The 72,089-nt window shown below is 36.0% G+C and overlaps 2 protein-coding genes and 1 long non-coding RNA gene across 3 annotated transcripts; 2 read left to right on the forward strand and 1 right to left on the reverse strand.

The window, feature by feature from the left end:
• The first annotated feature begins 37,724 nt into the window (after positions 1-37,724).
• Positions 37,725-38,483, forward strand: LOC141717388 (uncharacterized). Its single transcript, XR_012573625.1, has 3 exons — positions 37,725-37,839; positions 37,954-38,028; positions 38,283-38,483. It is a non-coding gene; the product is annotated as an uncharacterized LOC141717388 (long non-coding RNA).
• A 655-nt stretch (positions 38,484-39,138) lies between these two features.
• Positions 39,139-47,261, forward strand: LOC141718385 (putative ubiquitin conjugation factor E4). Its single transcript, XM_074520767.1, has 16 exons — positions 39,139-40,444; positions 41,130-41,334; positions 41,607-41,758; positions 41,864-42,122; positions 42,263-42,415; positions 42,904-43,107; positions 43,218-43,330; positions 43,438-43,552; positions 43,941-44,030; positions 44,108-44,311; positions 44,532-44,627; positions 44,747-44,869; positions 45,662-45,754; positions 46,140-46,304; positions 46,711-46,800; positions 46,877-47,261. The coding sequence occupies exons 1-16, from the start codon at positions 39,597-39,599 to the stop codon at positions 47,054-47,056; spliced, it is 3,090 nt and encodes a 1,029-aa protein (XP_074376868.1). The 5' UTR covers positions 39,139-39,596; the 3' UTR covers positions 47,057-47,261.
• Positions 47,262-48,128: 867 nt separating this feature from the next.
• Positions 48,129-51,728, reverse strand: LOC141718387 (uncharacterized). The gene is made up of 6 exons (XM_074520769.1): positions 51,488-51,728; positions 50,899-51,382; positions 50,606-50,744; positions 50,428-50,489; positions 49,060-49,198; positions 48,129-48,460 (listed from the first exon to the last, which is right to left on the reverse strand). Exons 1-6 carry the CDS (start codon positions 51,618-51,620, stop codon positions 48,326-48,328), a joined length of 1,092 nt encoding a protein of 363 aa, XP_074376870.1. The 5' UTR covers positions 51,621-51,728; the 3' UTR covers positions 48,129-48,325.
• Positions 51,729-72,089: the final 20,361 nt, after the last annotated feature.

Raw genomic sequence — 72,089 nt, forward strand, 5'->3', positions numbered from 1 at the left:
TGCACTTGTTCAGGGGGAGCAAGCTGTTGATCATACCACATCTCAAGACTCTCAAGAAGCATCAGAACCAGTCACTGGCTCTTCAAGTTCTGATTCAGCAAGTTCTGATGAGCCAAATTCTGATAATTCTGGAAACTCTAATTCTTCAATTCTTGAAGGATTCAACTCAAATTCTGGAATCTCAAAGAGCATAACTTCAGGGGGAGCATCAGAAAATGCTGATGGAGACAGCATGGATTATGGGGGAGGATCCAGTTCTAGAGATCAACTTCCATCTGCAAGGAAGTGGACTAAATCACACACACCTGACTTAATAATTGGAGATCCTGAAGCAGGTGTCAGAACTAGAACAACAACAACAAATGAATGTCTCTATCATTCCTTTCTATCTCAGACTGAACCAAAGAAAGTGGAAGAAGCTCTTCAAGATGCTGATCGGGTGCAAGTAATGCAGGAAAAGTTAAATGAATTTGAAAGAAATAAAGTCTGGACCCTAGTGCCAAGACCAAAGAACAGATCAATTGTTGGTACAAAATGGGTGTTCAGAAATAAAACTGACAGTGATGGCATAATTAAAAGAAATAAAGTAAGGCCGGTTGCTAAAGGTTACTCTCAACAGGAGGGTATTGACTATGATGAAACATTTGCTCCAGTTGCTAGATTGGAAGCCATAAGAATATTTTTGTCTTATGCTGCTCACAAGAAGTTCAAAGTCTTTCAAATGGATGTGAAAAGTGCTTTTCTCAATGGAGAATTGGAAGAAAAGGTATATGTTGAACAACCTCCAGGCTTTGTGGATCCAAAATTTCCAAATCATGTCTACAAGCTTGACAAAGCACTTTATAGCCTTAAGCAAGCTCCTAGAGCATGGTATACGACTCTGGATCAATTTTTTCTAGAAAGTGGATTTAACAGAGGCACAATTGACAAGACTTTATTCTACCTCAACCATGGAAAGGATTTACTTTTGGTACAGATCTATGTTGATGATATCATCTTTGGCTCTACAAATACAAAACTTTGTGAAAGATTTTCCAAGTTAATGCAGTCAAGATATCAAATGAGTATGATGGGAGAACTTAGCTATTTTCTGGGACTTCAAGTCAAGCAAACTGAAGAAGGTACTTTCATAAATCAATCCAAGTACACCAGAAATTTACTCAAGAAATTTGGAATGCAAGACAGTTCGACTGCATCAACTCCCATGGCCACTACCACCAAGTTAGATAAAGATACTGGAGCATCAATAGATATTACTAACTACAGAGGTATAATTGGCTCACTTCTATATTTGACTGAAAGTAAACCTGATATCATGTATGTTACCTGTCTTTGTGTGAAATTTCAGGCTGATCCAAGAGAACCTCATCTAATAGTTGTGAAAAGAATTTTCAAGTACCTTTAGGGTATAGCTGATCTAGGATTGTGGTATCCTAGGGAATCAGATTTTAAGCTAATAGGTTACTCAGATGCAGATTTTGCAGGATGCAAAATAGACAGGAAAAGCACTAGTGGAAGCTGCCAATTTCTTAGAGGCGGATTGGTTTCTTGGTTTAGCAAGAAATATAAATCAATTTCCACATCAACTGCAGAAGCAGAATATATTGTTGTAGGAAGCTGTTGTGCACAGATTCTTTGGATGAAGAATCAGTTACTGGACTATGGGTTAGAATTTTATAAAATACCTGTTTACTATGATAATCAAAGTGCTATTGCTATGACAGGAAATCCAGTTCAACACTCAATGACAAAGCACATCAGCATTAGGTACCATTTCATAACTGTTGTGCATATGTTGTGTACTTGATGATTTCATAAAAAAACATCTAAGTAGATTTTACTTAGTGAAATTATGTAGCACTCGACGGATAAGAATTATAGTCCCGATGGATAACTCATTATAGTTCCGACGGATGATTAACTTATTATCCATCGAGTGAGTAGCTTATGTAATAATAAGTTTGTAGCACAGTTATGTATGCACCTTTGTATAGAATCTGTAGTAGCATATAAGTCATGTTGACTTTAACTAGATATACAGAATAGGTTGATTAATTGTACATAAATGATGTCTTGTAATTCTGCATAAGTGAAATAGAGTCAAGTGCCAAAATAGCTACCGACGGATGATTAACAAAGCCATCGACGGATGATCAAATGACTATCAACGGATGTTTAATATAGCAGTCGACGGATGATCAATTAAACCATCAACGGATGTTCTGAAAGTCGACGGATGATCATATGAAGAATTCAAACAGCAGTTGAACAGTGAAAGCTGACTCACAGCCGTCGAGATGTATACAAACACACTGTGGAAGCCCATTAACTGGGTAATAGAGGACGAAAAGTAGCAAAGCTTAAGACTGATAGTTTTTATATTTGTTCAGTCTTTTTGACATTGTAATCTTGGTATTATATAAACCAAGAGTGTAGCAAATAGAAAAATAACTGAGATAGTTGAGAAACACAAAAACAGAGAAATCTTTGTAAGCAGAATCATTAGCATTTCCTGTATTCTCAGTAGTTTAATTTGTAAGCAGCTGTGAGCATTCCTGCACACAGAGTCCTCTCGATATATTATATATATATCTCTGGTGGAATTGTTTAAATCCACCAGAAAGTTTTTAAAGACTCTTGTTTTTAATTACTTATGTTTTGATTCAATTAAGTTTACATTCCGCATTGTGCTAATCAAAACAAATATATCTATAATCGAGTTGAACATTTTTATTTCGAGAAAAAGGTTCAAGAATTCCATTCAACCCCCCTTCTGTAATTCTTGCTATATTGTTAAGGGACTAACAATTGGTATCAGAGCAAGCTCTTAATCTACAAAGAGTTTAAAGATCAAAATAATTTAGCAAGATGAACAAGAAAGATGTTGGAGTCAAGATTCCTTTTCTTGATAAAGATAATTACCATTATTGGAAGGTAAAGATGCATCTTCATATGCTTTCTCAAGATGAGGCCTATGTGGACTGCATAGAAAGAGGCCCTCATGTTCCAATGAGAGCTGCAACAGGAAACGAGCCATCTGTTCCAAAGCCAAGGCATGAATGGTCTGATCCTGACATTGAACAAGTCAGGAAAGATAAAAAGGCCATGAACATTCTGTTCAATGGTGTTGATGCATACATGTTTGATAACATCATCAACTGCAAAACTGCCAAGGAAGTTTAGGACACAATACAGATAATTTTTGATGGCACTGAGCAAGTTAGAGGAAATAAAATGCAGCTCCTGATTCAGCAATATGTGCATTTTCACAATGAAGAAAGTGAGTCACTCACTGACATTTTTAGTAGATTCCAAAAACTACTAAATGCTCTTAAGTTGCATGGAAGAGTCTATCAGACTAAAGACTCCAATCTGAAATTTCTCAGATCTCTTCCAAAGGAATGGAAACCAATGACAGTCTCATTGAGAAACTCACAAGATTATAAGGAGTTTACTTTGGAGAGACTGTATGGCATTCTGAAGACCTATGAGCTTGAGATAGAGCAGGATGAAAGAATGGAGAGAGGAAAGAAGAAAGAAGGATCCATTGCACTAGTTGCTGATTTGGAAAAGGAGAAGGAAGTGAAGATAGAAGCTGTAGAATCAACTTCAAAGGTCTGTGAGAATAAGGGTAAGGGGCTAGCTGCAGAAAGTGAAGAATCATTGAGCCAAGATGACATGGAGGACATTGATGAGCACCTAGCATTTCTTTCAAGGAAATTTGCCAAGCTTAAGTGCAAAAAGAACTTTGGAGCAGCCAAGCCAAATAGAAACATGGTGGATAAGTCAAAATTCAAATGTTTCAAATGTGGCTTGGCAGGGCATTTTGCAAATGAGTGTAGAAAGTCAGATTTCAGTAAGAAAAGGTTTGAGTCTGTGGATTATAAGAAAAAATAATTTGATCTACTCAAACAAAAGTAAAGGGCTTTTATTACACAAGAGAATGACTGGGTAGCAGATGGTTTGGATGAAGATGAAGATGTCAGCTATGTCAATCTAGCCCTAATGGCCAAGTCTGATGAAACAGAGACAAGTTCCTCAAGCAATCAGGTAATCACTACAAACCTTGCACATTTATCTAAAGCTGAGTGTAATGATGCCATAAATGACATGTCTACAGAATTGTATCATTTACGTGTTACACTTAAGTCTCTCACTGAAGAAAATGCTAAAATCAAAGAAAACAACTTGTTTTTAAGTGAGAGGAATAATGTGCTTGAGTCTCAGTTTGTTGAGTTTGAGAAACTAAAAATTGAGTGTAAGATTGCCAAGGAGGAATTAACTGAGTCCTTGAAAAAGGAAGAAATTTTGAAGAAGCAGCTCGAGCGTGAAAAAGAGGTGATTAAAGCATGGAAAACATCCAGGGATGTTCATGCTCAAATCACCAAAGTTCAAGGAATTGAGTCTTTTTGTGATGAAGCCTGGAAAAAGAATAAAGAGAAACTAGAACCTATTTTGGTAGATGGGTTACTGACAGATGTAGACTCGACGGATGATGAGGACTATCCGTCGGATAACAAAAAGTGTTATCCGTCGAATGATAAAAATCCTCATTCGTCGGCTGTAAGCAAACCCATTAGCAAAGCCAAATTAATCAAGCTAAATGATAAGTATGGGTCTGTTTCCAAGAACTTTGTTTCAGGAGAGTCAAGTCAAGCTAAGAAAGGGAAAAAGGCTAATGTTGGTCACATGACTGTCAAACAGTTAAGTGACAGACTTGAGAAAATAGAGGTAAAAACAGAGACTACAAAGAAAAACAATAGGAATGGTAAAGTAGGGATTAACAAACACAATAACTACACACCTGATAAATATGCTCCTAGAAAAATCTGTCAAGTGTGGTAGTGTAAATCATTTGTCTGTTAATTGCAAATCTGCCATGCCTACTCCCATATCTGTTCAGCCTCAATTTCCTAACATGAATGTCATGCCTCTCATGCCTGTTAATGCTATGCCTGCACAGAATATGAATGCACAGTTTGCTAATATGTCATTTGCACCTAATCCATATTATGTTGCATACAATATGCCTCAAATGCCATTTAGCATGCCTTACTGGAATAACATGTTTGCACCAAGCATGCCATTTCCTGTTAGCCATAACATGCATGATAATTTTGTTGCATTTAGTGGTTTCAAAAATACAACCCAATTGACTAAGGAAGAATCTGAAATTCCTAAGTCAAATGAGATAAAACCTAAGAAACGGAAGAAGAAAGCTAATAAGGCAGGACCCAAGGAAACTTGGGTACCAAAATCAACTTGATTTGATTTTGATGTGTGCAGGGAAACAGAAAGAATCTTTGGTACTTGGATAATGGTTGTTCAAGACACATGACTGGTGATTCTACCCTGCTCACGGATTTTAAGGAGAGAGCTGGCCCAAGTATTACTTTTGGAGATGATAGCAAGGGTTATACTGTGGGATATGGCTTGATTTCAAAGGATAATGTCATCATTGAAGAGGTTGCCTTAGTGGATGGTCTCAAACACAATCTGTTGAGTATCATCCAGCTTTGTGATAAAGGAAACCCAGTAACCTTCAATAAAGAAGCCTGTGTTGTGACTAATAATCAAAACAACAAAGTGGTTCTCACTGGTGTGAGAAGAGGAAATGTGTACCTAGCTGAATTCAACTCAACTTAAGTAGAATCTGTAACTTGTCTTCTCAGTAAAGCAAGTCAAGATGAAAGTTGGCTATGGCACAAGAAGCTATCCCATTTAAACTTCAATACCATGAATGAGCCGGTAAAGAAAGAACTAGTAAGAGGCATTCCTCTAGTGAAGTTTATAAAGGATGGACTGTGTGATGCCTGCCAAAAAGGGAAGCAGATCAAAGCATCATTCAGGAAGAAACTTGATTCTGCAATTGAAGAGCCTCTGCAACTGCTTCACATGGATCTGTTTAGACCAGTCAATGTATTGTCAATTTCAAAGAAAAGATTTTGCCTAGTAATTGTAGATGATTTATCAAAGTTCTCTTGGACATATTTCCTAAAGTCTAAAGATGAGGCTAGTGAAATCATCATCAATCACATAAGGCAAGTTAACAATCATCCTGATTTCAAAGTTAGAAGAATCAGGAGTGACAATGGAACTGAATTCAAGAACTATGTCATGAGAGCATTTTATGAGGAAAATGGAATCTTACATGAGTTCTCAGCAACAAGGACTCCACAACAGAATGGAGTAGTGGAAAGGAAGAACAGATCACTTATTGAAGCTGCAAGGACAATGCTTGAAGAATCAAAATTACCAACATATTTCTGGGCTGAAGCTGTAAACACTGCATGCTACACTCAGAACATCTCTCTGATTAATCAAGCAAGATGCATGACTCCTTATCAATTGTTCAAGAACAAGAAGCCAACTCTAAATTTCCTTCATGTCTTTGGCTGTAAATGCTATATTCTGAGAAATCAAACTGATCAAAATGGGAAGTTTGATGCTAAAGCAGATGAAGGAATTTTTGTTGGAAATGATGTTGGTAAAGCATATAGAGTCTACAATCTAAGAACCAACATTGTTGTGGAATCTATACATGTTGTGTTTGATGATAAAAAGATTGAAGGACTGCAAGATGAAGATTACCATGAGAGCCTCAAATTCGATAATGTTGAGATGGTCAGTGATGAAAGTGATGATGAGAGTGATCAAGAAACAGTGTCTAAGGATAATGCAGATAAATCTACCACCAATCAAGCACAAAACTCAACATCCGTCGAGTTATATAATGCTTCATCCGTCGGAAGGCAATCTGTGTTATCCGTCGGAAGACAACCTGCCTCATCCATCGGTACTCAAAATTCACCATCCGTCGGGTTATCTAAAGGAGCAGGAAGTCAAGGTAGATCACCCATAGAAAGTACCCCTTTCTCAAATCAAAGATTCTCAAACTCAGGGGGAGTTTCTAGCAATCAAAACTCAATCACACATCAAGACAACATTGAGGTCTCTTCATCTAGAGCTAATCTACTTCAACCAAGGAAATGGACAAAAGATCACCCCTTTGAACTTATTTTTGGTGATGTTTCTTCTAGAGTTCAAACCAGGAGAGCAACTCAAGAAGAATGTCTATACAGCAGCTTTCTGTCAAAAGAAGAACCAAAGAAGGTAGAAGAAGCCTTGTTAGATCCTGATTGGATTTTAGCTATATAGGAGGAGCTAAACCAATTTGAAAGGAATAAAGTATGGAAGCTGGTACCCAAGCCTAAAGGAAAGAATCCAATAGACACCAAATGGGTATTCAGAAATAAGATGGATGAAAATGGCATAGTAGTAAGGAACAAAGCCAAATTGGTTGCTAAAGGCTATTGCCAGCAAGAAGGAATAGATTTTGATGAAACATTTGCTCCTGTTACAAGACTTGAAGCCATCAGAATCTTCTTATCCTATGCAGCCCATGCCAATTTCAAGGTCTATCAAATGGATGTCAAAAGTGCCTTTCTGAATGGAGATTTGGAGGAAGAAGTGTATGTTAGTCAACCTCCTGGCTTTGAAGATCCAAATTTTCCAGAGTATGTCTATTATCTACTGAAAGCACTTTATGGACTGAAGCAAGCACCTAGAGCCTGGTATGACACTTTATCAAAGTTCCTTTTGGAAAATTACTTCACAAGAGGTACTGCAGATAAAACCTTATTTTTCAGAAATATTAATGGCTCTAGCATACTTGTTCAAATTTATGTAGATGATATTATTTTTGGCTCTACAGATGAGAAACTTTGTAAAAAGTTTGCCAAACTGATGCAAAGTAAGTACGAAATGAGTATGATGGGAGAACTAACTTACTTTCTTGGTTTACAAGTTAAGCAAGTTAGTGATTGTAATAACCCCAATTTTTGGAAATTTTTGAAACCCTTATGAATAGTGATTTTGCAGATTATGCTGAATGAGAAAACTTTTCATGCCACACTATGTAGGGGTTCTGTTATGGATATTCTGAGATTTTATTAGTACTCTATATGGTATATAAGTGTATGTAAAGATCGTCAGAATCCAATTCCGAACACTTTGATTTTTCCCGGAAATCCACTAGATACGGAAAGAATTGAGTATAAGGTAACAGGATAAAAAGGATTTAAATTAAAGGATTATAAGAGAGGATCATAAAAGGATTATAATGTATTGATAAAGGTTAAGGAAACCCAAGTAATAAGATCCCGGGTATGATCCCTCAAACGAGAAACGAGAACGAAAGTTAAGCGAACCGTATAACAGATCAGCGGTCATTAGGCAAACCATTAGGAAGTTAATCAAAGAGATTAGAGGGGATGATGTCACCTAACCAATGAAAAGAGGACAAAGAGGGGAGGATGACATCATGAGCATGACATAAGCATGACATAAGGGGAAGGAGATGTGGTTAGTTTATAACCACACAAAGACAAGGTTAATAAGGTAATTAACCAAAACAAATCAAAAGAAAATAAACCAACCAAAACAAAAACAAAGCAAACACAAAAATCATTCATCTCTCCCACCTTGCTCTCGGCTTTTCCTATTTTTTCAAAGAAGAAATTTCCAAAATTCAAGATCCAAGGCTTGTTAATTAGTGAGGTAATTATCTAAGGTTCCTTGTACATAGATATGGATGTCCTATAAGTTTAAGCTTCTAATTCCTTCACAATCTCTTCCAATAAATCATGAAAGAAGATGGTGAATAGTGTTTTTCAAGAACTAAATTTTTTGTTCTTGAAGTTTTGTTTAGTTTAAGCTTGGATAAGGACTTTAAGGGTGATTCCAAGCCATTCTCTTGATTCTCCACTCTCCAAGGAAGGTATAAACTCCAAACCCTAGCTTTAGTTTTGAGTAATTAGGAATGAATATGATTGATATGATATATGTGAAGCATGATGCTTGTTTGTTTAAAGTTTGGTTGAGTTTGTAGAGATTAGTTGGTTTTGTGGTGTTTTTGGAGTTGTAAATCTTGATAATTAGTTAAAGAACTTAAGTAAAGCTTTTAGTTCATGTGGGGAATAAGTATAAATTGTTAATGTTGAGTTGTTGGGGCTGTTATGATGTAGTATGGATGGATTTTTGATTTGGTTGTGAATTGGGGTTGAATTGTGGTGGATTTGGAATGGTATGAATTTGGGAAATCGCGTAAACATAGCCGTCGTAATGCCCGATTTACCGTAGACTGTTTTTGTTCTTAACAGAAGAACCCTTGAACTCACTGTTAGCTTTTGACCATTTCCATGTTTAGATAGTTCATGTTACGAGCTTCGTTTTGATATGTAGTTCGTTTGATTCCGATGTACGGTTTAGGAGAAACGACCGTTTTAAGTAACGGCGTTTCGCGACCGAACCATTACCCCTCGCCTTACTTTGAAACCTTGGTTAAGGACCTTAAAGGACTAATTGAAGTATGAAACAATTATGTTAAGTGTGTTAGGAAGTTGATAAGACACTCGCGAAATAATCGCCTTAAAACCCTTAATGGTTAATTTATTAAAAATGGTGGAGCCGAGAGTACTCGAGCGACTTAAGTAAATAGTTAAGCGCGAAAGCGAACGTTAGGACTCTAAATGGTTAAAGTCTAGTTTCTTAAGCGACCGGGGTTTAATTCTGACTTATGTTGTTGTTCATAGGTTATCGGACCCACTCTAAGCTTAAGTCTATCCGGGAGCACTCAGGCAAGTTTTCTACCCGTTATACTGTTGTTGTGATGTATATGTGTATATGCATGATCTTGTGATAAATGCATATTTGTTATTAGCAAATTCTTGCGATATATTGTAGCATGTGATATGGTATATATGCATGCCTGTTTCGTATTCTTGATTTATATATCTGTTGGTTCAAATGCTTATTAGTTGCATAATACCTATGCTAGAGATAAGCGGTATTTGTGTATACCCTTAGATGTGGTTAGATATATGAGATCACCTTGCAACGATATTTTTATACAGTTATAAACTGGAACTCTGTGTATATTATACATGTCAGAGGATTTCAAAGATTGTGAAAAATATATATATATATGTATATATATATATACTGAATATTTTGCGACTTGGTCGCGTTAAGATATCAGCTTGGTTCATTTCTTTTGACCAAGACTTTTATGAGTACTATGAGTATGCTCATATATTGTAAATCATTATACATATTATTTTGGTGGGCTTGCTGCTCACCCTTGCTTTCTTCTTTCATCACACAACAACAGATAGAAAAGATGAACAGGACCAAGCTCCCGATTCGCGAGCGGATGAGAAACGTTCCGCAGTTTCCTATAGGCATTGATGTCGTTTTAGCTGAGGTAGGAACTACCAATAGGCTAGGCTTCAACTTTTGATGTACCAGATTATGTATATTTATGAATCGTAATAATGGCAAAGAAATGTAAATTTATTCAGAAACCCTTTTAAGGTGTATTCGCATATAATTGTGGAATAAAACGACTTGTGATTATTTTTGGATATTCATCTCTGAGACTATAACTTGTGGTGTGTGTGTGTTTATTGTGGGTTACAGTAAAGAGTAGTTGATTATTTATTAAGATTGGGTGTTATTAAGGGAAATGGAACTCGTGACAACCCGGATCCCCGACCCCGGATTTGGGGGTGTTACAGAAATGGTATCAGAGCCAAGCGTTATAAACCTCAGAGATGATGTGGTGTTAAGATAATAAGTTCACTAAGATAATAAGAACTCTTGCCAAGTTCATAGTTGGACTACCTAGCGTAGTACTGACAATTAAAACCCTTATGGTAACCCTTATAAATATCGTGATAGAAGCGTAGTTCGTTATCGTATATGGTAGCGGGACTCCGAACCCTGAGGTTGAGGAGCAACAACGCGATGATGTTGTATTACTAATTGGAGATCTGATTGTGGATCCGATAGAGCGTCCTAACGCAGGATCGGATGATGTTCATGTTGAGGATGTAGCGGTTGAGGATGTTGTCCTAGAAGAGATTGTTGCTGGGGAGGATCCCGTGGAGGATCCTGACAAGAATGAATAAAGGACCACTGAGGAATTGATGACCATGGTTAGGGAACTACCAGAGGTAGGATTGGCCGGTCACTACCGGAGGTTCGTTCAAGTTTGTAAAGATAGTAGCCCCTTTAACGCGGCTTCCTCGTAAGACTGAGAAGTTTGAATGGACAGAGAAATACGAGAAAAGCTTTTAACAACTGAAGCAAAGGTTGGTGACGGCCCCTATGTTGGCATTGTCGGATGGAAAAAGGAGATTTTGTGATTTCTATTGACGCTTCGTATAAGGAATTAGGGTGCTTCTTATACAGCACAACAAGGTAATCGCGTACGCGTCAAGACAATTAAGGGAATTTAAAATTCGATATCCCTACCCATGAGCTTGGGCTCATGGCAATAGTTTTGCCCTAAAGATTTGAGGCACTACTTGTATGGAGAGAAGTGCGAAATTCACAAACCATAGGAGCTCTAGTACATTTTTACATAGAAAGAGCTCAACATACGCCCGAGGAGGCGGTTAGAGCTAATCAAGAATTATGATTAGGAGATTCTGTATCATTCGGGGAAAGCCCATGTGGTGGCTAATGCCCTTAGTGTAAAGGAGAGACTCAAGATGATAATGTCTTTGGGAGAGTTGATAAGAGATTTTGAGAAAATGGAAATAGAAGTGAAGGTAACCGGAGCCGGTACCGAAAAGCTGTTTGAGATTGCAATACAGCCCGAATTATTGGAAAAGAACATATTGTGCCAGAAAAAAGTGATGAATGAAGGCAGAGAATCAATGACTGGAGAAGAGATCCATACCGAGAAAGATGATAAGGGGATAGTGAGGTGTTCCTACAGAAATTGGGTTCCAAAAGTTCAAGAGCTTAAGGATGAGAACTTAGATGAGAGCCATAGTTTGAGGAATAAGATTTAGGGCAAACCCTGAATGTGATAGTCAGGGAGGTTGCCATCAAGAAAGAAAGAACCCATAACATAATAGAGTGGAAAACAAGGTTTTTAATGTATAAGATAACCCCGATTATGGGAGAAGGTTGAAATATTTCATACTAAGGAAACAGAAAGTCGAGTGAGGAAAGGAGATCTGAGACGGTACTCCTATACGGCAATTTATGGACCTGTCTAGACAGAACTTAGACTATTATCCCCAACCACCACCCTGAGGAAACAATACGGTGAGAAATTCTTTCAGGGCCTTTAAGTCGCTAAGCCCTTAGAGTTCCAAGGAACAAGCTGAACCAGTCAAGGCAAGAGCCTGGCTAAAGGAAATATAGGAATCATTTGAGATTCTAAATGATTGACGAATCACAAAAGACTGTTTTTGTCACTTACCCTCCTAAGAGAGAGACCACCCACTGGTGAAAGGCCAAGGAAGGCACGAAGCAAGAGATTATAATAAACTGATTTAAGTTCAGTCAATTGTTTCGGGAAAGTAAATCCCAAAGATAAGGAGATAATGTAAAAGCTTTGGAGCTAGAACAAAAGCGGATGAGTATGATGAATTATGAATCTAAGTTGTAAAAGTTGTCAAGATTCGTTCTGAGGACACGAATCCAGAATGACGGGATGTTTGAAATCAATACTTATGTTGTGTTGGTTCATGAAATAAGGATAAGAGAAAGGAAAATAAAAAGAAACTGAAGTGGAAAGGAATATAAAGGCAATAGAGTTTGAGGTATGATAAGGGAGTTGGGTATGAGGAAACCCTAAAGACTCGTAGCAATAGAAATAGAAAAGTATGTAATCGTCAGGATAAGGGTGATTCACCATGAGTTAAAATTGATGGTGGAAGGCATAAGAGATACATATATTTTATCCCCTGTAAGTTGGGAGGATTCGAGGAAACCTTGAGATAGTTCGAAGGACAAATAATAAGACGCGGATAGACTGAGGAGACAAGGAAGTAAGAAATTAGGAAAATTGGATGAAGGAAGTGACCTTCAAGAATATGAAGTGTAAGACCGGTGGCTTGATACCCAGAAAGGGAGACGCCAGATATGAAAGATATCCCAACATTGAGATGACGGTTGAGATAAACAACAAAAGTAAATAAGGAATTATTAAGAAGAAGTTCACGTTGAACACGACCAATATCTTCCAGAACATCCATGTTATCGTTACCAAATTAGGCAAGAAAAGCGGATAACCGTTGTTATCTTTTGGAGGCCATATTGATTGACCTCATTTTGAATACAGATGTTATTGTGAAAATTAGGCATATACTATCGAGGTGGGAATGATTGAATAAGACACCCTTATCAGGGATATATGACTTGATTTATCCATGGAAGGATGCATGTACTTTTTCTAAAGGTGGAATTAAGGATAGAACATCGGTAACTTAAAATGAATCTCAGGGGAATGCATAAAGGTTGGCATTTCACCCTTAATAGGGATAGTATGAGTTTGACAGTATGAATTGGAAAGGATTAAGGTAATAACAACCTTTAAGAATCAGTGGAGAAATTTTTCAGAAGTATATAGACAATGATTCTGGTATTAATAAATGGTATCTTGATATGCCCTGTATCTAGGGAATACAGGAGGAACGATTCGAGGATAACCTTAGAGGTTTTACAAGGAGAAAGGTAATATTCAAAATTCTCAAGAATAAAAATGTTGATAAAGGAAATATGACGTAATTATAATGATGCCAAGTGGGGCACGTGTTAAACCACGAGAAAGTATGGATCGAACCAGTAAAGGTCGAATTTGTTCCAGGCAATTAGGACCTAAGATTAAAGATGTTCTAAGTATGATTGAGAGTCAGTCGTGACAGTGATTAACCTCTAAAGACTGAGGCAATAACTTATGGAAAAATGGTGATTTTTTTTCTCATCAAATTTTAAGGAAAACATCTTCACATAAGCTGTGATTGAAATGAGGTAAAAAAATTTAGTTGGAGGTGGTTAAAATGACATTGACTGTAAGGAAATTTTACTATCAGGAAAGGCCAAAGAGGTGGCCGACACTTTAAAGGTAAGAGGATAATTATAGGCGCTTGTGCCAAAGGAATACAGTGATGATGGTTAAAGCTATGCAGATTGTATTATGGTTTGGAAGATTGACATTCCTTCTGATGACTGTGCAATACCCAACCGTAATAGTAGTTGGTAAAGGTTTAATTCGTGTAATCGCCATGAGCGGGCTATCTATCTCAGAAGGTACTATCTTGAGAATAATCCAGGACCATATTTCAAAAAGGACTAAACGAACCTTGAGTTAAGTCTTCTATTTAAAGCATACGATTAAGAATGGTATTAACCTGCTATCGTTGCTTTGATTGAAACTCTTCTGCAATTTTATCTGCTTCATGTCATGTATGTATGGCAGGATCAGGAGTGTTCTTCATAAATCATGAATGGTGATTATGTTACCTCCTTAGAAGGATTTGATACGACATGTATAGACTCCGTATGGTTAGATATTAAGATTTCATGGAAAGTGAATGACGACAGTAGGTCAGTGGTGGACCATAGTAATGCAGCAATGATTCTGCGAGTAATGAGCTGATTACAACCGTGAGAGTTGTATTGGAATGGATGTTGAGATTGAGTACCACTAATCGGGTCGTGGCAATGTATAAGTTATCATTGATAGACTAATTAAGTAGAGTATCTACCTATTGAATATTTATTCCTTCTTATGAAAAGAGAGTCGTATTACTATATGAGGAAGGTTGCGGTGCAAGCATAGAATTCTAGTAACGATGATGTCTAGAATGAGATCCCAGATTCGATTTTCGATATCGAGGGAGTTTCAAAGGTGATTGTGTATAAGCTCGAGGAAGAGCATGGGTCCATAGAATGATGGACGGAATAACAAAAATATTTAGGCATGTGAAATACGATGCTATAATACTTGATGTTGATATAAATACATATATGTTTTATTCTCCTATGACAAACCTCTATAGTTCAGAGGTAGGTTTCAAGCCAGATATTTTGTGGCAGTATATTTTTTATTTACAATTCTCTTCAATTCGTTTTTTTCTCTTCTTTTCATTTCATATAAACTGAGAAGAACAACCCTTCCAGAAGGGGAGGTATTGCCGATTGACTATCTATCTGTGTGATAGAAGCCGAGTAGGATACCAGCTATTGTTTAATTGCTTGTCAAGTACTAAAGGCTGGCCACCTTCTGTACTAACTATACAATGTAACAAGTGTTCATGATCATAGTGATCTCTCAATGAATTCTTTTACTTCTATATGATGGATCAAGCTTTCAAAAATAGAAACAGCTGAAAAAGGAGTAGTAAAGTTATGGTGGTATTCGGAATGGAAACACATTCGTGATACTAAGGTTGACGAGGTTATTAAAAGGTTATAGAACTCTAACGAGCAGAAGTATAACCAGTATAATATTAGGAACAGAAGGTAGTAGCGATTACGAACTGGAAAAGAATGGGTATTGAGAAGCAAAAGCTCTAATGCTAAAAGTTATAATGAGAGTCTGTGCAATAGACTTGAAAGAAATTGGAATGATCACTTAACACGGATTGAGTTTCTTACGACAATAGATCATATGTCATTATCGAGATGTCGCCGTATGAGATCCTTGAGGGAAGATAATGTTGATCTCCCTTATGTTAGGATGAAGTTGTAGAGCGCAAGATGCTCAGACCCGCAGTAGTCCAAAGGACCAAGGATATAATAGATCTAATCAAAGGACGGCTGGTAGTAGCCCAAGATGGGAACACGAAGTATGTTGATTTGACACGAAAGGACAAGGAATAGGAAGTAGGGGACCTAGTGTTGTTATAGTTATTCCCTTGGAAAGGATGGATGAGGTTCGGAAAGAAAGGAAAGCTAAGCCCACGAATTGTTGGACCCTTTGAGGTATTAAGACATATTGGGAAGTGAGCATATGAGCTAGCCCTACCCCTGAACATGTAGCAAGTCATAACGTGTTCCACGTATCAATGTTAAGGAAGTGTAATTCGGATGCCAGATAAATAGGGGCATATGAGCGTATAGACATGCAACCCGACGTAACCTATATGGAGCAACCAGGAAGGGTTATAGAATGAAAAGGAACAAGTGCTTAGGAGAAGGGTTATCAAACTAGGCAGAGTTTGGTGATAGGACCACAATGTGGGAAAATTTACTCAAGAATTAGAAAGTGCAATGCTAAGAGAGTATCCCTATTCATTTTCTCTCTGATTCCGGGACGGAATCCTTTTGAGGAGGGGAGACTGTAATAACCCCAATATTTGGAAATTTTTGAAACCCTTATGAATAGTGATTTTGCAGATTATGCTGAATGAGAAAACTTTTCATGCCACACTATGTAGGGGTTCTGTTATGGATATTCTGAGATTTTATTAGTACTCTATATGGTATATAAGTGTATGTAAAGATCGTCAGAATCCAATTCCGAACACTTTGATTTTTCCCGGAAATCCACTAGATACGGAAAGAATTGAGTATAAGGTAACAGGATAAAAAGGATTTAAATTAAAGGATTATAAGAGAGGATCATAAAAGGATTATAATGTATTGATAAAGGTTAAGGAAACCCAAGTAATAAGATCCCGGGTATGATCCCTCAAACGAGAAACGAGAACGAAAGTTAAGCGAACCGTATAACAGATCAGCGGTCATTAGGCAAACCATTAGAAAGTTAATCAAAGAGATTAGAGGGGATGATGTCACCCAACCAATGAAAAGAGGACAAAGAGGGGAGGATGACATCATGAGCATGACATAAGCATGACATAAGGGGAAGGAGATGTGGTTAGTTTATAACCACACAAAGACAAGGTTAATAAGGTAATTAACCAAAACAAATCAAAGAAAATAAACCAACCAAAACAAAAACAAAGCAAACACAAAAATCATTCATCTCTCCCACCTTGCTCTCAGCTTTTCCTATTTTTTCAAAGAAGAAATTTCCAAAATTCAAGATCCAGGACTTGTTAATTAGTGAGGTAATTATCTAAGGTTCCTTGTACATAGATATGGATGTCCTATAAGTTTAAGCTTCTAATTCCTTCACAATCTATTCCAATAAATCATGGAAGAAGATGGTGAATAGTGTTTTTCAAGAACTAAAATTTTTGTTCTTGAAGTTTTGTTTAGTTTAAGCTTGGATAAGGACTTTAAGGGTGATTCCAAGCCATTCTCTTGATTCTCCACTCTCCAAGGAAGGTATAAACTCCAAACCCTAGCTTTAGTTTTGAGTAATTAGGAATGAATATGATTGATATGATATATGGGAAGCATGATGCTTGTTTGTTTAAAGTTTGGTTGAGTTTGTAGAGATTAGTTGGTTTTGTGGTGTTTTTGGAGTTGTAAATCTTGATAATTAGTTAAAGAACTTAAGTAAAGCTTTTAGTTCATGTGGGGAATAAGTATAAATTGTTAATGTTGAGTTGTTGGGGCTGTTATGATGTAGTATGGATGGATTTTTGATTTGGTTGTGAATTGGGGTTGAATTGTGGTGGATTTGGAATGGTATGAATTTGGGAAATCGCGTAAACATAGCCGTCGTAATGCCCGATTTACCGTAGACTGTTTTTGTTCTTAACAGCAGAACCGTTGAACTCACTGTTAGGTTTTGACCATTGCCATATTTAGATAGTTCATGTTACGAGCTTCGTTTTGATATGTAGTTCGTTTGATTCCGATATACGGTTTAGGAGAAACGACCGTTTTAAGTAACGGCATTTCGCGACCGAACCATTACCCCTCGCCTTACTTTGAAACCTTGGTTAAGGACCTTAAAGGACTAATTGAAGTATGAAACAATTATGTTAAGTGTGTTAGGCAGTTGGTAAGACACTCGCGAAAGAATCGCCTTAAAACCCTTAATGGTTAATTTATTAAAAATGGTGGAGCCGAGAGTACTCGAGCGACTTAAGTAAATCGTTAAGCGCGAAAGCGAACGTTAGGACTCTAAATGGTTAAAGTCTAGTTTCTTAAGCGACCGGGGTTTAATTCCGACTTATGTTGTTGTTCATAGGTTATCGGACCCACTCTAAGCTTAAGTCTATCCGGGAGCACTCAGGCAAGTTTTCTACCCGTTATACTGTTGTTGTGATGTATATGTGTATATGCATGATCTTGTGATAAATGCATATTTGTTATTAGCAAATTCTTGCGATATATTATAGCATGTGATATGGTATATATGCATGCATGTTTCATATTCTTGATTTATATATCTGTTGGTTCAAATGCTTATTAATTGTATAATACCTATGCTAGAGATAAGCGGTATTTGCGTATACCCTTAGTATAGGGGATCAAAAAGGTGAAACATTTTCTAAAACCGGGAGGCGAGGCTCCCGAGTATAATATATATATATATATGAATGGTTTTTAAATCTATTAATCGAATAAGATTTATTCGATAACTTTATATTATTTAATGAATATTACTTGAATATTCATTCGAGGGCTTATGACTCAGTTTATTTTATTAATTGAATATTTTTTGAATATTCATTCGAGGGCTTATGACTCAGTTTATTTTATTAATTGAATATTATTTGAATATCCATTCGAGGGCTTATGACTCAGTTTATATTATTTAATGAATATTATTTGAATATTCATTTGAGGATCTATGACTCCGATTATTGCTGAGTTATATTCTTTATTTTATTAAAGAATAAGGTGTCGATAATCAAACTTATTTTTGATTATTCAAATAAAGATAGTACTTTCGTATAAGTATATCTTTGGTTATTTAATACTCATTTCAAGTATAAGTCTTACAACTTCTACTTCAATTATTTGTATAAAGATTACTCTTTATGGGAATATTATTTAAATAATAATATTCAGATATTTTCTAAATATATTGGGACTGATTTACTTCATTAAATCAGCACTACTCCAAACACTTTTTAAAGTGTTTTCGAGTCTTCAAAATGATTTTTAAAAGTTAGAGCGGATCCCAAAACTCATTTTTATATTTAAGATCTTCCTTTTAAAGGGGATTTAAATACTCGCTCAAAACCTGAGGGATCCGGCTCTGTGGTGTATTTTATATTCGCAACGAGGTTGCTGTTTTGGTAAATGAATTGATTACTTACCCAACGTTCGGGAAGTAAGTCCATCTATCGATTCGGCATAAGCAACATGGGCTCAGTGGGCGTCCATGATAGTGTAAGTGGCTCAGTGGGAGTCCATCAAATGCGTAAGTGGCTGAGTGGCAGTCCAGCATAAGGTCCTATTGCGACCAGGGTGATGACCAGTGGGGAATTCGTCCATCTACTAGTAGAAAATGTTACTTATTGGTATATTTGCCTGATCAGCAAGATATCAGGTTTATGCCACAATTCTTTTTCCCTTCCAAAAATTCATTGGATGTTACAAACTCTGTTCATACTTTACATGACAGAGGTTTTTAGGGACTGTATAAGGAAGATGTATATGTGGATATATATATCGGAACTTAATGAAGTATATCATAACTTCATTTCCTTCAAAATATTTCAAAGATTGAATCTATTCAAGTCTTATCTTGTAGTCTCATCAGTGTGATGAACTTTTGAAACTAATTATAACTTGAACGGTGGTAGTTCAAGTAGTATTCGGAAAAGATATAAGTATATTGGAGTATCTTGTAACTTCATCTTTTAAACTTATATCTAGTAAATGATTATCTTATGCATAACAAAGATTTTCAGAAAAACGTTGAGACAAGGTTAGATATATGAGATCACCTTGCAACGATATTTTTATACAGTTATAAACTGGAACTCTGTGTATATTATACATGTCAGAGGATTTCAAAGATTGTGAAAAATATATATATATATATATGTATATATATACTGAATATTTTGCGACTTGGTCGCGTTAAGATATCAGCTTGGTTCATTTCTTTTGACCAAGACTTTCATGAGTACTATGAGTATGCTCATATATTGTAAATCATTATACATATTATTTTGGTGGGCTTGCTGCTCACCCTTGCTTTCTTCTTTCATCACACAACAACAGATAGAAAATATGAACAGGACCAAGCTCCCGATTCGCGAGCGGATGGGAAACGTTCCGCAGTTTCCTATAGGCATTGATGTCGCTGTAGCTGAGGTAGGAACTACCAATAGGCTAGGCTTCAACTTTTGATGTACCAGATTATGTATATTTATGAATCATAATAATGGCAAAGAAATATAAATTTATTCAGAAACCCTTTTAAGGTGTATTCGCATATAATTGTGGAATAAAACGACTTGTGATTATTTTTGGATATTCATCTCTGAGACTATAACTTGTGGTGTGTGTGTGTTTATTGTGGGGTTACAGTACAGAGTAGTTGATTATTTATTAAGATTGGGTGTTATTAAGGGAAATGGAACTCGTGACAACCCGGATCCCCGACCCCGGATTTGGGGGTGTTACAGTGATGGAATATTCATTAGTCAAACTAAATATATTTTTGATCTTTTAAAGAAGTTTGATCTAATGGATTGCACATCTGCAAAAACTCCCATGGCCACTGCAACTAAGCTTGAATTAAATACTACTAAAAAGTCAGTGGATATTTCAAGCTATAGAGGCATGGTTGGCTCACTTCTGTACTTAAGAGCTAGTAGGCCAGATATAATGTTTGCTACATGTTTATGTGCTAGATTTCAGGCTGATCCTAGAGAGTCTCACTTGATAGCTATTAAGAGAATTTTCAGATATCTCAAGGGAACACCAAAACTTGGCATTTGGTATCCTAGAGATTCTGGTTTTGATCTAACTGGTTATTCAGATGCAGACTATGCAGGGTGCAGAATTGACAGAAAGAGCACAACAGGAACTTGTCAATTTCTAGGAAACAAGCTTATGTCCAGGTTCAGTAAAAAGCAAAATTCAGTTTCTACTTCTACAGCTGAAGCTGAATATATTTTTGCTGGCAGTTGCTGTGCACAGATTTTATGGATGAAAAATCAATTGCTAGACTATGGTTTGCAAGTTAAGAGGATTCCTATTTTCTGTGATAACACAAGTGCAATTGTCGTCACTGAAAATCCAGTGCAACATTCAAGGACAAAGCACATAGACATCAAGTACCATTTCATAAGGGAACATGTAATGAATGGTACTGTAGAGTTACATTTTGTTCCAAGTGAGAAGCAACTTGCAGATATCTTTACCAAGCCACTGGATGAATCCACCTTTTCCAGGTTGGTAATTGAGTTAGGTATGCTTAATTACTCTTGAATTTATCTGAGTTATTTTGCAAGTTGAAATGTAGCCAGAAATTTAACTGATTTTTAGTCATGGATGAAATTTTGGCTAAGTCAAAATTTGCATCTCGACGGATGACCATTATCCATCGAGTTGAGTCATCCGTCGATATACTATTTGCAAATAAATATCAATTACTTTTCTGGAATCTTTTAAAACTCGACGGATAACAGTTTATCCTCATCCATCGAATTGTCTAAATCTTAACCGTTAATTCCCTGAACATTATCCATCGAGTATACTTACAGTGTGTAAGCATTACACGACGGATAATGGGTGGAATTTTTACAGTTTATTTTTAAAATGGCTATTTTAGGCAATTTCTATTGGGTAATTTACTTTTCTTTATTATTTTCATCCGTTGTTTTTGAGATAGTATAAAAGCTTATTTCATTCTAATTATTTTCTTTTATCATTCTCAAATTCAACTGCTTTTATTTCATTCTCTCTCAAGAAAATATTATCCTTCTCTTCAAGCTTTCATTCTCTAACAATGGCACCTGTAGTAAAAGATTATGTCTCAGACTGGGTTCATTTATGAGAAGAACAACTTCACTGCTTTGGTCAATAAGGGTATTCATCAATCAGAAGACTATCACAAGATGATGGACTTCGTGAAGAACTGCAAGTTAAGTTATGCCATGCTTGAATCACCCACAATTTTCTGTGAAGTTGTTGAAGAAATATGGACCACTGTAATCTACAACTCTACTGACAAAACCATCACTCTAACTATCAAAGGTAATGAGTTATGTATCAATAGTGATGTGATAAAAGCATGTTTCAAAATTCATGATGATAATGTAACTTCACCACACAATGACACTGATATTATCAATATGCTTAATTCCATGTATTATGCACTTTCTACTACTAAGCTAAGTGATATTGGAAGATTAGGTCATAGGAAGGAATGGAGTTTCATGTGTGATGTTGTGACTAAATTTTTCTCTGGAAAAATCAGTAATTTTGACTCTGTGAACATTTCCATGCTTAACATGCTATACATGCTAGTTACAGATAAATTTTACAATTTCAGTGACCTTGTCTTGTATGAGTTAGGTTTTAAACTAGGTGAGTTAGCCAAAAGGGGAAAGAATGTATATTATGCTAGATTTTTCATGATATTGACTAACCATCTTTGTCAAGAGATTATACTTGAGAACCCAAACAACAAATTAGCTTATTGGGTTCAAGAGAGAAGAATCATTGCAGATTTGAACAGAACCAACCATCATAGGGATGTGCCAATGTTCTACTTTCCTGTAATGCAGACACCTCAGGTAAGTGAGGTAAGTTCATCCATACCCTCAACTATTCCAATCTCCTCAATTTCCTTGAGTTCAGGAGTAGCTATGGCAACTGTGACAATGACCAAACAGTTGCCTACCAAAGCTGCCAAAACAACTGTAATTTCTAAATCCAAGTCAAAGAAAACCCCCCCTGGTATCTCTCAAAAGGTACCAGTTGAAAAATCCACCAAAGCCAAAGAGGGGAGTGTGAAGGAAGGTCAGTTAGGTGAGGGAAGGGGTGAACATCAAAGAAACCCCAAGGATAAGGTTGGAGAGTTGAGTGAATCCCAGCCTAGCCACACTGCAGTTTCTCAACAAACTGCAGTGCTTAAAAAGGACAAAAGCTCACTTCTAGCTGCATCCTCCCAAAAGGATGTGGCTATTGAACAAAGCTCTCAGCCAAGAGCACAGGCCAAAAGGGTTAGGGACACAAGCTCACCCCAAACTTACTCAAGAAAGAAGAAATCCAAAACCACTGGGGATGCACATGGCACACACACAGTGCAAACTGGTGCTAAAGACACAGTCCCTGCACTTTCTCAAATTCAGTTTGATGTGGCTCCAATAAATGTGGAGTCACAGCCAAAATCTCTTATAATAGAAGCCTCTGAAACACCATACTCACCAGCAAACTCTCTGGAAGTGGATATGATAAACACTTCAATTCCTGATTCCCCTTCTTTAACTCTATTGGGGAAGCCAAAATCTAGTGCAAGTGAGCATCATCTTTTAGATGATTTGTTGGCTTACTTGCCAATTCTTTCAGATACTATTGTGACATATGTGCCTCAAATAACTTCAATCAACACAGAGTCAACAATAGTTTCTCTTCCCACCTCATTCATTTCTACTCTCTCGATGGATATTGCTCATCTGTCGAGTAGTGATTGTATCCCGACGGATAAGCTTAACAGTAGTTATCCGTCGGATAGCTTTACCACTCACCCGATGGATATTACTTATCCGTCGAGTGTCTCTGCACAACTTCAAACTTTAATTATTTCTAGTGCAGAAGATTTAGTGGTAATACAGTCACTCTTAGGACTGAGAGAGGAGAGTGCATTGAGTGAGAGGCTGGGTTGCTCCCAGGCAAAAGGAGAGGAAAAGAGTGAATCTCAGCAATCCATTTATTCAGGATTGGCAAAAGTGAGTGAGAGGAGTCCCACCTTAGTAGGTGAAGGTGAGGGTGTGAGGGTGGGGAGCCAGGGTGAGACCCTGATGCAACAAAAGAGAGATTATGAGAGAAAGGCAGGTACAGGAGAAATAAGGGTGGATCCATCCATTGCTAGTGAGTCAATGATTGTGGATGATGCTGAAAAGGAAAGACAATTTCAGCAACATTACAAAGTTGAAATTGATAACATTTCCTTGGATGCTGACACTTTTACTCATCCTGTGTCAGCCTATCAATTGTTGGCTGCTCAGGGAAATGTGGAGGCAGAACAGACTTTGAATTTAGTACACACCTCAGAATCTCTTCAAAGAGATAAAGCTGCTGTCAATAAGATGCTTTCTCAAGCTGGTGAGCCATCTGAAGAATTTGGAGTAAATTCTAATGATGATGACTCTGATTCTTTGGATGGAAGCATGAACTTAGGGGGAGATGAAGGCCCAAGTTCTGTTTCAAATTTACCTGGATGGGCATGGACAAAGGAATCTACACCAGGACAATTTGGTGTATCTTTGGTCAAGCAAGTGATGGATATTCAAAAGGCCCTTCAGGAAACTTCAGATGCTGGTACCAAGGCCATTCTTCAAGCTCACCTAGACTCTCTACATCTCATAAAGATCCAGCACTTGAGACAGAATCTGAGTGTGGATGAACTGAAAAGAGATATAGCTGACTTGAAAACTTATAATTCTGAGAAGCTGGATTCAGTAATGCCTTATGGTACCATGCAAGATCTATTACTGAGACTGAGGAGAGAATCAGATTCTGAAAAGAAGCTAGCGAAGCTGGAAGACAGAGTTCAAGTTATTGAGAATTTAGTGGCTATCCTTCTTCAAAATCAACAGACTCAGACAAATCTTCTCATGCAACTGGCTAAAGCACAAGGCCTAACTCCTCAACTTGATGATAACAAAAAGGGGGAGAGAGAATCAAGTAAGGCGGAGAAAGGACCAACTGAGGAGGAGAAACTTCAAGTACAAATCAACAAAGTAATTGTACCTTCAATTACTGTCTCCAAGCCAACAGTTGCAGATGGCATAGATCTAATTAAAGCAGCAGCAGCAAATTTGAAAGTTGCTGAAAAAGGAAAGTTAAGTTTGATCAACTGAAATAAGATTGATGAGGAGATACAGAAAAAGTTTGAACTAGTCAAGGAGCCAGTTAAGTCAGCCATCCATCACTCTCATGTCAAGCCAATCAGTGTGAATGAGATGAGCATGAACTATCTGGAAAAAAGACAATCTTCCTGCATCAAGTCTCCAAAGGCTGAAACAATTCTTAAACCAAGGGCAAATTATCCTAAATCATCTAGGAAGAACCCTATGGACACTGTGTATGAGACACCCAAGCCTGATGAAAAGAAGCTTCTGTCAAAATCTATTGTCTTCTATAAAGATCCAGCTGATTCAGCTTCAAAAAGGAGAATTGCTAAGATATTCAGAAATGGAAAGGAAATTTGTGTGGTAGTTGGACATCCACAATTTGCTCAAGCAAAGAAAGAAGAAAAAGCCAGATTAAAGCAGGAAAAGAGGCAAGCTGCTCTAGATGTAAAGAAGTCTAAACAAAAGAAAGAACAGATTGTTATCTTGGCCAAGCTACAGGCTGTAAATTCTTCTCAACAAATTCCCTCTCAACCATCTGAAGCTGCTGAATCAAAGAAGAAAATTGAAGAATAGAAGAAATCCCCAAGGAAGAAAGAATTGGCTAGAAGAACAAAAAGGAAACTGGATGTTGTTGACAAGGAATTGGAAGATCAATTTCCTAAGGAATCCACACCAGCTACAACTCAAACATCAAAGCCCTTTGTGGTATTTGAAGACATAAGGGTGGTGGATCCCTATAGGAACATACATGGTGAACCTATTGTGCCAAAGGATGAGCCAATAGAGTGGGATAACATACCAATTCCTGACTTCAGCTTACCAATCCTTAGCAAGCCAAAAAGGACAAAGTCAAGGGCAGTCAAGAAAGTGAAGTTGTTACCTCTCAAATCCAAGTCAGTAGTTAAAGCTCAACCCAAGGTCAACAGGGGAGACTACTTGTACTTGTGTGACATCAAAGAATTTTCAGATCTAAATCTTTATCTGGATGAACTGGATGAAGTAAGGGCAATTGATGCATACAGAAACCTACCTGAAAGGTTGGTGTTCAAGTACAAAGGAGGAAGGGAGATTCAGTGGCCACTTCACAGGATTCTTCAAGAAAGCCAAGATGTGTTGATTAAAGTCTATTCATCCTTCAAGAAAAACTTTGGGTTCAATGTAACTGCAAGAAGACTAGTATTGAAGAAGATTGAAGAGCTGAGGAGTGTTAGAGCTAAAGATGCACTCCCAAAGACACTAATCATCCCATATACAGGGAGAAGAGTGCATCTAAAGCCCTACTGGCTGATGGAATTCATGGATGACAAGGGTGTGAGAAGATTCTTCAGATTAGAAGACCAACTGAGTATTTCTAGCAATGAGGCTTTCTTGGAAATACAAGAAAAGTTAGATCTCTCAGAATCTAATGAACTGGAATTCCACAGGCAGCTCCAGAATCAAATTGAGAAAAATAACAGAAAGCTTGGAAGAAGATCCAGACCTTCAAGGAACTAGAAAAATCTGCTCAGGCTAGAGGAGCATCTTGAATTGACTGTGAGCCAAACCTTGTACATTTTGTTTAATTGAAGCACTTTCAGTTTATCTACTTATCTTTAAAGATGTATGTTCAAGATGTTTTATTATCATCAAGTATCTCTTAATTTATGGCTACAATTCCAGCAGACATAAATTGGGGGAGATTGTTGTGCATATGTTGTGTACTTGATGATTTCATAAATAAAACATCTAAGTAGATTTTACTTAGTGAAATTATGTAGCACTCGACGGATAAGAATTATAGTCCCGACGGATAACTCATTATAGTCCCGACGGATGATTAACTTATTATCCATCGAGTGAGTAGCTTATGTAATAATAAGTTTGTAGCACAGTTATGTATGCACCTTTGTATAGAATCTGTAGTAGCATATAAGTCATGTTGACTTTAACTAGATATGCAGAATAGGTTGATTAATTGTACATAAATGATGTCTTGTAATTCTGCATAAGTGAAATAGAGTCAAGTGCCAAAATAGCTACCGACGGATGATTAATAAAGCCATCGACGGATGATCAAATGACTATCAACGGATGTTTAATATAGCAGTCGACGGATGATCAATTAAACCATCAACGGATGTTCTGAAAGTCGACGGATGATCATATGAATAATTCAAACAGCAGTTGAACAGTAAAAGCTGACACACAGCCGTCGAGATGTATACAAACACACTGTGGAAGCCCATTAACTGGGTAATAGAGGACGAAAAGCAGCAAAGCTTAAGACTGATAGTTTTTATATTTGTTCAGTCTTTTTGACTTTGTAATCTTGGTATTATATAAACCAAGAGTGTAGCAAATAGAAAAATAACTGAGATAGCTGAGAAACATAAAAACAGAGAAATCTTTATAAGCAGAATCATTAGTATTTCCTGTATTCTCAGTAGTTCAATTTGTAAGCAGCTGTGAGCATTCCTGCACACAGAGTCCTCTCGATATATTATATATATATCTCTGGTGGAATTGTTTAAATCCACCAGAAAGTTTTTAAAGACTCTTGTTTTTAATTACTTATGTTTTGATTCAATTAAGTTTACATTCCGCATTGTGCTAATCAAAACAAATATATCTATAATCGAGTTGAACATTTTTATTTCGAGAAAAAGGTTCAAGAATTCCATTCAACCCCCTTCTGTAATTCTTGCTATATTGTTAAGGGACTAACAATAACGGAACATATGATGGAAGGTACAGTGGAATTGCATTTTGTTCCAACAGATCAACAATTAGCAGATATCTTCACAAAACCACTATATGAAGCTACTTTTACAAGACTAGTAAATGAACTTGGAATGGTTTCAAGTTTTTTCTCAAAATCTATTTAGTTTTTGTTCTCATACATCAGACTTTATTATCAGTGTTTACAAATTTTCTTATCTCAGTGTAATCTGTGCTTAAATTGTAACATATTAAACACTGCTTATTATCTGATGTTATTCTATAAACTCTGAAAGTGTTTTGAATGTTCTGTGACTATTCAATCCAATAAGGATTATTTTGTTAGATGTTGACTTAGTAGTCTTTAACAAACTATGTATCCTATGTCTGAATTAGTTATTTATGTGGAAATCAATAACACAAGCAAATTCTGATTTTGATCTTAGTCAAATTTACTTTGTGTATCTTATTACTAAGTCACAAACTAGATTATTGGTTCTTATCTGTCAAATTATGATGTCAGTAAATCTTAAGGATGAACTACATGCTTGATAAGCCTCACTTATCTGAAGAAAATAAAAGAAAAGAAAAATTGAAATTAGGTACTCCTTTGAGATCTAGAGTAAATATGTGAAAGGGAAGATCCAAGTGCATTGCTGGTATTAAGTAATATGCATTAGAAAAGCAAATTAATTTTTTTGGTGACTTTTCACATTCTCTGATTACTGGAGAAATATTCTGATAACAACATAAATTCTGATGGCAGTTGTAACTCATTTACACTGAGAAGCCATTGTCTAAAGAATTTCAAAAGATGCATAAAATGAGCACAAACATTTGAGGTGGATACTTGCTTAAATTTATTCTATAGTAGACTTCAAAATTAAAGACAGATTTTAAGCACTTTTCTTAGTTATGCCTTATTTTTAAGATATACTGAAGTTTATCAGACTTTAATCTTTATCTGATCATTTGCACATACACACACTATCACTCCATATGAATGATGAAAATGACTGTGGTGATTAAGTTGTTTCATATAAACAGTTAAACATTATTTGCATAAATTCTGAGGACAAGTTCTGATTATGTTCTGATGATTAAACTCTGAAGAAACCAGACAATATTTGTGTGAAGAATCACAGAAATAGTCATTCACTTTTTGAGTACAGAAGCCATGTTCTGATGACCGTTAAATTCTGATAATAGTCAAGTTCTGATGCAAATCTTGATGCTTTCGTGGCATTATTTATTTACTTGACTTAGTTTTTTATATTTGCTGTAACGGTCATATTATCAGAAAATATTTAAGTGAGATAAAAACATTGCTAATCATTTGGTTAATGGGTTGCGTGTTTGTTTTGGTAACCTCATGTGAGCAATAATTACTGCACGTTTACCGTGCCCACTAATAATGTTTTGACTGTTTACATGCTTCCAGGTGTAAAATGTTTGTTCTACTTCCAAAAAGAGTCGTTGTCACGTGGAGAGTATAAATACTAGAGTTAAAAAATTTCAATAATCTTTTACCTACTTTTACTCTTTTCTAATCTCTCTTATTTTACTCTCTCTCTCTCTCTTTTTCTCTATCTTCTGACGGACTTTCTTACATGCATTTTATCAAACACCTTGCAAACACACAACTTTTCACTTAATATTTTTTCACAGAAATGGCACCAAAGGATCTTATTAATGATGGATCCAAGTTTGTTCCCAACAACTACATGGCTATTCTCAACAAGGACGAGACTCCTTATGAACTTCACTTCATTCAAGATTTTCTTGCTCGAAGTGAAATTGGTTATGCTCTGACCCAACCACAGCTTCTCTCAGGCAAACACATTCTGGAGTTCTGGAGGTCTGGGGTATATGATGATGGTGGTGAAAATGGGTCCCCAAGTATTATTTTTTCAACAGGGGAAGATGAGCATCTAGTTACCTTGTCTACTATTCGACAAGCTTTGCATCTGCCAAAAAATTGTACTTTCAGTTCACAAGTTGGGGAGTCAACTCTTCAAAATATGATGGCAAATCTTGGGTATGAAAAATCTTTGTCCAAGCTGGGACAACTGAAGAGGCCCTACATCAAGAGGGAGTGGAGCTTCTTTTTCGACTGTATTACCAAAGCCTTTGCCAACAAATGCTCCAACTTTGATGTTATCCCAATAATGAGTCAGCAAATTGGGTATGCCCTTCTTAATCAAACTCATTTTGATTATACTACTGCAATTTTGGGTTTTATAGGTGATAGGATGATAGAAGATAGCAACACAGTTTATTTTGCTAGATTCTGTCAGCTTATATATAATTTCTGTTGTTCTGATGAACCTCAAAACTTTAGTGAGACAATTGAACCCTTTAAACTTCACAAAAGGGCTTTCACAGACTTATTATCTGCTGATAATAAGAAGAATTTACTAAGACCCCTCCAAATTCCTCAATCTGTCAAACAATTCTTAGTAAATTCTGATCCTCACACATACACAACTATATATTGCGATGTTGCACCTACACAACCTACTGCTTCTCAACCTCCACCAACCCATCCTTCCACTACTCAACCACAGCCTACCATCAGAACCTACATTCAACCAGCACAATCCTCTCAACCACAACCATCAGCACCTACTATCAGAACCTCACCTCTCAAATCCAAAATCAAACCAACCTCTGGTACTTCTCAAAAGGTGCCAGTTGTAAAATCTGACACATCCTCTAGACCTAAAAGGACTATCTCTATGCCTAAATCTCCACCAAGGAGAAGAAGGATTATTCTGAGGGATGAATCTGATGAGGATGATCAAATCCAGGTTCCTACATCAGAACCTGTGACAAAAGAAGCTGAAAAGGTAATTTTTCAGAAGAAGGTAAAAGCTGAAAAGGTAACTCCTCAGAAACAGAATGAAGCTGAGGGTTCTGGGATTTTGAAAAGAAAAAGACTTTCAAGTTCTGATGCTGCTCAAGCAACACCTTCACAACCAAAGCCCAGATCAAAGAAGAAGAGAACAGGTATGAAAATTACACAAGCTCAATATAAGGATGCTAAAGAAGCTGAGGAAGGGGATCAGGAATCTCTGATCTCATCAGAACCTACAGTCATTGAAGCTTTGCCAGCTCCACCTCAACCTGAAGACACTGTTCAAGACATAGTGATCACACCTCCTATCTCTCCACTCAAAGAAACTACTATAGTTGAAGATTCAGGATTAAGTCCTGAAATTGACATTCACAGGCTGAATATTCAAACTGTCTTGTTTCTGGAAGCACCACCAGCACAAGTGTCAACTCCACATGTTTCTCCAATAACTGCTGAAATTCCTAATACTCCAATTCTGGATTTGGAACCTGAAACAGATGAAGTTGTTCCAGAATCTCCTTTAGTTACACACTCTGGTGTTATCAGAAGATGATGAGATTTTTTCAAGTTCTGGAGACAGTGCTCCAGCAAGTGCTCCAGTTAATGCTCCAATTCTTGGGAAGGAGGCATTGCTTAAGTTTGTTGAAGGAGATGCTCATGTTCCATAGGAGGAAACTTTTAGAGGAGTGGAATGGAGAAAGAAATGGAATGATAATGATTTCATTCCTAGCTCACATGTTCTGTTAGAATATATTTCCAAAGCTAATGAGTTGATGACAAATTCTGATTTCAAGCACCAACTTAAAGTCACTGCTCTCAGTACTAAGAATCTTCAAGGTCTACACTCCAAGACTCATGAAAAGGTTGATAAACTTCAGGAAGCAGCTGATAAGCTAGACCTGATGCTTAAACTAGACAAGAATAGGTTTATCAGACCAATTCATGAAAAAGTGGAAGCTATTGAGCAAGTTCAAACCAAGCAACAGGCTCAACTGGATGAGGTCTTGTAGAATCAAGCCTCTCAACAAACACAGCTCAATAAAATCCAATCTTCAGTGGAACTCCTTTTTTCTCTACTCCTGCCAGATGATGCCAAAAAATGGGAGAAGGTAGTTAAGTCCATATGCTCAATTAGCAAATCACTGAAGAAAAAGGATGATTCTGAAGATGACCAAGGAAACCCTAGCAAGGGCAAAGGTCAAGGTCAAAGCAAGTAAAGCAGTAAAGTTTCTTCACAGAAACTAATTTCTGATTCTAGCAAATCTTCTACACAGAAGAATTCAAATTCTGAAGCTGTGAATGCACAAACTCTAATAACAAGTTCTTATAATCAAATTCTGATGACAAGTCTGATGTTCTGATTCAGTCTGGAAGTCAAGACTCTCAGAAGTTTTTACAAACCCTGAAACTTAAGGGAAGGGAGACTACTGTCTACTATAAGGATCTCAAGATTCAGAATCTTGATGAAGAAATTGCTAAAAGATTGTTTCTCAAGCATAATCCTGGAATGGATTTAGAGACTCTAAAAAAAGAAGCTAGATTTGCAGCTGAGAAGACAAATCCTAAGTCTAAAGCTTTTAATGCAAATAAACCTCCAAGGCCTAAGGAAAAAGGCATTGTGATCAAGGAAATGTCAACTCCTGAGGCTTTAAAGCCCAAGACAAGATCACAAGTTGAAATTGATCCCAAAGCAAAAGGGAAAATAAAGATTGATGAAGCAATAAAGAAGCAGAAAATGAAGATTCCTCAAATTCTGATGAATCGTGTGTGCAAAATGGTTTAAGTCTTTGATGATACTACTGCAGAAGATAAAAATGTTGAAAATCTAAAAAGAAGAAAGATGATAGAAGAATCTAAGACAACCTCTAACATAGCTCAAGTTGGTTAGAGTGAAGAACAACAAGCTACAGAAGGATCTGCAAATCCTGATCAAGTCATCAAGACATCAACCTGTGACAGAGCTCAAGTTGATTTGGGCAAGATGACAATTGCTGATAAGAAGAAGCTGCTATGGAACAAAGCTACTCCAGTAGAACCTAAGACCAATCTAATGATTAATCAACTTGAAACATTTGGGTTGAGAGCCAAGCAACCTAGACATAGAGCTGGATTAGGTTCTGATGAAGAAAAGATACAAACAGGAGTAGAAGTCACTCTCAAAGATCCTTTCATTTGACACACAAACCATATGAACAAATCAAACAAAAGCACCTTGATAAAGTGCTATCTGCTCAAATTGTCATGGATACTCATGATAAATCAGATCTGAAAGAGAAGTTAATTTTATTTCTCAATGATGGCATAACTTATTGACTAGCTAATACTGATGTGCTAAAGAAGTCTTTCAAAGAGCTTCAACATATTCACTATCTTCTGGAAGTAAAATATGATGTTACAAGAAGATGGTCAGATTACATATTGAAGGCTATAAGAGATCTTCTCAGAATCTCTGGTGCAAAAGCTTCTCAATACATTCCAAAAATAACTGAAGTTGATGGAAGAGAAATTCCTATGAGGAAGAATTCTACTAAGGCAGAAGTAATTCTGAAAGGAAAATGCTTATGTTACAATGAAGACTCTTCACATCCTAGAGTTATCAGACTTGGAGATGGTCTTGAAAGAACATCAATTCATGCACTCAGAACAACCATTTATCAGATTGGTGACAATGAAGATGGAGAGTTGATGCAAGTCAAAGCACAGTTAGTTGAAGTTCTAAAAAAAGCTGAAGACAGGCTGGTAAAAGACTTTACAAGGAATAACTTTGGATTCAGATTGATCCAGTAAAATTGGTAAAGCTACATGTACTGTAAGTTATAGTTAGTTGTCTAAATAAACTCTCATTGCATTTGTACTTAAATGTTTTTGACATCATCAAATCTATTAACTTGTATATTTTTCATAATTTACAAGTTGGGGGAGATTGTTAAATATATTTGTGATGTCATGTCTAATCTGTGGTATTTAGTTTCAGAACTTAATATCAGGACTTACTGGAAATCAGAACTTACTGAAGTCAGAACTTATATCAGAACTTAAGGCGTCAGAAGATATATCAGGACTTAAGTGCGGGAAGGCTTCAGATAAGGAATGCGGCTGATTTACAGGAGAGGATCTGGATTAAACAAATAAAGATATGCATGGAGAGTTGGACAGCTATAGGACTACAGAAGATAATATTTGATTGATATATTTTAGGAAAAGATATATTTCATATCAATTAGAAGATATCTTGTAACTGTATACTATATAAACACAGCTTAGGTTTTACACTATAAGTGTTATCATTCACGAGAAGATTATTCATTGTAACCTAGCAGCTCTTAGTGATATTGTTCATCACTGAGAGAGTAGTTTAACCTACTTTGTAACAGAGTTTATTATATTGAATAAACTTGATTACTGTTACATACTTTATGTTCTAAATCGATTTGATTGTATAAACACTATATTCAACCCCCTTCTATAGTGTTGTGTGACCTAACAGAAAACATAACTGAATTTTTATACTAAGCATGTAAAAACAATAACATAAGCTAAGAAAAGCTATATAATAAGTTCCCATGCCAGGAACACTGCAGGTTCGAGTCTGAACAATACATCTACTAAGTTATTTTACAACCAAGTTCAAAACCATTAAGTGATTATTACACACCAAAAGATTTTCGTTCTTGGTTCCTCCCATTCCACTTCTATCCCTGAATCACTACATCTCAAACTTCCTCCTATACTCACTTCATCACCCACAAGTCTTCTTACGAGCGGTTTAGATGACTCTCACCATATTCGGATTTCACTAAAAAGTTAAAGAAAGGGAATTGAGCATAAAGTCCAGTAAGTGTATATAAATTCAACAATGAATCAAGTCATGATAGTATAAATTGAACATGTTTATAACAACATAAATATCAATGATATCAACAGTATGAATTATCAAGTAAAGAATTAAAAACTTATCACGGCGCACTACGAGCAAGGCTGGGTGATCAGCCCACGACAGAGCTCTGAACCTACATATCCAATGTCAATTCTCAACTATACGGGATCCCTAAAGACTTGTGGCCTATTAAAATAATAAATTAAACAATCGGCACCTCGGTCAACATAGTTTCCATTTTAGTTTACAACAACTGATTTACAATCAAGTCAATGTAGCTCATTTTTAAGCTTTTCAGGTATGATCATTTTATTGAGTCAATGTTTGTCATTCACAAGGAACATGATTCATCTTTTTTAATATCGGTGATAAGGAATCAAGAGTTAGGATTCTGTTTAGTAGAGTAATGCGTTAAGACATCAAGATTAAAGGAAAAGGAATGAATTTTATCTAGTATAAGGAGTAAATCACAAGGGTATTAATAAGAAAGCTATGATTCTTGGATAATTGATTTTACATCGCATTATCGGTTCCATGATTCAATGTAAAGACATAATAACAAGTGAGTTTGTACACTTGCCTGAATACAGAGACAAAAGCAACGGGTATACTATCTTACTCTCAACACTGAATGTAAGAAAAATTCTGAAGTTAGTCCAGTCATCAAAACACCAGCAAATGAATAAAAAATGAATGAACGGTAAAGAAAAAAGAAGAATAGGAATGGAAAGATAGGTGTCAACAAAAGTAACAACTATGCCTCTGTATCGATTTAATTTTGATTTATCGATTTAATTTTGTATTAAATATTTACATAGAATTATATACAAAATGAAAAATATATTTGATTTTTCGTACCCATGTTTCATACCCATTAGGGTATCAAAAACTCATACATTGGGAGTTTGAGATATGAGTTTGGAGGATTGGATTTCAGAATATTGAGGATTTGGAATGATCAAAACTCATATGTGATACTTTTAGCGTGAACCAAAAGACTCCTCAATGTTATGTCAAGAGTCCGATTTACATGTCACTCTCAGTAGGTGGAGTCTCCGAAATATATTTTATTTGATAAAATAAAATAATAATATTATATTTGATAATAAATAACTAATTAACTTTTTCACCTAAAATACATATTTTTTTGTACCAAATTATTTCATTAAATATTTAAATCAACAAAATTTATATTTTAAAACTTGTAATTAATACAAATTAAATTAAAAAATTATATTACATAGAAAATCTGTGTATTGCAGCAGTTATAAATTATAAAGTATGACTATTTAGCCCAAAACAAATATAATCTATATATCCATATAAAGTAGGATCTCAGGTGTCCTACGTGGCGTTGCTAGAAACGTCCATTCTATTTTCCTGTTCTCTCAATCTCAAACCTTCGCCGAGTCACGGTTTTATTGGCCTAGCCTATTGACGTCTGCCTATATTCTCTTCTCTGCCAATCTGGTAGTCCGTCCGTTACTGGAAATATCAGCAGTCAATTAATTATATTTAGTTTAGCCTTTTCATCTTCTCGTCTGACTCATCATATACATACACACAATTATATATGCTCACATTATTTTCTTCAAGTCTAACTACAGATTGTTCATGGCAAATCATCTTTTACCTCCTCCAAAACTCCTTTTCCAGATATTATATCACGTGGGAAACAGGGCAGAGGTGCGTCCACGGATGTCCAATTACTATTAAAATTTGAAGTGCAACCCAGATATTTGATAAAAGTCCAGATTGAAAGGTAATTTCATGTGTTTTAGTTATGTTACTCCTAAAAAAAAAGTCCTACTTTGTAATGCTAAACTTTTTTGGACTTCAGAGATACAAATCAGAATGGAAGTACTAAACTGTTGCTCCTGGAGACTTTACAATCAGGTTCTTTTTTATTATTAACCTTATATCATACCCACGTCAGTATATGTTTACATTTTTATGCTTCATTTTTTTATAATTTTATGTGTTATTGTTTTTTTGCATCAGTTAATTCAGTTTGTGAAATATTGCTTGAATCCAAAATACAGAATACTGCCGTTAACTTTATTTCTCGTACTTGGCGTGTGGTTGCAGGTTCGGTATTAGGCTTTTAAGATAAAATTTAACGGAGAAATATATTCTTGTCTCTCATCATATAGGTAACATAGAGGTGAAAATAACTTTATTAATTACATATATAATTTCTTTAAGACTGGTTTTGTTATTTTATAATTTACATAATTTATTTTTGGCCAAGTGAATAACTATATTAAGAAAAGAGGTACAAATCTGCAGGACATACCCAGGAGAAAAAGAGTTGGATGCGCATGCTCAAACTAAACACTCTAGAACTAAATGACAATACCATACAAGTAGGTTGTCTAAATAATTATAAAAAACCTACAATAAATTAATTATTACATTCAAATTTATAATCTTTTTCTGGAAACCTCATCCTGGAGTCAAATAGAATTTTTTTCATTTTTTAGCTAACAATTAGATATTATGTAGAAGATTTCTGAATTTGTGGTTATATGACCCGTGTTATTATCTGTCTATAGTATGTCATAGTACTTTTTCAGTTGCCGGAAAAAAATAAGTACTTGGTTTAAATGTTTTTTAAGCAGACAATGCAGCTGAGATTGTTGGTGGTGCAGCGATTTTTGCAGTCCCGTTGATCTTATCTCAGTTTTTTGGTGATTCTAAGCCTTGGGGTACTAAGACTGTAAATAATGCTTATGAAAAATTAGCAGAAGATGTTAATGCTCAATTGGTTGATATAACTTCAAGCAAGTAGGCACACCAGATATTTAAAAATTGAGCAAGAAATATGTCCCAATTATGTATAATGGTGAAGATAACGCGGGTTTCTTGAAGAAGCTGGCTTTGAAATTCAAGGAACCGGTTAATATCACATTGTTTTATATTACATAAGTAAGATGATTGTAACTCTCTTATTTTCTTTTTTTGTTCTTAGTTTTAGTATTGATTTGTCATGGTTATCGATTATCAATCAATATCAATTAGATGTACTAATATGATTTAGATTGTGTAATGTGAAATGCTTTATTGCTTAAGGATATTACATGTCGTTATGGTATTGAAAACCTCAACCTCACATTTGCCACCAGTGGTTTGACTTTTTTACAGAAACACCCAAGGTTAGGAATTTAGGATTTTGGTGCCCCAGGTGTTGAAGTATAAACAAGTCCAGTTACAAGTGGTATAAAACTTTTTACTAAATTTTCTCTAATCAGCGAGATAAAAATGATATGTAAAATCTTCTGTAAGACCCTCTAGAATGCGGGAGACTATTGGAATTAGAGAAATAATATCATGTTCACGATATGCCTCAGTGACTTTCGGCATCTGACAAACAGTTTTCACTACTGTTGAAAAATCATTACAATATTTATAATGTGATAAACACCGGCAGAGGTTTCTTATATACCTCCTCAAAATTGGGTAATCTTAATCATCTCATTGTCTTTCCCTCACCACAATTTCATAACTTTTACAAAGTAATTTGTTGTTTAGATCAAGTTTCTTTTTATGCTTTTTAGAACAAAAGTGATTAATTAAAGTATCCAGATGGAACCCAGGTTTAATGGAAGCTCTTAACTGGTTGCAGGGTTGGTGACAACAAATGGATTTAAAGCTGCCTATGAATTAAAGATGGTGCAGAAAGACCCAAAGGATGAATGGTTGTTACCGTGTTTTATCGCTCTTAATCTTATCTTCGCCTTCATCCTCTTTTATTGTGTTATGTTACTATATTCAAGTATTTCCAATTAATTGTGAATCTGGAATGTTTGCAGAGCAATGGTCTTCCCTGGATTCAACCATAGAAAGGATTCAGTTTTGATTTTAGTAGTTTGACTGATGCAATTGGGGTATGCTTTTCACCTGTTGATAAATATTGCAACTTGTTTGTATTTTAAAAAGAACCGTTTAGTTACGTCATAAGTTGAAGAGTGAAACACTCAATGTTTCAAAATTATGGTATAGTACTTTATGAATGTAAATTCAGAAGTTTGTTTGCACTAGATTATATTCTTATATTCAAAGTGAAAAACTGAATTTCAGCACCATATGTGTTGGCTTAATTTCTCTCCTTTTCTAAATTTCCACTTCTTTTTATAATCAGGACTGGAATAAGGACTGGGAGGGTATGCCAACTCTCTACGTTCCTAGACGGAGTTGGTGGAAATCTGAAAATCGTGGACTGTAATTAATAACAGGAACATTGATAACAGGAACATATCTTGAGAGTAAATTTTTGGCGGCCATTTTTTCTTGTATCTTGATTAATTGTTCATATTTTTTAAAATATTCTTTCATTTTTACACTACATAGTCTGTGTCAAGATTTCTGCTTCCATGCACATTTAATTATTGTGTGAATGTAAATTGTTATTCCAGGGCTAGCATTTGTATCAAATTATTTGCTCGACAGATTAGTAGTTGATCCCCTATCTTTTGTTTAGACTTAAGAGTATGTTTTCATTTCCTTATATGAGAGGGTGCATCTAAAATATTTAATTATAATAACTACTAATTTAATGACATAGCTTCCATGTAGGCAGAAAGTGTTTTTTTGAACCTAAAAATTTCTGAACAATTGTTTCAATAGTCTCGTGAAAATGTTCCTAATGAGTCTCATGGAAATGTTCCAATCGATGAATATAATCGAAAATTATTTTTAGCATATTTTTGTTAAAAAAACAAATTATTTCAAGGGCTGAATAGTGAGAAAAAAATTGTCTTTTCTTTTGTATATTGAGGTTAACGAATAGTAATAAAAAAAAATTAAAAAAGACTTTTTTCCTAACTGTAAATTGTGTGTAATATTAAATTTATAATTTAAAATATTTTTTTGCACCGCGCGAAGCGCGGTTTTTTTACCTAGTTTTATTGATATTTTTAAATACACACAACAACATTATTTAGCCCCAAAACACAAGGCAAGAAGACCCTGCCTAATTCTACTTGTATTCGTTGTTCTTGGGAGTGTAGAATTTAAAGTCGTCAATACAGCCGGAGACCTGAATATAAAGTCGTCAATAACTTGGAAAAAAATAAAATTATATTAGCAAGGCGTAAATTTTATAATTCTGGAAGTTTGTTTCTCTGCAATTTTTCTTATATATATAGATTGCAGGCTAGGTTTCTCATATTAAAAATTTATTTACACAGCAGTTCATTATTGAATATATGCGAGTGAGTTTTCAATTGCACGAACAAGATGACTTGCTTTTCTGCCAATACGACGTCGTTTGCTAAGCACACTCAACCACAATCTGCTACAGGTGTTGTCGTCAAGGCTCTTTAATTATTAATAATCGACACTCTTTTATTAACCCTAATTCGCTGATTTCTTCAATTACGATCTCGATTTATACCCTACTTGTTTGTGTGTATATTTTTATATTTGTGTGTATTTATATATATTTGGTTGAGTTATGGCGACTTCAAAGCCTCAAAGATCGCCAGCTGAAATCGAGGATATTATTCTTCGTAAAATCTTCATTGTTTCGCTTGTCGATTCGATGGAGAGCGATTCGAGAGTGGTGTACTTGGAGATGACGGCTGCTGAGATTTTGAGTGAGGGTAAGGACTTGAAATTATCTCGTGATTTAATGGAGAGGGTTTTGATTGATCGCTTGTCGGGGAATTTTGTTGCCGCTGAACCGCCTTTTAGTTATTTGTTAGGTTGTTATCGTCGTGCTTATGATGAGGGGAAGAAGGTTTTATCGATGAAAGATAAGAATTTGAGGGATGATATGGTTGCGGTTATAAAGCAGGCTAAAAAATTGGCGGTTTCGTATTGTAGGATTCACTTAGGGAACCCTGATATGTTCCCGAATTGGGATAATACTAGTGGTTCCAATAAGACAAGTGTGTCTCAGTTGTTGCCGTTGATTTTTTCGGAGGTTTCGAGTTCGGTTGATGGGTTTGGAGGTAGTAGTAGTGTGGCGGGAGTGTCGTGTCCACCGGGGTTTTTGGATGAGTTTATTAAGGATTCGGATTTTGATAGCGTGGACCCTATTTTGAAGCAGTTGTATGAGGATTTGAGGGGAAGTGTGCTTACGGTTTCTGCTCTTGGGAACTTTCAGCAGCCATTGAGGGCTTTGTTGTATCTGGTTAATACTCCGTCCGGGGCCAAATCTTTGGTTAGCCATCATTGGTGGATTCCAAAGGGTGCCTATTTGAATGGGCGTGTGATCGAGATGACGAGCATATTGGGCCCGTTTTTCCATGTTAGCGCCCTGCCTGATCAAACCATATTCAGGAGTCAGCCTGATGTTGGGTGAGTCTTTGATTTCTGTACTTCTCAATACATTGTTGGCTTTTTCTGTTTATAAATATATTACTTTTACACTGCATTATTAATAATGGTTAGCCTTGTTTGCTCTTTAAAATGTACCATTTTATAATTGAATGTAAAATATGTACTTCGTATCTGTCTGAAGCTATAATGTGTGTATTAGGCAGATATGTGCCGTGTTTCCAAGATAATTGTGATTTTCCTTCAAAATTTTGTTTCTTTACTGAATTTGGTTTCTGACAGGATAGGCTGGGGCCATTCTTTTCTGTTTAAAACCTGTGTAGATTTTTGAGACATTTGATTGATCTTGTCTTTTTTATAATTAATGATTTTATTAATCACAAGTCGTGGAAATCTAAAAACTAATAATGGCAAATCTTGCTTTTCCTTTTCGTGGTGATGGGAACTCAGATTAGTCTTTGTTAAAGATGTATTATATCTGTCATTATATCTTTTATTGTATATATAAGAGAAGATATGCTTTTAGCAACTGTATTTATGGGTGCCATCCGTTATATTTTATTTCTGCGATTATTGGTAGCCGTTTTATAACCCTAGCTCCATCTTTTAAATGTATTTTTATATATATATTTTTTGTTGCTTTCCATTAAAATAACTGATCCAGTGACAACTTTGCTAAACTATGATTTGTTTACTCAAATATCAGCCAACAGTGCTTTGCGGAGGCATCTACGCGTCGTCCAGCGGATCTTTTGTCTTCATTCTCCACAATCAGAACTGTCATGAATAACTTATATGATGGTCTGTCTGAAGTTCTGATGTGTCTTCTAAAGAATACAAACACACGTGAAAATGTTCTACAATACCTTGCGGAGGTCATTAACAAAAACAAATCAAGGGCTCATATACAGGTAATTATGTTTCTGAATATTAAGTTGTTCCGGATATAGTGTAGATAGATTTGTATTTCCAAGAGTTCATGCAATGCATCAGGCGGCACACCAGACGCTGATTGTTGTTCATATGGGATGGGGTATTGGGTACATATAAACCTGGTCTGAGACTGTCTATTAAAACTGTCTTGTATTTAGAGTATAACCTTCCCTTCAAAAGAAAAAAAGAAACGAAAAAGAGTATACCTTTAATCTGAAGTAGCCTAACCCTAATTGTGATTTGTTCCTAGGTTGATCCAATATCTTGTGCAAGTTCGGGCATGTTCGTGAATCTCAGCGCTGTTATGCTTCGCCTTTGTGAGCCATTTCTAGATGCAAATTTGACAAAAAGAGACAAGATTGATCCTAACTATGTATTCAACAGCAGTCGGTTGGACTTAAGGTTCGAGAGTTTTTTCAAGCATACACATATTGGAGTTTTCTTTACGTATAAATTTGTTGCATTTTTACATTGTTTCTAAAATGTTTACAATTCTATCATTTTCAGAGAATTAACCGCTTTGCATGCTTCATCTGAAGAAGTTGCCGAGTGGTTCATAAAAAATAATCCCGGTAAAGGTGATGCCAATGGTACTAATATTGATGGTGAGAATCGGTTGCTACAATCTCAAGAAGCAAGCAGTTCTGGCAGTTCTTTGGGTGGTTCAGCTAAATACCCATTTATTTGTGAATGCTTCTTTATGACTGCAAGAGTCCTAAACTTAGGACTGATAAAAGGATTTTCTGATTTCAAGCATCTTGTGCAGGTATTCCGTGGAAACCTTCATGAAAGGAATAGTCCATTTTTTTCCAGCAACCTTATGTTTTATTAGTAATGACTTCAATGTACTGTCCTTTGTTTGGGTGATGCTTCACATTTAAGCTCACTAGTTCAAATTACGTTCAGGATATCCAAAGGAGTGAAGACAGTCTAGCCTCTTTGAAAGCGATGCAGGAGCAAGCACCTTCTCCTCAGCTAAATCAGAACGTTGCACGCCTTGAGAAGGAGCTAGAGCTTTATTCGCAGGAGAAATTATGTTACGAAGCTCAGATACTTAGGGTATTACATATCTCCACTTCCTCATTTTCCCAGTGCTAGAGTGTTTATACATAATGTTAGGTGATTTAAGTGAAAATGCCCAATTGAAAGCACAAGTGAAGATAACACATACATATGTATAGACTCATAAGTTTTTTTTGTTTAGATTTTAAGCAAATGAATGAATCATGTAACCTTGGAGAATCCAGATCATGGTCTTACCAACCTGAAAGTATTTCATCAAATTTTAAGACTTGATACAGAAATTATGTGTTTTCTGAATTATATCACAAATAACTTAAAGTCTGCATTTGACGTCATGTCTTGTGATTGAGTAACCACCATGCAGAACAGCAGAAGTTACTATGCTGAACTACAGCTTTTACTAACACCAAAACACAGACTAGAACCCAGCCTCACTCTTCTGCTGCTAATAAAGGCATAACTCTGTAAATTTGATTGCATTGATTAGTGGAGTTGATGACATTAGTTTGATCTGGTAATTTCAGGATGGAGGTTTTATTCAACAAGCTTTGTCCTTCTACCGCTTGATGGTTGTTTGGCTTGTGCGGCTTGTTGGTGGCTTTAAAATGCCATTGCCCTCAACTTGTCCTAGGGAATTTGCTTCTATGCCCGAGCACTTCGTTGAAGATGTCATGGAGTTCCTTATTTTTGCTTCTCGAATTCCGAAGGCTTTGGATGGTGCAATGCTGGTATAAATCGAAGTTCTATCTACATGCTTATCTAAATGTGTAATGGCTTAATATGTTCTTCTTCATGGTGTGAGAAATTTCTTCTCTTCTTTGTTTTCCATCCTTGACAGGATGATTTCATGAACTTCATAATCATGTTCATGGGAAGTCCAGAATACATCAGAAACCCATACCTAAGAGCAAAGATGGTGGAAGTTCTGAACTGCTGGATGCCTCGTAGAAGGTTATTTGACAAATTTACCATAAATCAAAAAGTTAGATATGAGTTTCTTTCACATATTCTTGTGCAATATGTTTTAACATGCTGCATTTAATTTAATTGTTTTCCAGTGGGTCGTCTGCTACATCTACGCTTTTTGAAGGACATCAGTTATCTCTTGAATATCTGGTGAAAAATCTTTTGAAGGTGTATGTTGACATTGAGTTTACAGGCTCACATACCCAGGTATGACCACTATATTATATGTTTATCCTCAAGAACTGTAATCTTGTTAGCTTTTCTACCTTTGTTTATCCTTCTCTTTTTCTTTTTATTTGTTATTGTCAATACCTTTTTGGACGTCTCGAAATGTGAGTCTGAATAATCAATCTTCTTCGATTCCCAGATGCATGCTTTGATTGTCAAAATGTCTTTGTACAAACAAACTTGAGGCTGGCGATAAATGTTCAGGAATGGACATTCACGCTAGTGGTCATTGATTTTTACCCTTGGACAATCATTTAATCATAGCTTGTTAGCTTGTAGTGATTCTTTTTGTGAAAACTTAATATTAAATTTATGAATAGGCAGATTAACATCATATGGCTAATTAGTCTCTATGTATTATTTGCAGTTTTATGACAAGTTTAATATTCGTCACAATATTGCCGAGCTTCTTGAATACCTATGGCAGGTTCCCAGTCATCGCAATGCATGGAGACAGGTAGAATTCATAACATATATGTTTTCTTCATCAAATAATTTTTACTGCCTGTGTCTGACATCTTTATGCTACTGCAGATTGCGAAAGAGGAGGAGAAGGGTGTATATTTAAATTTCCTAAACTTTTTGATTAATGATAGCATTTTTCTCCTTGATGAAAGTCTGAACAAAATTCTAGAACTCAAGGAAATCGAAGCTGAAATGTCAAATACAGTTGAATGGGAGCGAAGACCAGCTCAAGAGAGACAGGAGAGAACTCGATTATTCCATTCTCAAGAAAATGTTGGTGTCGTAGATTTCTTTTCTTCATCTTCAAGTTCAACTGTGTTTTCATGTTAACGTCTACTCCAGGACTTATTATAAGGCTAATTTGTTTATTTCTCAAATTTACTTGACTTGGTCTTTTCTTACAAATCATAGTGTCAAAATATAAAAACCTGGAATGTCAGCATTAGCACTATTTTGCAGTTTCTCTTCTTAAAGATTGTTCTTTGTTTCTTAGATCATTCGGATTGACATGAAACTGGCAAATGAGGATGTTACGATGCTGGCATTTACTTCAGAGCAGATTACAGCCCCCTTTTTGCTTCCAGAGATGGTATCTCTTCAAATTTGGTTCATTGTTTTTTAAACACTACATGTAAAGCATACGAGTATATGACAATTATCACCATATTAGCTTTATTGTATTTGTTATTTATTTATAATTTCCTGCAGGTCGAAAGAGTGGCCAGTATGCTGAATTACTTCCTTTTACAACTGGTTGGGCCCCAAAGAAAGTCTCTTAGCTTAAAAGATCCCGAGAAATATGAATTTCGCCCCAAACATTTGCTAAAGCAGGTTGGCGTATAAACCATTTCCCCTCTTGCACTTTTTGATTAGGTTCAATTTTATTTACAACCAAGTAAGAAAGAGATAAATTTCCCAACTCCTACTAGAAGCCAGATAATTACATAACATTAGAAACAACTATTGCTCACAAACATGTTTATCACGGCGCCAAGTCGTATAAAGTCGACATAGTGTTCATTATACATTTACGTACCAGATTTAATATATGATATAACTAAGTGCATCAGTTCCATAATTTAAATTTAAAGTACTAGGATAGTAAGTTCAAAATAACCATAGTTGCTGAATAGTAACATCCATATTCTGAATATCAAACATGTCCAAGCAATTATTATCCGTCTTAATATCATTTTCATCTTCATCTCTTTCTTCTGTACTGTTATATTTGGTTGGATCGGCCATTGGTTCATTGGTTTGATCAGGTCATGGTACACCACAATCATGGTTATCAAGGCCCCAAGTTGGGCTTTGAGACTCTAGGTGGACCTTCGCGTCGACTAGACGAGGAAAAGTCGGGCTTTGAGATTCTTGGAGCCCAAGTACTTTGGCATTGACTAGTCGTATTCGTGATAGTAATGCTCACAAATGATGTAAGTTTCTGAATAGGCCGTAGGATGTCAAAATTCAGATTTAAGCGTGGGTTGACTGTTATTGTGGTCAGTGTAGCTGATATTTTTCTGTACAAATAACCCTTCAATTTTACAAGTTTATATTCTTTATCTTTGGCATTATCAGGGGAACTCTATGCTTACTCTGCTCAACTTTTTGTTCATTTCTCAGATTGTCAACATATATGTCCATCTGGCAAGGGGAGACAAACACAATATATTCCCATCTGCAATCACAAAAGATGGTCGCTCTTATAATGAACAGGTACTTCCCTTTTTTACTTTTTTAAATTTCTAATTTTTTTAAAAAGTCTATATAAAACAAGTTCTTTTTTGTCGGGAATAGGGGATGTCGACTGATTACATATAGGATTCAACCTTTGTTAATGTTTAGAAATTGTGATTTTTAATTGTTGTTAGATGTTCACATTCAAATTCTCATTAATTACTGTAGTTACAGTCATTTAACTTGGAAACAAATATCATATTTTTCTTATGTCATAAAATTTATTGCATGCCATTTCTCTTACTGTAGTTACAGTCATTTTACTTGGAAACAAATATCATATTTTTCTCATTTCATAATATTTATTGTATGCTATTCATCTTGAGGATATAGTGAAAATTAACTAATTACTATGTTGCTATAGTTGTTTAGTGCTGCCACGAGTGTCCTTCAGAGGATTGGTGAAGACATGAGGGTCATACAAGAGTTTGTTGAGCTTGGAAATAAAGCAAAAGTTGCAGCTTCAGAGGCGCTGGATGCTGAAGCTGCACTTGGGGAGATTCCAGATGAATTCCTGGACCCAATACAAGTAAGTTTTGTGCTATAAAATTGAGTTCTGAGGTAATTTAAACTTAAAATGATAATGTATTAGTCGATCTACGCGTGTTTAGTATTTTAAGGAGAGACTTGCAAAATTCCAAACTTTGTCATGCTTCCACTCTTAAAGAGCAATGACAACTATTGAGCTAGCCAGTATGCTTGGAATTCCGTTTGGTCTCTCTGCGGCTCTGCCCTTCAAAGGCAGTGACGTGGTATTTGACATGTTCTAGTCAACGTTGCAGCTCACTATGATATGCTCATATTGTTCAAGTACATTAGACTTGGTTCGACTATAGGAGACAGTGATACCATAGAAGAGCTTTTATCACAAGATATTATGTTATGTTTAAGTTTGTTAATTGCAAAGGTCTGACGGGATTTTTTTTCTTATGCAGTACACCCTAATGCAAGACCCGGTTATTTTACCATCTTCAAGGATTACTGTGGACCGACCTGTTATTCAGAGGCATCTTTTAAGTGATAGTGTATGATTCTTTTTCCTTTAATTTCCTTGGCTTAATAAATGAAGGTATGAGATTAATCCAATTCTATAATTTGCAGACTGATCCCTTCAATCGTTCCCACCTTACTGCCGACATGCTGATTCCTGACACAGAACTCAAGGCACAAATTGACGAGTTCCTAAGGTCTAGGGAACTGAAACAGCATGGTGACAATTTGAGCATGCAGAGCACCAAGGCTACAATCCAAACCACTGATGATTCGCCTTTGATAGAATAGGAAATGGTATTGGAAGATGTAGTAATTGTACACATTAGATTGCTTCCATCTCTCCAAATTATTGGCTCAATACATTATTAGTGATGAATAGCACTCAGTATCATATCTTTTGAGTATATTTTTTTGAACATGTAATTAACTTGAGACTTGAGTTTTCGCAAAAAAAAACTTGAGACTTAGAGTTTTCAGAAACCACTTCTTGAGTTGTTGGGCCTTATTTATTAGTATAGCATTTGCATTTTGCTGCAACACCGGTTCTGAGGATCACTATGGTTGCTGTGGCACAAATCACTACCAAATGACCTATAAATTCAAGGATCTATACACCCATACCTATATCGTATTCATACGAACCCCAAAAATAAAACCCTAAATAAAAATTTGAAAATAATATAAATTACTTGCGTTTTTGTGGATATAGATGTTTGAGAGATGTTTTGGGTGGATGTTGAAGGCTTTTGGGGGGGGGGGGGATGAGATTTGATCGAAAAAGAGGGAAGTAGCAGAGGTGTTGGAGGGATTGTGGTGAAGTGGAAGTAACAGAGGAGGTGTTGGTTACGCCAAGTACATTAGTATTTGTAATAAAATTATAATTTATTTTAAAAACACAAACTTACCCTTGAAAAAACTGACAGCGTTGGATGATGAAACGAAATTAATGGTCTGTCACATGCAAGGCTATAGCTAGTTTGTGAAGCGTAATATCTCAATCGGTATCTGATAGATAAAATGTACATCCACATAATGTATTTTACTATTTTATTTATTACTACATAATTTGCAACTACTGAAAAGACTAGTACATTTTTTTTTATGTAAATTTGTTTTTCTTTAATATAAAATTATTAAATGCGGCACAATTGGATAATAAATAACCCTGGTTCCACCCTTTTAAAGTTCAGCTGAGATTAAAATATTATACAGCTGAACCAGAGCAGGTACATTGTCAGAAGCAAGTGTATCTTCACTTTAAATGGTTTAAGAACTATCAAGGGATGTATTGCTGAAGAACAAGTTTAGATCGATAGCCAGTCTTGAACCTTTAACTAATAATCAGTCGGACAAGCTCCTATATCTTAATATTCAATTGAACACATTCATTTTACGCGAAGCTTTCTATGGACATCATTATGTAAAGAGATTGTATCATTCAATATACTCATTTAAATAAAACCTAGGTCATAAAATCTGCCTGACACAATCTGTGGCACACCTAAATTTCGCAGAAAAGGACCTGTAAAAACAATAAAAGTCACCAAGTTGTGTTAATCAAAGCTTCGAGGTTGGTTTAAGCTTCCGCTTTGCATACTCATGAGCAATGCTTAGTGAACTTCTGCTGTGACGTAGAGAGAATTCAGCAAGTAAAATTTTTCTTTCATTTGGTATCAAATCACCGTGGAAACCCTGCACAACAAGAACACCATTATTACAAGTTTACAACATTGCAATCAAACATTTGCAAATACTGGAATGATTTCTACGGCAAAACTCATTATGTGTGTAAGGTGCCTTTCTTACACAGCATCAAACCACACATATTTTCTATATTACTCATGGAAACGCAACAATTACATTGTTTCAATCCAATGGATATAGGATGAGTACAGATCTTATACAAATTGATATTTTTTAAATAAACATGAGTATAAATCAAATAAAATCCATACATAGCAGACTCTTTTATTAAATGTCAGTTCTATACAAGGTTGGGGGAGGGTGAATGAGGAATTGAACCCGCCACATTTGTCATGGGAAAGAAAGCCAAACCCTCATCCTCTATCCTAGCAGACCCTTTTCATTTATACGTATATTTAAAATAAACAAAAAAATAATTTTCAATATCTAAATAGTGTCTTTGTACTACAAGTTAAACTCAGTTTTGTAATTTGTAGTTTGTAGTTTGTAAACAATTTATTTCTTTTGGCTTCAAATGTGACCTCTAAAATTGCTGTAAACGAAAGCTCAATATAATATTTCTGCAAATGTAGTGCACAGGTAATTACCAAGCGAGAAGTTCTGTCACAGACAGCATGGTACATTAGAAGGCCAGCAGCAACAGAAACATTGAAGGAGTCCACCATGCCTCCCATTGGAATACTACAATGCAAATCTGACAAGCTTAAAGCCTCATCACTTATTCCCCTGCAGCAACATATTCATCACTGCTAAGTTTTAAGCACATCTCATTATCCCAGAACAGCATAAAGAAGATAAAGAAGTTACGGTTGACAAGGGTCCGTAAACGTTTTATGAGGATCTTATCAGTTATCACAGGTTTTTGAAACGGGAAAATTTTGCCCACTAAGTTTCATCCCTTCTTCGAGAAAAACTATCTTCGTTGCAGGAGTATTTACTTAAAAGATTTCTGACTCTTTTTTCTAGTTTACTACTGAAATATTAAACCAAAATTATTCCATCCTCGTTTCCCCAGTATACAAGGCCGGAGATTAAAAAATAATATTAATAACCCAACTAGATTAAAACGTGGTTACCTCAATCACAAGATAGGAGCTACCTCCTAATTCATAAGATAGGGAAAACATCCTGAATAAGGTAAATAACATTAATATAACTAACTTCTAACCAAATACCTGAGAATAAAAGCTAATTGATATCCCAAATATTAGATGAGATGAGATTTTTAAATACTATACTGCTAGATACTTTGTTAGTAAATACTAATAATACTCTGAAATTATTTATTTAGTTAACTAATCTTCATTTCTCCTGATCTTCAGTTCAATAGAAGCATCATAACAGAAAAATGTAAGGTGATCCTCATCCATATTCCATATAAATAATAACTTATACTCCCATTGCAGGTGAAGAATAACAGACTCCCTTTGACATTCCAAAACCAATGCTTGAATAAATATATACCGGTAACTGTATTTTAACAAAAAGAAAATACATATATATTCTCCATATTAGTTGACACATCCTAAAATGAAGCTTCACCAGTTACGACTTTTTAACAAGAAATAGTATAACGTTAAATTTTGATGGTCTACGAAAGAATAGCTCACGGAAAAAAAGAAAGATAACAAGCACTGTACCTAAACAATTTCTTGCAGCAAAAATAAGATGATAAGATTTTCCCATAAGAACATATTTATTTCAGGCCGTTCACTCATTCAGGCAAGTACAAGACTTAACCGGGGAAGTTCATTTTCACTATTCTACTGAACAAGTAGATCCTTCTTCAATTAAATATTTGAATTTGAGTATATTTGCAAGTTCAAGTCTTCACAACTTAAATGATAACTTCTACAGAAATGGTCACACCATACATGACATTTTTCAGATTAAGCATCACGAGAATAGCCTAGATCATTAGTAAATAACTGGTAAACATAGGAAAAATAAAGTACCTTTTCTCGTTACCAACAACAATTGCAGTGGGAGAAGTCCAATCCATATCATGAACAGAAACCTGCAAAAAAAAGAAAAAAAAACATGTAAGGTCTACAAAGCCTTTCGAAGTTTTATTGTCACCTAAAATATAGACAACAAATAATGGTGATTATCTATATAAAGAGTGATTCATACTGCGTCCATTCCGACATGTGTTGTCGCAATGCGATAACCACGAGACTTCAAAACTTCAAAGCACTCCTTAGTGGAGTCCCAAAGTTCAATATCCAGCCACTTTTCAGCCCCCATGCTAACATGACGGTTTTCTCTGTACCTAAAACACCGATAGTAACATGATTAACCATACTAACATATTCCCTATTAAACATACCCAAAAATAAATGCAGGTGATGTGAAGTTAATTCAGTTAAAAACAGAGTCTTGACAACAAATACGGACAATCCAAGTCACCTCAAACAATGTTGCACCTTTTGGAGCTATTACAAGACACAACGTGTAACGATTGAATCCCAAGCGCATCCGCCGACCGAAACACAGCAGAAACATTCCCGAAATCCGACAACCCTTCCACAACCAAACAAACCGCATAACTCCTATTCTTCACAGCATTCACAAACCTTGTTTTCCTAGTATCCATAATATACGAATCAACCGATTCCAACACCTCATCACTATTCAAAACCACATCCCCAGCTCTAAACTCATTCAAATACGGAAACCAACGAGTAGAGTCCGTAAACCTAGACTCCCCTTCGGGCTTTCGTTCCATTTTCATAAAAGTGGTAACATCATCAGTCTTGTTAAGTAATTGCTCAACAGTGTCTTTGTTATCATGTTCATGGCAATTTTGGTCATCTAGAACTAAGTCAGTACCGAAATCGGCAACATCAAGTTGAGTACTACTTGCAAATGTAGAGTATAGTTTTCTTGAAACTCCAAAACTAACATAACCTATATACAATAATAAAAACAAAATATGAATTTGAACATAAACATTTAATTTATTTAATTAATACGCTATTAATTGAAACAGGAGAGATAAAGATGAATGAATACCTGGAGAAGGAGAGCGGAGGGAGAGAAAGAGAGAAGAGAGAGATGTAGGGATGTTAGTTCTTCTTGATGTCGGTAAAGTGGAATGTGTACATGAAAATAAACATGATTGAATTAGGGTTTTGCAAGCGCTCATCTTCTCTTTTAAGCCTTCAAATTCTCACTTGCCGCAGCTTCACTGTCAGAAAAAATGTGAAGAGATAATATGAGAATCAAGCTGACCGCCGCTTTCACAAGACTTTCGTGCATTAAAAATTTACATGATTCCTAAATGCTGTAAATTTTTACTCCGTGCAGTAACCAGAAGTTACAATATTAGCCCTGACTCTTTTTCTGTGCATCATAGAAAGTCTTGCGATATTAATGCATTATGTTAACCACTACACACAGTTGAACAAAAATCAATATCACAAGTCACAACCCCTTTTAACCTTTTTAATTTTTACTGGCTTCCTTTAAAATTTTTAGCATTTTCATAGAATATTTTAAAAAGTATATGTAACAAACATAAAAAATACACAATAATATTTAAATTTTAATAAAATTTATGCCTATATAAAATTCAGAATATATGCTTGAAGTAAGTCCTTTTCACACTAATTATTATAATATAAACATAAATATTTTATAATTATATTCTTTAACTCTGAAGCATAAAAAAATATGAATACTAAATTTTTAATAAATGTATGCGAATATTTTTTAAAATATACTTAGCAAATTTGGCTACGTTTTATTAAATTTTTTAATTTCCAAGTATTCATATATTTATTTTATATATGCAAGTATATTTGGGGTACAAGCGAGTCAAATTGTTTGTGAACTATTTGAGCTCGACTAGTACAAAATTCAAATTCAGCTCGAAAATAATCGAATCGAGATCGAGCTCGAACTTTTTGAATTTTTAACCGAGCTGAGCTCGATCTTCAAATTACTCGGCTCACAGTTCGCGAGTCTTATCAAGCACATATTATTTTTAACTTTTCTATTATAAATATACTTTATATAAATATTAATATTGTAGTAGATCCCAATGAGTTCACATGCGATTGTCGAATATAGTATTAAGTTTACCGTTTTCTAGAACTTTTATTGCGTCAATGTACTCTTTTACCTAGTTAAAATCTATTATTACTTATTTAATATTATTTAAAAATATTATGGCTTAAAATCATAATATACTGAAGTTCTTTTTAAAATAATTTTTTTTACATAACTAATTTTAAAATCAAGTTATTAAAGTATTAATTTTTTTTAGGTGTACTTCATTTTTGAGGTCAATATTTTAAAAGTAAAATTGGAATAAGATTAAAATTAAAACTAGCAAGGAGATAAAGTTGGTGGCCAATGAACAAGCTGCAAGCAGGCGACATGTCACTCGTATATATTAGCATTAATACTAGCAGATAGTCAAAATACATTTAATTACTGTTATTTCTAGAGAACTAACAATGAGATTTACAGAAGGGGGGTTGAATGTAAATCTCAAAACTTTTTCAAGTTTTGAGCAGTTTATAAAGACTGTGTGTTCAAGATGAACAAGTGTGTGAATTGCTTTAAGCTGATACAGACAGATATATATTCAAACACAAATGTAAAGAACACAATAAACCTTTAAAAACTTTTCTGGTGGATTTGTTGTTCCACCAGAGATGGTATTTCAGAAATTCTGTGATCTAAGAATTTGATCACAGCTGCATCCTAGTACAAACTAGATAATTTTTCTCTCAAAATTTTTCTAAACAGCTCTGGAAAAATTCTTATCTAATTACTAGCTACTACTTGGTTTATATATTACCAAGTTTACAAGTGAAGACAAGGATATATAAAATAATAAAGTAAGATCTCCACTTGTTTCTTCTCCAGTTCACTCCAGTACTTTGTTGACTTAATGTCTCTTTATACTAGAGTAGAACGGCTGCTTTTTCTGATGTTCCTGAAATTAGGCTGCCACATTTCAGTTATCTCTGTTCACCCACGTGCCTCTGTTTGTAGGTACAACTACCACTTATCAACGGTTAATCAACAGAACATCCGTTGAAGCTTTCATCCGTTGATGCACTCATCCGTTGAAGGATGTTATCCGTTGAAGCTTTAGAGACATCCGTTGAAGCTTAGCTTCTCATCCGTTGAAGGTCTTTAAGTCATCCGTTGATACCACTTCATTTATACAAAATTACAAGGCATGAAATATTTACAATTGGCCTTCCTATCTGCATATCTTCTAGTAGTCAACATGACTCATAGTTTCTCTCAACTTCTAAGAATTACATCTTAAATACAGAGACTGAAATATGCTACAACACTAGACTTATTTCTAAGTAAAGCTACACCATCAACGGATAGCCAAAGTGGTCTTATCCGTTGAGGCTACAGACACTGAATTTCTACTTAAGTGTTTTGTTAAACATATCATCAAACTAATGCACATATATTCCTAACAATCTCCCCCTATTTATGTCTATAAGAATTGTAGGCATAAATTCAGGGTTAACTTGATGATAACAAAACACTTAACAGATATATGAATTGAAACTAAGTAGAAATTTGAAAATGCTGCAAAAATGTATGTACTAGGAGGAAATTGAAGATTTACAGTATTTCCAAGGATACTCCTTTAGCCTGAGCAAATCATCTTTTTCTTCTTTGTTCCCTGGTTTTCTTTCCTAGCCCTTTGTCATTTTCCTCAATTTGGAGTTGGAGTTGTCTGAAGAATTCAGCTTCATCTTCAACACTGATATCCAACTTAGATTGCATTTCCTTGAGAGTTTCATTGCTGGCAATCTTGAGTTGGTCTTCAAGTCTGAAAAATCTTCTGACTCCTTTATCATCTCTAAATTCCATCAACCAATGAGGTGATTTGTGAATTGTAATTCCCCTTTCTTGAATGAGTAAAGTCCTGGGTAAAGCATTGGGCTCCCTCCAAGTTTTCCTTATATTGGCAATCTTGTTGAGAATTTCAGTCTTGGCAGTTCTGGTAAAGCCAGAATCCTTTTGTATAGCTGAAAAGACTCTAATCAAGGTAGAGTAGCCTTCATTCAGAATCCTGTGGAGAGGCCATGTTCTTTCCCCAGCTCCTTTGTATCTGAACACTAATCTCTCTGGTAGCTGTCTGTAAGCAGCTATTCCTCTTACATCCTCCAGCTCATCCAGATAGAGTTCAATGTCTGAAGTTTCTTTTATGTCACAGATGTGAACATAATCATCTTTAGAAATGGATGGCTTAGGCTTAGGCTTTTGTTTTTGAGTGAATTTCTTAGAGGTTATGGGAGGTGTAGATTTGGGTTTTCTTTTCTGTTTCTTTGGTAGTGGAAGAGTGGTTAGAAAGGTAGGCAATTTGATGGTGTCCCAATCAATAGGTTCCTCTTTTGGAATGATTGGTTCACCATGGATGTTTATAGTGGGATTAGCAACAAGAGGTTCAGGTATGGAAGGTAGTGGTTTAGATATAGATTTGGTTACTTCAGTATTATCTTCACTCCTTCTATGTGCCTTGGCCTTTCTTCTGTTTCCCTTCTGCCATTCCTCTCTTTCTTCCATACTCTCACCAAATATACTCCCAAAAACCTCATCTAGGTTTGCAATCTTGTCTTCAGCCCTGACTTCAATTCCTTTCTCTTCTTCAACTTGACTTGACTTTAGCTGTTGTTCAAGCTTTGCTTGTGCTCTTTTGTCAGCCTTTAGTTGCTTGACTTCTTCCTTCTTGGCTATTGAGAATTTGGGATGTCCTTGCATCACACATATGCTCTTTCCCTCTCTAGAGATAATAGCCCTATTTCTCCTTACAGCCTCATCCATGGTCTCTTTGAGATAAGCAATACTCCTATCTAAAAGCTTGTTCTCATCAGCCTTTGGAGGAGGAAAGTCCACTTCTTTTAAAGGATTCTTTGTAGAGTCCTTATTGGATCTTTTATTGGGCTTGAGAATTATAGCTTGTAGTTCTTTGGAAGAAGCTTCTCCATCCTTATGTCTCCCTACTGGCTTGAGCTCCATGTTGATTGGTTCAATCTTTGTGCTATATTTCACAGATGTTGATTTATCTTGTGTAGAGCCAAACAACAGTTGCAACCTTTCATCAATTCTCCTCCTTTGCTCTTTCACTTGAATTTCAGCTGCTGCTAGCTGAATCAAATCAATTCCATCAGGCTTTCCTTTGATTTGAATGATTGGAGAAGTAGTGATGGCAGGAACTAGCACTTTAGATATTTTGATTTTTGTAGATGGCTCTCCTTCCCCTTCCCTTTTACTCTCCCCCTTTTTGTTATCATCAAGGAGAGGGGTCAAGCCTTGTGCTTTTGCCAGCTGCATTAGGAGACTGGTTTGAGATTGTTGGTTGTGAAGAATGGTGGCCACAGAATCTTCAATAACTTGAACTCTGTCTTCCAACTTGGCCAGCCTTTTCTCAGTAATTGATTCCTTTTTCAATCTCAAAACCAAGTCCTGCAATGTACCATAGGGCATGACTGAATCCAATTTTTCAGAACTGTAGGATTTCAAGTCAGCAATATCCTTCCTGAGATCATCCATACTCAGATTCTGCTTTACTTGCTGCAACTTCATGAGATGCAGTGAGTCCAGGTGAGCTTGAAGGATAGCCTTGATACTTGCATGTGAAGTGTTCTGAATGGCCTGTTGAATAGTGTTGATTTGTTTGACTAAGGAGACATTGAATTCCCCTGATCTATACTCCTTTGTCAAAGCCCATTCAGGTAGATTTGGAATTGAACTAGGGCCTTCATCTCCCCCTAAGTTCATGCTTCCATCAAAAGAAACAGAGTCATCATCATCAGAATTTACTCCAAATTCCTCAGATGGCTCACCAGCTGTAGAAGACATCTTGGTAATAGCAGCTTTATCCCTTTGAAGAGATTCTGTTGTGTGTACTAGATGTAGTGTCTTTTCTGCCTCCTCATTGCCCTGAGCAGCCAACATTTGATAGGCTGACACAGGATGAGTAAAAGTGTCAGCATGTAACACCCCCAGATCCGGGGTCGGGGATCCGGGTCGTCACGAGTTCCATTTCCCTTAATAACACCCAATCTTAATAATTACTCAACTACTCTGTACTGTGACCCCACAATAAACACACACACCACACGTTATAGTCTCAAAGATGAACATCCAAAAATGACCACAAGTCATTTTATTCCACAATTATCTACCAATACACCTTAAAAGGTTTTCTGAATAAATTTACATTTCTTTGCCATTATTACAATTCATAAATATAAATAAATCTGGTACATCAAAAGTTGAAAGCCTAGCCTATTGGTAGTTCCTACCTCAGCTACGGCGGCATCAATGCTTCTAGAAAACTGCGGAACGTCTCCTAATCGCTTGCGAATCGGGAGCTTGGTTCTGTTCATCTTTTCTATCTGTTGTTGTGTGATGAAAGAAGAAAGCAAGGGTGAGCAGCAAGCCCACCAAAATAATATGTATAATGATTAATAGTATATGAGCCTTCTCATAGTACTCATGAAAGTCTTGGTCAAAAGAAATGAACCAAGTTTGATATCTTAATGCGATGAAGTCGCAAAATATTCAGTATATATACATATATACTTTTCAAAATATTGGAAGTCCTCTTCCATGCATAATACACACAGAGTTCCAGTATATAACTGTATAAAAATACCGTTGCAAGGTGATCTCATATATCTAACCTTGTCTCAACGTTTTTCTGAAAATCTTTGTCATGCATAAGATAATCATTTACTAGATATAAGTTTAAAAAAAATGAAGTTACAAGATACTCCAATATACTTTATATCCACATACTACTTGAACTACCACCGTTCAAGTTATAATCAGTTTCAAAGTTCATCACCCAGATGAGACTAAAAGATAAGACTTGAATAGATTCAATCTTTGAAATATCATTATAAATAATGAAGTTACGAGATACTTCATTAAGTCCTGATATATATATCCATATATATATATATATCTCATACATTTCCTGAAAATCTCTGTCATGTAAAGTATGAACAGAGTTATAATATCCAATGAATTTTGGAAAGGAAAAGAATTTTGGCATAAACCAGATATCTTGCTGATCAGGCAAAGATACCAATAAGTAACCTTTTCTACTGTAGATGGATGAATTCCTCACCGGTCATCACCCTGGCCGCATTAGGACCTCGCGCTAGACCGTTACCCGGCCACTCACGCATTGATGGACTGCCACCCAGCCACTTACACTTTGATAGACCGTACCCCGGCCTGTCGCTTATGCCGACTCAATTAGATGGGCTTACTTCCCGAACATTGGGCAAGTAATCAATTCATTTATCAAAACAGCAACCTTGTTACGAATATAAAATACACCATAGAGCCGGATCCCTCAGGTTTTGAACGAGTATTTAAATCCCCTTTAAAAGGAAGATCTTAAATATAAAAATGAGTTTTGGGATCCGCTCTAACTTTTAAAAATCATTTTGAAGACTCGAAAACACTTTAAAGAGTGTTTGGAGTAATGCTGATTTAATGAAGTAAATCAGTCCCAATATATTAAGAAAATGTCTGAATATTATTATTTAAATAATATTCCCATAAAGAATAATCTTTATACAAATAATTGACGTAGAAGTTGTAAGACTTATACTTGAAATGAGTATTAAATAACCAAAGATATACTTATATGAAAGTACTATCTTTATTTGAATAATCGAAAATAAGTTTGATTATCGAAACATTATTCTTTAATAAAATACAGAATATATCTCAGCAAATAATTGGAGTCATAGATCCTCAAATGAATATTCAAATAATATTCATTAAATTATATAAACTGAGTCATAAGCCCTCGAATGAATATTCAAATAATATTCAATAAATAATATAAAAGAGTCATAAGCCCTCGAATGAATATTCGTAATAATATTCATTAAATAAAATAAAGTTATCGAATAAACCTTATTCGATTAATAGTTTTAAAAACTATATCAATATATATATATATAAATATATATTATACTCGGGAGCCTCGCCTCCCGGTTTAGAAATATGTTCACCTTTTATCCCCTATACTAAGGGTAAACTCAAATACCGCTTATCTCTAGAATAGGTATTATGCAACTATAAGCATTTGAACCAACAGATATATAAACCAAGAATATAAATCAGGCATGCATATATACCATATCACATGCTACAATATATCGCAAGAATTTGCTAATAACAAATATGCATTTATCGCAAGATCATGCATATACACATATACATCACCACAACAGTATAACGGGTAGAAAACTTGCCTGAGCGACTGGGGGTTACGAATGGCTCGGGACGAGTCTGGTAACCTATAAACAACAAGTAAGTTGGAATTAAACCAAAGTCACTTGTAAATCTATACTTTAACTAACTTAGACTCTAACGCTTGTTTTGCGCTTACTGATTCTCTTAAGTCACTCGAGTACCCTCGGCTCCACCATTTTTAATAATTTAACCTTTACGAGTTTTAAGGCGATTCCTTCGCGAGTGTCTTACCAACTGCCTAACACACTTACCATAAATGTTTCATACATTTATTAACCCTTTTTGGTCTTTAACCTATATTTCAAAGTAAGGCGAGGGGAAAAGTTTCGTTCGCGAAACGCCGTTACTTGAAACGGTCGTTTCTCCTAAACCGTGCATCGGAATCGAACGAACTAATATCAAAACGAAGCTCGTAACATGAGCTATCTAAACATGGCAGTGGTCATAATCTAGCAGGGGGTTCTCGGGTCCTAATGTTATGCACAAAAACAGTCCAAAGAAAATCGGACGTTATGACGGCTATGTTTACGCGATTACCAATGTTTAAACTACTCCAATTAACCACCAACCAACTCATAACCATCAATACAACAAAACTTCACCTAAACCATACCACATCAGTCCATAATCTCCAAGGTTTTCAACTCAAACAACCACAATCAAGACCTATGAACTATAATCAAGCTTCAATTACCAAAACACTTCCAAATCAAACCAAACTACTAATAATCACAATCCATGCTTCTCATTTCACAACACCAACCATTAAACTTACTAACAAATAAATTAAAGGCTAGGGTTTAAAGTTTATACCTTCCTTGGGAGGTGTTAAGTTGCTAGGAAGCCTTAGGGAGCCTCCTACAAGCTTGATCTTTCCAAAGAAATCAAGAACACAAAGTTAGGCTTTGAAGTTTCTAAAAGTCCGATTTAAAGAACTGTAAAACTGAGGGTCTTACCATGATTATTTGGACGAGACTTGTGAACAAGAGTTGTAGGCCATCTCAATACCTTTCCAATGAGCTATAGAACACAATATTTGAGTGAGAAATGAAGGAGATACAACAGTTTTAGTGTTCTGGTTCTGTTTTGGCCGAGAGCATGAAGAACAATGCCTTGGTTTCTTTTTGATTTTGATGAAAAATGATTTGCTTGGCTTGGTTGGTTTGATTTTTGTGTTTGTTTTAGTAAATTACCTAGTTGCCCTTGATTTTGTGTGGTTAAAAAGCCACCACATCTCCTTCCTTCCCATGTCTTGCTTGTGTCATCCTCATGATGTCATCCTCCCCTCCTTGTCCTCTTTCTATTGGTTGGATGACATCATCCCCACTAATCCCCTTGATTAACTTCCTAATCGTTTGCCTAATGACCGCTGATCTGTTATACGGTTCACTTAACTTTCGTTTTCGTTTATCGTTTGAGGGATCATACCCGGGATCTTATTACTTAGGTTCCCTTAACCTTTCTCAATATATTGTATTCCTTTTATGATCCTCTCTTATAATCCTTTAATTTAAATCCTTTTTATCCTGTTACCTTATACTCAATTCTTTCCGTATCTATTGGATTTCCGGGAAAAATCAAAGTGTTCGGAATTGGATTCTGACGACCTTTACATACACTTATATCCCATATAAAGTACTAATAAAATCTCAGAATATCCATATCAGAACCCCTACATAGTGTGGCATGAAAAGTTTTTTCATTCAGCAAAAACACTATTCATAAGGGTTTCAAAAATTTCCCAAAAATTGGGGTTATTACAGTCTCCCCTTCTTAAAAGGATTCTGTCCCGGAATCAGATAGAAAGTGAATAGGGATACTCTCTTAGCATTGCACTTTCTAACTCTCGAGTAAATTTTCCCACATTGTGGTTCTACCATCAAACTCTTACTAGTTTGATAACCCTTCTCCTAAGCACTCATTCCTTTTTACTCTATACCCTTCCTGGTTGCTCCATATAGGTTACGTCTGGTTGCATGTCTATGCGCTCATATGCCCCTATTTGTCTGGCATCCGAATTACACTTCCTTAACATTGATACGTGGAACACGTTATGAACTTGCTACAGGTTCGGGGGTAGGGCGAGCTCCTATGCTAACTTCCCAAACGTCTTAATATATCCAAGGGTCCAACAAATTGTAGACTTAGCTTTCTTTTCTTTCCGAACCTCATCAATCCTTTTCAAGGGTTTCCAAGGGGATACCTATAACATTACTAGGCCCCCTATTTCATACTCTTTGTCCTTTTTTGAGTCAAATCAGCATACCTCTTATGTCCATCTTGGGTTACTACCAGCCGTCCTCTAATTAGATCTATTATATCCCTGGTCCTTTGGACTACTGCGGGTCCGAGCATCTTGCGCTCTACAACTTCATCCTAACATAAGGGAGATCGACATTATCTTCCCTCAAGGATCTCATAAGGCGATATCTCAATACTGACATATGATCTATTGTCGTAAGAAAACTCAATCCGTGTTAGGTGATCATTCCAAATTCTTTTCAAGTCTATTGCACAGACTCTCATTATAGCTTTTAGCATTAGAACTTTTGCTTCTCAATACCCATTCTTTTCCAGTTCGTAATCGCTACTACCTTCCGTTCCTAATATTATACGGGTTATACTTTTGCTCGCTAGCGTTCTATAACCTTTTAATAACCACGTCAACCTTAGTATCACGAATGTGTTCCCATTCTGAATACCACCATAACTTTACTACTCCTTTTTCAGCTGTTTCTATTTTCCAAAATTTGATCAATCAAATAGAAGTAAAGGAATTTGTTGAGAGATCACTATGAACATGAACACTTGTTATATTGCATAGTTAGTACAGAAGGTGGCCAACCTTTAGTACTTGACAAGCAATTAAACAATAGATGGTATCCTACTAGGCTTCTATCACACAGATAGATAGTCATTCGGCAATACCTCCCCTTCTGGAAGGGTTGTTCTTCTCAGATTACATGAAATGAAAAGAAGAGAAAAGAATGAACTGAAGAGAATTGTATATATAAATATATATATATATATATATATATATATACTGCCACAAAATATCTGGCTTGGAACCTACCTCTGAATTATAGAGGTTTGTCATAGGAGAACAAAACATAAACGTATTTATATCAGCATCAAGTATTATAGCATCGTATTTCCCATGCCGAAATATTTCTATTCCGTCCATCATTCTATGGACCCATGCTCTTCCTCGAGCTTATACACAATGACCTTTGAAACTCCCTCGATATCGAAAATCGAATCTGGGATCTCATTCTAGACCTCATCGTTACTAGAATCCATTTCTATACCGCAACCTTCTTCGTATGGGTAATACTACTCTTTATCGATAAGAAGGAATAAATATATCATAGGTAGATAATTGACTTAATTAGTCTATCAATGATAACTTATACACCACCACGACCCGATTAGTGGTACTTACTCTCAACATCCATTCCAATACAACTCTCACGGTTGTAAGTAATCAGCTCATTACTCTCAGAATCATTCCTACATTACTATGGCCCACCGTTGACCTACTGTAGTCATTCGTTTTCCATGAAGTTTTAATAGCTAACCATACGGAGTCCATTCATATCATATCGAATTCTTCTAAGGAGGTAACATGATCACCATTCTTGATTCATGAAGAACACTCCTGATCCTGACGTACATTCATGATGTGAAGCAGATAAAATTGCAGAAGAGTTTCAATCAAAGCAACGATAGCAGGTTAATACCATTCTTAATCATATGCCTTAAATAGAAGACTTAACTCAAAGGTTCGTCTAGTCCTTTTGGAAACATGGTCCTGGCTTATCCCAAGATAGGACCTCCTAAGATAGATAGCCCGTTCATGGCGATTACACGAATTAAACTTTTACCAACTACTATTACGGTTGGGTATTGCACAGTCATCAGAAGGAATGTCAATCTTCCAAACCATAATACAACCTTCACAGTTTTAACCATCATCACTGTATTCCTCTGGCACAAGCGCCTATAATTATCCTCTTACCTTTAAAGTGTCGGCCACCTCTTTGGCCTTTCCTGATATTAAAATTTCCTTATAGTCAATGTCATTTTAACCACCTCCAAATAAATTTTCTACCTTATTTCAATCACTGCTTTTGTGAAGATGTATTCCTTAAAATCTGATGAGTAAAAAAAAAATATCACCATTTTTCCATAAGTTATTGCCTCAGTCTTTAGAGGTTAATCACTGTCACGACTGACTCTCAATCATACTTAGAACATCTTTTATCTTAAGTCTTAATTGCCCTGAATAATTTCGACCTTTACTGGTTTGATCCATACTTTCTCGTGGTTTAACACGTGCCCCACTTGGCATCATTATAATTATGTCATATTTCCTTTATCAACATTTTTATTCTTGAGAATTTCGAATATTTCCTTTCTCCTTGTAAAACCTCTAAGGTTATCCTTCAATCGTTCCTCCTGTATTCCCTATATACAGGGCATATCAAAATACCATTTACTGATACTAGAACCATTGTCTATATACTTCTGAAAAATTTCTCCACTGATCCTTAAAGGTTATTATTACCTTAATCCTTTCCAATTCATACTGTCAAAACTCATACTATCCCTATTAAGGGTGAAATGCCAACCTTTATGCATTCCCCTAGGATTCGTTTTAAGTTACCGATGTTCTATCCTTAATTCCACCTTTAAAAAGGTACAAGCATCCTTCCATGGATAAATAAAGTCATATATCCCTGATAAGGGTATCTTATTCAATCATTTTTACCTCGATAGTCTATATCGAATTTCACAATAGCATCCTTATTCAAGTTAAGGTCAATCCACATGGCCTCCAAAAGATAAAAATGGTTATCCGCTTTTCTTTCCTGATTTGGTAATGATCACATGGATGATCTGGAAGATATTGGTCGTGTTCAACGTGAACTTCTTCTTAATAAATCCTTATTTACTTTTGTTGTTTATCTCAACAGTCATCTCAATGTTGGGATATCTTTCATACCTGGCGTCTCCCTTCCTGGGTATCAAGCCACCGGTCTTACACTTCACATTCTTGAAGGTCACTTCCTTCATCCAATTTTCTTAATTTCTTACTTTCTTGTCTCCTCAGTCTATCCGCGTCTCATTATTTATCCTTCGAACTATCTCAAGGTTTCTTCGAATCCTCCCAACTTACAGGGGATAATATATATGTATCTCTTATGCCCTCAACCATCAATTTTAACTCATGGTGAATCACCCTCATCCTGACGATTACTTACTTTTCTATTTCTATTACTACGAGTCTTTAGGGTTTCCTCATACCCAACTTCCTTATCATTATTTCATGAACTAACACAACATAAGCATTGATTTCAAACATCCCGTCATTCTGGATTCGTGTCCTCAGAACGAATCTTGACAACTTTTACAACTTAGATTCATAATTTATCATACTCGTCTGCCTTTGTTCTGACTCTAAAGCTTTTACACTATCTCCTTATCTTTGGGAATTACTTTCCCGAAAACAATTGACTGGACTTAAATCAGTTTATTATAATCTCTTGCTCCGTGCCTTCCTTGGCCTTTCACCAGCAGGTGGTCTCTCTCTTAGGAGGGTGAGTGATAAAAACAGTCTTTTGTGATTCGTCAATCATTTAGAATCTCAAATGATTCCTATATTTCCTTTAGCCAGGCTCTTGCCTCGACTAGGTCAACCTGTTCCTTGGAACTCTGAGAGCTTAACGATTTAAAGGTCATGAAAGAATTTCCTGCCGCATTGTCCCCTCAGGGTGGTGGTTGGGGATAATAGTCTAAGTTCTGTCTAGACAGGTCCATAAATTGCCATATAGGAGTACCGTCTCGGGTCTCCTTTCCTTACTCGACTTTCGGTTTCCTTAGTATGAAATGTTTCAACCTTCTCCCATAATCGGGGTTATCTTATACATTAAAAACCTTGTTTTCCACTCTATTATGTTATGGGTTCTTTCTTTCTTGATGGCAACCTCCCTGACTATCACACTCTGGGTTTGCCCTAAATCCTATTCCTCAAACTATGGCTCTCATCTAAGTTCTCATCCTTAAGCTCTTGAACTTTCGGAACCCAAATTCTATAGGAATACCTCATTATTCCCTTATCATCTTTCTCAGTATTAATCTCATATTTATTTGTTGGCTCTCTGCCTTCATTCATCACCTTTTTCTGGCACAATATGCTCTTTTCCAATAATTCGGTCTCTATTGCAATCTCAAACAGCTTTTCGGTACCGGCTCCGGTTACCTTCACTACTATTTCCATTTTATCAAAATCTCTTATCAACTCTCCCAAAGACATTATCATCTTGAGTCTCTCCTTTTTACTAATGGCATCAGCCACCACATTGGCTTTCCCCGAATGATAAAGAATCTCTCAATCATAATTCTTGATTAGCTCTAACCGCCTCCTCTGGCGTATGTTGAGCTCTTTCTACGTAAGAATGTACTAGAGCACTTATGGCTTAGGTAATTCTCGCACTTCTCTCCATACAAGTAGTGCCTCCAATCTTTAGGGTAAAACTATTGCCACGAGCCTAAGCTCATGGGCGGGGATATCGAATTTCATATTACCTTAATTGTCTTGACGCAGACGCGATTATCTTACTGTGCTAAGAAGCACCCTAATTCCTTATGAGAAGCGTCACTTACAAATCACAAAATCTCCTTTTTCCATCCGGCAACGCCAACATAGGGGCCGTCACCAACCTTTGCTTCAGTTCTTAAAAGATGTTCTCGCATTTCTCTGTCTATTCGAACTTCTCAGTCTTATGAGTAAGCCACGTTAAAGGGGCTACAATCTTTACAAACTTGAACGAACCTCTGGTAGTGACCGGCCAATCCTACCTCTGGTAGTCGACCCAACCAGGGTCATCAATTCATCAGTGGTCCTTTATCCAATCTCGTCAGGATCCTCCATGGGATCCTCCTCAGCAACTATCCCTTCTAGGACAACATCCTCAACCGCTACTTCCTCAATATCAACATCATCCGGTCCTGCGTTAGGACGCTCTATTGGATCCACAATCTGATCTCCAATTAGTAATAAAACATCATCGCGTTGATGTTCCTCAACTTCAGGGTTCGGAGTCCCGCTACCATATACGATAACGAACTACGCTTCTATCGCTACATTTATAAGGGTTCCCATAAGGGTTTTAACTGTCAGTACTACGTTAGGTAGTCCGACTATGAACTTGGCAAGAGTTCTTATTATCTTAGTGAACTTATTATCTTAACGTCCCATCATCTCTGAGGTTTATAACGCTTAGCTCTGATACCATTTCTGTAACACCCACAGATCCGGGGTCGGGGATCCGGGTCGTCACGAGTTCCATTTCCCTTAATAACACCCAATCTTAATAATTACTCAACTACTCTGTACTGTGACCCCACAATAAACACACACACCACACGTTATAGTCTCAGAGATGAACATCCAAAAATGACCACAAGTCATTTTATTCCACAATTATCTGCCAATACACCTTAAAAGGTTTTCTGAATAAATTTACATTTTTTTGCCATTATTACAATTCATAAATATAAATAAATCTGGTACATCAAAAGTTGAAAGCCTAGCCTATTGGTAGTTCCTACCTCAGCTACGGCGGCATCAATGCTTCTAGAAAACTGCGGAACGTCTCCTAATCGCTTGCGAATCGGGAGCTTGGTTCTGTTCATCTTTTCTATCTGTTGTTGTGTGATGAAAGAAGAAAGCAAGGGTGAGCAGCAAGCCCACCAAAATAATATGTATAATGATTAATAGTATATGAGCCTTCTCATAGTACTCATGAAAGTCTTGGTCAAAAGAAATGAACCAAGTTTGATATCTTAATGCGATGAAGTCGCAAAATATTCAGTATATATACATATATACTTTTCAAAATATTGGAAGTCCTCTTCCATGCATAATACACACAGAGTTCCAGTGTATAACTGTATAAAAATACCGTTGCAAGGTGATCTCATATATCTAACCTTGTCTCAACGTTTTTCTGAAAATCTTTGTCATGCATAAGATAATCATTTACTAGATATAAGTTTAAAAAAAAATGAAGTTACAAGATACTCCAATATACTTTATATCCACATACTACTTGAACTACCACCGTTCAAGTTATAATCAGTTTCAAAGTTCATCACCCAGATGAGACTACAAGATAAGACTTGAATAGATTCAATCTTTGAAATATCATTATAAATAATGAAGTTACGAGATACTTCATTAAGTCCTGATATATATATCCATATATATATATATCTCATACATTTCCTGAAAATCTCTGTCATGTAAAGTATGAACAGAGTTATAATATCCAATGAATTTTGGAAAGGAAAAGAATTTTGGCATAAACCAGATATCTTGCTGATCAGGCAAAGATACCAATAAGTAACCTTTTCTACTGTAGATGGATGAATTCCTCACCGGTCATCACCCTGGCCGCATTAGGACCTCGCGCTAGACCGTTACCCGGCCACTCACGCATTGATGGACTGCCACCCAGCCACTTACACTTTGATAGACCGTACCCCGACCTGTCGCTTATGCCGACTCAATTAGATGGGCTTACTTCCCGAACATTGGGCAAGTAATCAATTCATTTATCAAAACAGCAACCTTGTTACGAATATAAAATACACCATAGAGCCGGATCCCTCAGGTTTTGAACGAGTATTTAAATCCCCTTTAAAAGGAAGATCTTAAATATAAAAATGAGTTTTGGGATCCGCTCTAACTTTTAAAAATCATTTTGAAGACTCGAAAACACTTTAAAGAGTGTTTGGAGTAATGCTGATTTAATGAAGTAAATCAGTCCCAATATATTAAGAAAATGTCTGAATATTATTATTTAAATAATATTCCCATAAAGAATAATCTTTATACAAATAATTGACGTAGAAGTTGTAAGACTTATACTTGAAATGAGTATTAAATAACCAAAGATATACTTATATGAAAGTACTATCTTTATTTGAATAATCGAAAATAAGTTTGATTATCGAAACATTATTCTTTAATAAAATACAGAATATATCTCAGCAAATAATCGGAGTCATAGATCCTCAAATGAATATTCAAATAATATTCATTAAATTATATAAACTGAGTCATAAGCCCTCGAATGAATATTCAAATAATATTCAATAAATAATATAAAAGAGTCATAAGCCCTCGAATGAATATTCGTAATAATATTCATTAAATAAAATAAAGTTATCGAATAAACCTTATTCGATTAATAGTTTTAAAAACTATATCAATATATATATATAAATATATATTATACTCGGGAGCCTCGCCTCCCGGTTTAGAAATATGTTCACCTTTTATCCCCTATACTAAGGGTAAACTCAAATACCGCTTATCTCTAGCATAGGTATTATGCAACTATAAGCATTTGAACCAACAGATATATAAACCAAGAATATAAATCAGGCATGCATATATACCATATCACATGCTACAATATATCGCAAGAATTTGCTAATAACAAATATGCATTTATCGCAAGATCATGCATATACACATATACATCACCACAACAGTATAACGGGTAGAAAACTTGTCTGAGCGACTGGGGGTTACGAATGGCTCGGGACGAGTCTGGTAACCTATAAACAACAAGTAAGTTGGAATTAAACCAAAGTCACTTGTAAATCTATACTTTAACTAACTTAGACTCTAACGCTTGTTTTGCGCTTACTGATTCTCTTAAGTCACTCGAGTACCCTCGGCTCCACCATTTTTAATAATTTAACCTTTACGAGTTTTAAGGCGATTCCTTCGCGAGTGTCTTACCAACTGCCTAACACACTTACCATAAATGTTTCATACATTAATTAACCCTTTTTGGTCTTTAACCTATGTTTCAAAGTAAGGTGAGGGGAAAAGTTTCGTTCGCGAAACGCCGTTACTTGAAACGGTCGTTTCTCCTAAACCGTGCATCGGAATGGAACGAACTACATATCAAAACGAAGCTCGTAACATGAGCTATCTAAACATGGCAGTGGTCATAATCTAGCAGGGGGTTCTCGGGTCCTAATGTTATGCACAAAAACAGTCCAAAGAAAATCGGACGTTATGACGGCTATGTTTACGCGATTACCAATGTTTAAACTACTCCAATTAACCACCAACCAACTCATAACCATCAATACAACAAAACTTCACCTAAACCATACCACATCAGTCCATAATCTCCAAGGTTTTCAACTCAAACAACCACAATCAAGACCTATGAACTATAATCAAGCTTCAATTACCAAAACACTTCCAAATCAAACCAAACTACTAATAATCACAATCCATGCTTCTCATTTCACAACACCAACCATTAAACTTACTAACAAATAAATTAAAGGCTAGGGTTTGAAGTTTATACCTTCCTTGGGAGGTGTTAAGTTGCTAGGAAGCCTTAGGGAGCCTCCTACAAGCTTGATCTTTCCAAAGAAATCAAGAACACAGAGTTAGGCTTTGAAGTTTCTAAAAGTCCGATTTAAAGAACTGTAAAACTGAGGGTCTTACCATGATTATTTGGACGAGACTTGTGAACAAGAGTTGTAGGTCATCTCAATACCTTTCCAATGAGCTATAGAACACAATATTTGAGTGAGAAATGAAGGAGATACAGCAGTTTTAGTGTTTTGGTTCTGTTTTGGCCGAGAGCATGAAGAACAATGCCTTGGTTTCTTTTTGATTTTGATGAAAAATGATTTGCTTGGCTTGGTTGGTTTGATTTTTGTGTTTGTTTTAGTAAATTACCTAGTTGCCCTTGATTTTGTGTGGTTAAAAAGCCACCACATCTCCTTCCTTCCCATGTCTTGCTTGTGTCATCCTCATGATGTCATCCTCCCCTCCTTGTCCTCTTTCTATTGGTTGGATGACATCATCCCCACTAATCCCCTTGATTAACTTCCTAATCGTTTGCCTAATGACCGCTGATCTGTTATACGGTTCGCTTAACTTTCGTTTTCGTTTATCGTTTGAGGGATCATACCCGGGATCTTATTACTTAGGTTCCCTTAACCTTTCTCAATATATTGTATTCCTTTTATGATCCTCTCTTATAATCCTTTAATTTAAATCCTTTTTATCCTGTTACCTTATACTCAATTCTTTCCGTATCTATTGGATTTCCGGGAAAAATCAAAGTGTTCGGAATTGGATTCTGACGACCTTTACATACACTTATATCCCATATAAAGTACTAATAAAATCTCAGAATATCCATATCAGAACCCCTACATAGTGTGGCATGAAAAGTTTTTTCATTCAGCAAAAACACTATTCATAAGGGTTTCAAAAATTTCCCAAAAATTGGGGTTATTACACAGCATCCAAGGAAATGTTATCAATTACAGCTTTGTAATGTTGCTGAAATTGTCTTTCCTTTTCAGCATCATCCACAATCATTGACTCACTAGCAATGGCTGGTTCCACCCTTATATCTACTGTACCTGCCTTTCTCTCTTTTTCTCTATTTTCTTGCATCAGGGGCTCCCCTGGCTCACACAACTCACTCCCTCACCTTCACCTACTAAGGTGGTACTCCTCTCACTTACTTTTGCCATGCTGGAAGAAATAGCATGCATTTTTGAGCTCTCAATCTCTCCTTTTGCCTGGGAGCAACCCAGCCTCTCACTCAAATTTTCACTCCCTTCCCTCAATCCTAAGAGTGATTGCACAATATTCATGTCTTCTACACTTGGAATTGATTCATTTATGTGTGGAGAGACTATCAACGGATGTGGAATATCCGTTGAAGGTGAAACTGATGTTATCAACGGATAACTGCTGTTAAGCTTATCCGTTAAAGAGCAACCACTTGTCAACGGATGAGTGATATCCGTTGAAGAAGGAAAAGAAGTTGAAATTGAAAGTGATATAACTGTTGAATCTGTGTAGATTGATTTGAGATGTGGTGACACAGATCCTTCAATTATATCTGAAAGAATTTGCGGGTGATCCAACAAATCATCTAAGAGATGATGATCACCTGTATTTGAGTGGGGCTCCTCCCTGAGTTGTAAAGAGGGAGAATCAGGAATTGATGGGAATAACATATCCACATCCAGAGATGGTGATGAAGTGTTTGGTGATTGATGTGTGATTATTGTGAGAGAATGGGGCTGTGACTCCACATTTATTGGAGCCACATCAAACTGAGTTTGAGAAGGCATAGATACAGATGGATGTATCTGTGCAGTGTGTGCACCCTGTGTAGAAGATTGGGTTCTAGCCTTCTTTCTTCTAATAAAAGCTTTTGTTGGTGAGTGTTTGGCTTCAGTGTCCCTCCCTCGTTTGTTCTGTGTTCCTGGTTGGGAACTATTTTCAATAGTAACATCCTTTTGGGAGGATGCAATTAGGGATGTGCTAGATACCTTTTCAACCACCACAGCTTTTTGAGAAACTGTGGCTTGGCTAGCTAGGGAAGCACTTAACTCTCCTTCCTTATCCTGGGGGTTTCTTTGATGTTCACCCCTCCTCTCACCACTCACACCCTGTTCACTCCCCTCAGGGTTAATGGTTGGTGTTACAACTGTTGTCTTTTGAGAAACAACAGAGGTGGTTTTCTTTGTCTTTGATTTTGAAAGTTTAGTTTTGGTGACCTTGGTAGAAATCTGTTGGGGCATTGTCACAGATTTCATGGCCACACTAGAAGATAAAGAAATAGAGGGGTTGGAAGAAGTAGGAGTTGTAGAAGCAATTACCTCACCTACCTGAGGTGCATTCATGATTGGTAAATATACCAATGGCACACTGCTGTTGAGATCCATTCTCAATAAATCTGCAAGAACTCTTTTCTCTTGTGCCCAGCACTTGAGTTTATTATTCTCATTGATTATGACCAAACCTTCAGCAACATGGTTAGCCAATAACATAAAGAATCTAGCATAATAGATGTTATTAGGTCTATTAGCTTTGTTACCTAATCTAGTACCCAATTCTAGCATCACATAGTTGCTAAGGTTAAAATACCTATCAGAAACAAGCATATAGAGCATATTAACAAGAGATGAAGTTATGGCATCAAAATTACTAATTTTCCCAGAGAAAACCTTTATAAAGGCATCCCCAAGAAAACTCCATTCTTTCCTAAGGCCTTTTCTTCTAATACTCCCTAAACTAGCAGAGTTAAGAGAATAACCTATGGAATCTAACATGCTGGATACATCATTATCAGTGTGTGGTGTCATGGCATTGTTCTCAGGTAATTTAAAACATGCTTGTAAATCATCACAGTTAATACAGTGATTTTTACCTTTGAGAGTGAAGGAGATAGTCATATCTATGGAGTTGAACTCAGCAGTTGTCCAAATCTCCTCAACT

The sequence above is a fragment of the Apium graveolens genome, chromosome 4 (assembly GCF_009905375.1).
Source record: "Apium graveolens cultivar Ventura chromosome 4, ASM990537v1, whole genome shotgun sequence".
In the NCBI taxonomy this organism is placed as follows: domain Eukaryota; kingdom Viridiplantae; phylum Streptophyta; class Magnoliopsida; order Apiales; family Apiaceae; genus Apium; species Apium graveolens.

Bases quoted from the DNA above. Each gene is read 5' to 3' on its own strand.
- LOC141718385 (XM_074520767.1), top strand. From the start codon at position 39,597: ATGGCGACTTCAAAGCCTCAAAGATCGCCAGCTGAAATCGAGGATATT. The intron at 41,759-41,863 runs GTTCGAGAGTTT...TATCATTTTCAG, and splicing joins AGCAGTCGGTTGGACTTAAG to AGAATTAACCGCTTTGCATG. The intron at 45,755-46,139 runs GTACTTCCCTTT...ATGTTGCTATAG, and splicing joins GTCGCTCTTATAATGAACAG to TTGTTTAGTGCTGCCACGAG.
- LOC141718387 (XM_074520769.1), bottom strand. From the start codon at position 51,620: ATGAGCGCTTGCAAAACCCTAATTCAATCATGTTTATTTTCATGTACA. The intron at 49,199-50,427 runs GTACTTTATTTT...ATGTTGCTGCAG, and splicing joins GTTGTTGGTAACGAGAAAAG to GGGAATAAGTGATGAGGCTT. The intron at 48,461-49,059 runs GTAATTACCTGT...CTTGTTGTGCAG, and splicing joins GTGACAGAACTTCTCGCTTG to GGTTTCCACGGTGATTTGAT.